Here is a 72,089-nt window from a genome sequence, read left to right on the forward strand (position 1 = left end):
GACCTCGCGCTAGACCGTTACCCGGCCACTCACGCGTGGATGGACTGTCACCCAGCCTCTTACACCTTCATATACCGTACCCCGGCCTGTCGCTTATGCCGACTCAATCATATGGACTTACTTCCCGAACATTGGGCAAGTAATCAAATTGTTGTCTCAAAACAGCAACCATGTTGCGAATATAAAATACACCACAGAGCCGGATCCCTCAGGTTTTGAGCGAGTATTTAAATCCCCTTGAAATGAGGATCTTTAATATAAAAATGAGTTTTGGGATCCGCTCTAACTTTTAAAAATCATTTTGAAGACTCGAAAACATTTTTTTAAGAATGTTTGGAGTAATGCCGATTTAATAAAATAAATCAGTCCCGATATATTAGAAAATATCTGAATATTATTATTTAAATAATATTCCCATAAAGAATAATCTTTATAAAAATAATTGAAGTAGAAGTTTTAAAACTCATACTTGAAATGGATATTAAATAACCCAAGATATACTTAAACGAAAGTATAATCTTTATTTGAATAATCGAAAATAAGTTTGATTATCGAAACATTATTCTTTAATAAAATAAAGAATACTATTTAATAAATGAGCGGAGTCATAAGTCCTCAAATGAATATTCAAAATAATATTCATTAAATAAAATAAAGCGAGTCATAAGTCCTCGAATGAATATTCAAATATTATTCATTAAATAAAATAAACTGAGTCATAAGTTCTCGAATGAATATTCAACTAATATTCATTAAATAAAATAAAGTTATTGAATAAACCTTATTCGATTAATAGTTTTGAAAACTATATCAATATATATATATATGTAAATATATATAATATACTCGGGAACATCGACTCCCGGTTTTAGAAAATGTTGACCTTGGGGTCCCATATACTAAGGGTATACGCAATTACTGCTTATCTCTAGCATAGGTATTATGCAACTGAATCAACAGATATATGTATCAAGATTACGAAACAAGCATGCATATATACCATATCACATGCTCCAATATATCGCAAGAATTTGCTAATTAACCATCATGCATCTATCACAAGATAATGCATATACATATGTATACATCACAACAACAGTATAACGGGTAGAAAACTTGCATGAGCGACTGGGGGTGATAAATGGCTTGGGACGAGTCTGGTAACCTATAAACAACATATAAGTTGGAATTAAACCAAAGTCGCTTATGAATCTATATTTTAACCAATTAGACTCTAACACTCGCTTTGCGCTCAACGATTCTCTTAAGTCGCTCGAGTACCCTCGGCTCCGCCATTTTTAATAAATTAATCATTAAGGGTTTTAAGGCGATTCTTTCGCGAGTGTCTTACCAACTGCCTAATACACTTTACATAAATGATTCATACTCCAATTAGTCATTTAAGGTCTTTAACCTATGTTTCAAAGTAAGGCAAGGGGTAATGGTTCGTTCGCGAACGCCGTTACTTAAAACGGTCGTTTCTCCTAAACCGTACATCGGATTCATACGAACCACATATCAAAACGAAGCTCGTAACATGAACTATCTAATCATGGCAATGGTCAAAACCTAACAGTAAGTTCTCGGTTCCTGATGTTAAGAACAAAACAGTCTCAAGTAAATTAGACATTACGACGGCTATGTTTACGCGATTACCAAAGTTTATACCACTCCAATCAATCCACAATTCAACCCACAATCAATATTACAACCAAAATCCCTCCAAACCTCACCACATCAGTCCATTACTTCATGTTTTATCCAACTTATTCAATCACAACAAAAGCTACTAACCATACTAAGGTTCATTAACTAATAACCAAGATTCAACCATCAAAATCTCTACAAACTCAACCAAACTTTAAACAAACAAGCATCATGCTTCTCATATACTATATCAATCATAACCATTCCTAATTACTCAAAACTAAAGCTAGGGTTTGGAGTTTATACCTTCTTGAAGCTTCTTAACACAACACAAGAGCTTTGAATGCCTAAAAGAACCTTGATCCTTGCTTGTATAACCTTAAACTTTCATAAAAATTCAAGAAAACTAAAGTTATTTTCTGAAAGTTAATATTCACCATCTTCTTCCTTGAATTATTGGAAGAGATTGTGAAGAAAATTGAAGTTTAGATTCATGGGATAGCTATATCTATGTATAAGGAACCTTGGATAATTACCTCATGATTTAACAATGCTTGGATCTTGGATTTTGATTTTTTTTCTCCTTGAAAATGAAGAAAAGCCGAGAGCTTCTTGTTGGATAATGAAGGTCAACTTTGTGTTTTGTGTTTTTGATTTGTTTTGCTTGGTTGACATCCTTTTGTTTGTTTAATTAACTTTTTATCATGGTAAAGAATGAATGGTTCACAATCAACCAACTAATCCCTCCTTTTTTGTCATGCTTAAGTCGTCCCCTTATGTCATCATCCCACACTTGTCCTCTTCTTGTTGGTGAGATGACATCACCCTCCACTAACTCTTTGATTAACTCCTAATCACTTGGCTAATGACCGCTGATCTGTTATACGGTTCGCTTAACTTTCGTTCTCGTTTATTGTTTGAGGGATCATACCCGGGATCTTATTACTTGGGTTCCCTTAACCTTTCTCAATACATTAAATTCCTTTTTATGATCCTCTCTTATAATACTTGAATTTAAATCCTTTTTATCCTGTTACCTTATACTCAATTCTTTCTGTATCTGGTGTATTTTCGCGAAAAATCAAAGTGTTTGAATTTGGATTCTGACGATCTTTACATACACTTATATATCATATAGAGTACTAATAAGATCTCAGAATTACAATAAAAGAACCCCTACATAGTGTGGCATGAAAAGTTTTTTTATTCCGCATAATCAGCAAAAACACTATTCATAAGGGTTACAAAAAGGTTCAAAATTTGGGGTTATTACACTGTCTATATAGTTAGCACATTTATGCAATCACCTCGACATCTTCATCTTGTTGCAGTGAAGCGTATCATTCGTTATTTAATTGGGTCACCTACACGTGGTCTATTTTTTCCAAAAAATTATGATCTTCAGTTGCAAGCATATAGTGATGCTGATTGGGCTGGATGTCCGGATACTAGAAGATCTACAACCGGATAGTGTACTTTCCTCAGAGATGCCTTGATCTCTTAGAAGTGTAAAAAGCAAGATCATGTCTCAAAATCTTCCATTGAGGCTGAATATAGAGCCATGTCTGTAACTTGTTCAGAAATTGTATGGTTACGTGGACTTCTTTCTAAGTTTGGAGCTTCTCAAATTAATCCTACTCCACTCCATGCTGATAATAAAAGTGCCATTCAGATCGCTTCCAACCCAGTATATCATGAACGAACGAAACACATCGAAGTTGATTGCCATTATATTAGAGATGCATTTACTCGTGGTGTTATTGAACTTCCTCATGTTGGTACTAATCCTCAAACAGCTGATGTATTCACAAAAGCTTTGACGCATCAATGACACAAGTTTCTTAGTGGAAAATTGATGTTGCTAGATTTACCAGCATGAATTTGAGGGAGGGTGTCAATATAATCATCATTCCTGTGAATTATAGGTGTTATTTACTAGGTGATTAGTATATATATAACTTTTGTTTATTAGTTGTAAATCTTTGACTTGTACCAGCTGTATTAGGCTTAATATAGGCTGATATTATGGGATATGATAGGCAGATTATAGGGGATGTTGTAGGCTGATTTCCAGGCAAATTTAGTGGGATTTGCCAGTACCTATAAATATAGGAGCTTGTTGTATAACATTTTCATTGAAAGAAATAAGTATTTTCACACATCTTTGTCAACCTCGTCTTATTTATGGGCCCACCATAGTACACATTTATATTGAAAATATTGATATTGTCCTTGATGGGCCCAAATAAATGGGACGAGTTCCCCACTGGATAATTGAAAAATGTGTACTATAATGGACTCATAAATAGGACGAGATCCCCACCTAGTAATTGACCGGATGCTAGGCTCAAATAAAGACGAAACATCTCGTGATCCACTATTCAAATCCGATTAAACGGGCAGGCTTTCGTGTGAGGAGGGATGTTAATGATATGAGGTATGATACTGGCAAGCGCAATTTTTTACACTTTAAGAGTTTTGATGACTTGGTTCCTTGACATATAGAACCATGAACAAGCTCGTTACAACAACTTTAAAAGAATGAAACCTAGGGAACTAAGTTAATGATTAACTAGAATAAAAGACTCATATTGCCTATTTTCATTCTGAACTGTATACTTGGACAGTTGTATTGTATCATTTTAAAACAGACTGAAGCTTTTTAAAACATTTTAGTTATGTGACAGTACCATGATTCTAATTATTAGTCCTATATTATATTGAATATGCATATGAAATTTCTTCTCAAGTTGTATTATTTTTGGTCACCGTTTGTTCAAATTGAATTTATTTACATCTCAACATGAAAGGAAACCAGCAAGTACTCTTCCTCATCTGTTAGGATTCGCTTTTTTTTTGAATGAAGTTGACCAAAAAAACTTAACAAGAAAAAGAAAACACATAAAAAGGAATATACCAGATGTAACCACCATGGTTGTTGTGGCGCAATAAAATATGAAGCTCAGCCAAACTTGGTGTTTTTTAAATTCTAACTTATGGGGTCTTTAAAGGAGGTTCTACTCCTTTTAACTTTAGTGTTATTGGTTATGAAATCGCAAAATCGCATTTAGGAATCCTCAGTAGTAAGTTCTACTTTTCGAGCTAATTTATGCATCCTTGTTTTCCCTCCCTTTTCCTGTTTTTGCATGCTTCTTTGTTCTAACAGCTACTGCTCTGGTTCTAGTTGCAGACTTGCAGTAATCTAGGGTTTTGTACTTGAGCATAAAAATGGAGTATAATGGTGGATATATAAATGGAAGATATGGAGCCTTTGCATTTGAGGTAACTGCAATTTTTCTTTATTCACATACTAAAGATCATGCGTTCTAAGTTTTGATATAAAATAGCTTACTTTTTACCAACTTCTTCCGGATCAATGCAATTTAACTCAAGGTCCTAGTCTTAAGCATTACTATCACAACATTATTTTAGGTATGCACATAATCAGTTTTGTTAATGTTCTTTAATCACTTGCTAGCACTTATGATTTCCCTTTGTTAACTTTTCAACACGCTTATATTTGCCATTTGATCTTAATGGAAATTTGAACTCCTCTATATCCTCATTCCCTGCTGTTGTTATCAAAGGACGGTGACTGAAAATTTACTACAGTTTGCAGAATGTTCTGATTTTCAAATTATTATCATAATTTTGAAATTCATTCTTTATATAACTACTTATATTTCCATCTTGTTGTTGGATGCAGGATCCACTATCGGAGGATGAGAACGAAGATATACATCACGCCCTTGAACATTCTATTCTTGAATCAAAAATAGCAGAAATGAATTTTGGGGGTGAGCAACTTAATTATGTCTTAAGCTAATTGTTAAGTGATAAGCTAACATGTCTTAGTATTTTGTTTCTAGTTGTATGTCAAATGTAACTTAGTACTAATTTTTTAAGTGTGTCCGAATTTGTCCTCTCTTCTGAATCATGAATGCTCTAGAATGTTACCTGCAATTGAGTCTGTCGATTGTAAATTACTAATTTTTAAACCTCTTTGCTAAATGAACAAAAGGATATCTTCCAATATTCTGCATTAATGCTTTGTCTAACTGTTATTTTTAATCTCTGTTTTTTTTTGCAGAATCTTATCATACAGAGGAAGATGAACACCATGCCTGGTCTATACAAAACAGTATAGAAGATTTTGCAGAGTCTTATCATACAGAGGAACATGAACACCATTCCAGATCTATACAAAGCAGTATAGAAGATTCAGATGAATCCATGAGGCGAAGGTGGTCCGAAACTTTCTTTCCGTATTTACATATTTGTCATATACTCTATAAATATTGACGAAAAATTGGTTACTCAAGTGCATCTCTTTCTAAAAATAGGTGACTGATAGAAATGTTTGAACAGCATATAAATTTTACTTGCAAATTGTTTCTTACCAGGAAATAATTTGCTATATGATGTGATATCACTGTAATATTCATCCAGCCTATTTCTGTAACACAATGCTCAAGAGAAATCGCCAATTAGAATTAATTGAGTAAACCTTCTTGCAGGGCATCTTCCACGTCAGAAAGGGATTTCGACGGTCAAATTGATCGAGTTTGTGATGTTTGCGATAAAGCAGTAGGTTTTCTATTTCTGATGATATTTTAAAATATCATTTTATAGTTTAGTGTATGATCCAATCAAAGAATGTTTTAAATTGACTATTAGATAGCTATAATGCAACTATGCAAAAGCTACATAATTGCTGATACAAAATTAGTTAGTTTCTGCTACTTACACATAATGATTTATCTACAGAAACCTTCTGCTCGGTTAAGGCTTACCTATTGGGGCCAGAAAGCCTGTAAAAAACATTTCTCAGATGGATCTACAATTTGCTGCAGCTGTTTAAGATTCAAGGTTTGTGGTAGAGATTCTCCGCTACATGATAAAAATACTAAAAATTGATAAAAAGTTTTAGATCACATCACATTTAACAAACTAGTGAAAGTAGTGTTTGCAAGTAGAAGGTTTAACAAACTTGGGGAACAGGAAGATGCCAGAATGATAGTTGTAACTGAAATATCAATCCTGCTTCTTTGCCATATTTTAGTTATTTCACGTTCTTTTTGCTAAAAAACATCCGATAATCAGAAAATTAAACTATACTTGATCTGTGCAGATAGGAGATATGGGATATATTAGCCTCAGCGATGGTCGAAAACTTTGTTCTGACTGTCATTGCACAGCAATAATGGACACCGAGGCATGCATTCCCCTTTTTCATGAAGTGTATAAATTTTTGGAAGGAATCGACATGAAGATCCTTGAGGACATTCCAATTTTCTTAGTTGATAAAAAGGAGTGTAAAAGAATTGGTGATCTACTTGGTGGAAAGGTGTGTGCATATTGTATCATGCACTATTTGACCTTAAAACAAGTGCATTGTTCTAATTTTTCTGCTTTTAGTTTGTGAAGTTGATTACTTAACCTCTACTGTGTTGACAGGCCCATCAGGGAAATCGGCCGTCGGGTTTGACCACATATACAGCAGGATTTGTTGTGCGGAGTGTAAGGATTTGATTGTCTCTCCGTTTCTTTTAATCTTCTTTTAAGGAATGCAAGACAAGTTTGGCAAAATAATAAATATTATGTGTTCGTCGTGTGCAATCATGCTTTTCATATCAGTTACAAGGTTAAATCGGAAAAAAATTCTTAATTCCAACTTGAAATTAGGTTGCTAGGTCATACCAGAGAGGGGAAAACATCTACGTAGAGGAAGAGGTGCACCAGATACAGCGAAACAAGGTGACATCCATGCTGATAGAGTATGGTTTCCCCAGGTATATACATCTCACTTGCCCGAATTCATTTCCCATTATCCCTTATGATGCCTTGAATCTTCCATATTCTACAAAAGACCTTCAAATGATGTTATACATTTGAAGCAGCCGGTTAAATCCGTTAGTATGAGCGCTTTTGAGATGTGCCCAAAACAAATTCGTTCAGGTTCAACTCAGAGCAGACAATATCTTACTATTATGAAGTTAGGACTTGTTTGCGGCCCTATAGTCTCAACAATACTTAAAAATGTTAAATCTATACTTGTACTTCTAGCCTCAACCTCACTGCTCTTGAAAACAGCAACAAAACTTAGCTAAAACTTTTACTAAAGTTTACTCAGTGTAATCTATGTACCGATTGCATCTCCAACAAACTCTCTATTCTAGCTCTTAACTCAAAATTTGAATAGGGAAATGAAAAATATTGCTCCAACATGCTCTTAGTGGCTCTTCAAATCATGAAAAGTCTCTTCTCCCTACTCAATTTTAAGAGTCAGTTTCACTGTTAAGTAATAGTATTTTTAAATAATATTTATGTGTTATTATATTATTTCGAGCGTAAATATAATATTTTATTCTTTGACAAAATATGTAAATATGAAAATGTAATATTTGTAACCTAATAGCATTAATAATAATAATAATAATAATAATAATAAGTTTTATGTTTTTTTAAAAAAATTATGGATCAAAAATACATTTGAACTGGTTTTTCTATTTTCAAATTCGTTAAGATATAAGGTCATTATCATATTATCTATATGTTCAAAATTACATTCGAAATAGATACTGAAACTTTTAGATTTTAAATATATTATACCACATTAAAAGTATCTGTAATTTATTGTTCAAAATTATTAAATTATTTCATATAGTATAACATGATTTTGACGAAAACATGTTCTTGATATGTGAATTACGATATCCTAAATCGTGATTAGATGAAGATGTATGACATGTGTTATTTTATATTTATTTCTTTTTTTAGCGTAGATTTGGCGTCATAGTTAAGTATGTCAACTATATAGTACTTCAATGTCTTACATTTTTATTGTTAATTTAAAATATTACAAGATTATTACTTTGATACAGTATGTTATAAAATTGAATCGTTATAAAATTTTAATTTTTTATCATTAGTTTTCTGAGCTTGATGATTAAGACTTTTAATGATTTTCATGTAATTGTTATAAACCAAATCTCAAATAAATGATTTTCTACAATTTCAAATAGCAAAAAGAGAGTAGATATGAGTTAGGCCCTATAAAGTTCATAAAAACGTGAAATATTTAGCTCAATTAGTTGTGTAGTTACTATTTTAGCTTTGAGCAAACTCACATTTTTAAATAATTTTTTATACTCGTATTTCTTAGGGGTGAGTAATGTAGCATATCATGTTCAATTGTTAAAGATCAAATCAGATATTCGATATTCTGAATTATGAAAAAACTATTCTTGTTCTAGTTCCTTTAATCATATATTAGTTTTAACCATATTATCTATATGTTCAAAATTACATTCGAAATAGATACCGAAACTTTTAGATTTTAAATATATTATACCACATTAAAAGTATCTGTAATTTATTGTTCAAAACTATTAAATTATTTCATATAGTATAACATGATTTTGACGAAAACATGTTCTTGATATGTGAATTACGATATCCTAAATCGTGATTAGATGAAGATGTATGACATGTGTTATTTTATATTTATTTCTTTTTTTAGCGTAGATTTGGCGTCATAGTTAAGTAATACATGTCAACTATATAGTACTTCAATGTCTTACATTTTTATTGTTAATTTAAAATATTAGAAGATTATTACTTTGATACAGTATGTTATAAAATTGACTCGTTATAAAAATTTAATTTTTTATCATTAGTTTTCTGAGCTTGATGATTAAGACTTTTAATGATTTTCATGTAATTGTTATAAACCAAATCTCAAATACAATTTCAAATAGCAAAAAGAGAGTAGATATGAGTTAGGCCATATAAAGTTCATAAAAATGTGAAATATTTAGCTCAATTAGTTGTGTAGTTACTATTTTAGCTTTGAGCAAACTCACATTTTTAAATAATTTTTTATACTCGTATTTCTTAGGGGTGAGTAATGTAGCATATCATGTTCAATTGTTAAAGATCAAATCAGATATTCGATATTCTGAATTATGAAAAAACTATTCTTGTTCTAGTTCCTTTAATCATATATTAGTTTTAACCATATTGCCTGAGATTATCCGGTTCAGAATTAATTCTTTATTTTTAGTTTAATTTGTAAATGATTAATCAATTTAATTGTAGTTTGATTCATTTTGTAATTGGTATGTTATATATTGATTGACGATATATTATAAATGATAGTTTTAAGACTTTAATATAAGTAACTTATTTCTTTATTTTATTTTATTTTAACCAAGTAAAATTTATAACTCAATTCTTTTAGTAGGTCTTGTAAACGCTTTTTATTATTATTTGATTGACTTTTTATTAAGAATATAGAATTCTCCTAAATTCACCTTTAAATCACAGGTTATAATATTTCAAATTCATATATCATCAATATTACATCATTTAGATATATTTTCTGACACCAAATTTGATGTCTTTGTCACTATTCTTATATCTATAATTTTTTTTAAAAGATTTAGTTACACGTCGAATTCTGAATTCATAAATTTAAAATAAAAAATAATCTAAATAAGAATATTCTTTCAGTTATCTTATTTAGTGTTCTCCAAAAAATTGTAATCTCTTTATAAATCACCTTTTATAATAAAAAAAATTAATATGATATAGTCCATGTTGAAAGTCCATCAATTTTTCTTTTCAAAGATGCTTACTGAAATTTTAATTTTTGTGCTTAATTAATTCGTCACATTCATGACTTAAAGTTTCTATAATATTGTATTGGTACTCGTTTAAACTATTAAGTTAGATTTGTATTCGTTCATTTTTATTCGAAATGAGTTATATCTGAATCATGGTTCTATCCCGATTATTCAGATCCTTTTTTCAATTTAAAATTCATTTACGTGAATTATTAATTTATAGGTAGTAATCTACATTTAAACAATATATGAGACTTACCTGAAATAATAACTTGATCTCGAATAAATAAGATATTAAAGAGAATATAGATACAACAGTTTTAATGTATGTGGTTAATGTTTTTTATTGACAAAGTGAATGCTTGTGTAGCTCAAATGGTTTCTGTGGTGTTTTTAATTCTTGTGAATGACAATATTTTTTATATATGAGGAGCTAGGTTCGGAGTTAGGGGTTATTATGTAGATAAAGTTGGGCTATTATACAGATAAAGGATTATAATATATATTAATAATTATACGCTATTTTTCTCTCCACTTCCTTTACATGCCCACTCAGAGCGCCAGGTGGATCAATTTCACTGCCAACACACCCAATTACGGCCCTGTTAACGTGTCTAACGTTAATATTGACTGATTTTTAAATTTGTAATCAGTAATCTACTTGAGTCATTTGGCCGCAATGAGTCATCTAATTGATATTTAACCCAAAAATGAAAATATGAGTCAATATAAAGAATATTGTTGGAAACACATACTAAATCACTAAGAGCCAATTGTTTATATTATTTATAAAGAGTGAAGAATCTGTTGGAGATGCTCTAACAGCACGTCTTATTTACTACTATGCCATCATCCACGTTGACACTTGACAGGTTAGCAATGGGTGCAACCTTGGCCCATGAAATGATGCACGCGTGGATGCGCATTCAAGGTAATTTTCCTTTTTTGGGCCTCTCAAATCAATGAACTGATCATTTTTGCTAATTCTAATGTACATTTTGTACCTGACTGAGTAGGATACAGTAGAGGAATTCCACTAGAAGTGAAGGAAGGTATATGTGAAGTGATGGCACACAGATGGTTAGATTGGTATACATTTGTAGGAGAAGATTTCTTACACACTTCACCAGAACAAGTTCAGTTTCTGAGGAACTTGAAAGAGGTCCTGAAAAATGACATAGAAAAACGTTGTTCCAAAGACGTTTATGGGCATGGTTTTAGAGAGGCTAAATGGGCTATTGAGAGATATGGTTTAAAGAGTACAATGTCTTATGTGGCTCGAACTGGAAAATTTCCAGAATAGCTATCTTTAAAATTACTCGGAACCTTCAAAATACTACCAAAAACGAGATTTGTTACTAGCAAAGAAGTTTGTAATGGGTTTGCTGAATTTTTCAGAAAAGTTTGAAATTGTTGTTTGCCACGAGCTTTTGGTAAAATTAAAATGTGATTATATATATGATCTTCAACCATCTGCAACATAAATATCGTCTATTGTATGTCAATCATTACTAGTCAGTAATCTCATTACTAGTCAGTAATCATGTTATGCTCATATTATTTATGAGTCCACTCGTCACTAGTATGAATAATTATCTAATACATACGTTTATTCTTATCATCTACCTAATAAATAAGAATTATATTCGATTATTAAAAAAATCAAGAAACACGTGGATACATAATTCACATAACACGTAAACACATAAGGCACGAAACTTAGTTCGTCAAACGATGTGGCTCGATGTGTTTGCAACTGAAATGGGGTTAAAATATAATTTTTCAAAAATTATATAACTCAAATGTGTTTGTAAAATAACCGTCCTTCCGTTACAAAATAACTTGGGTTCTAAAGTATTTTTATTGAAAACTTAATAATTTCTGAGTCTAAACACGTTCGTTTCACTTAAAACGGTGAACAGTCTAATTGTTATTAATTCGATTAATAAATCATTTTTTTAATTTAATAATCAATTAATCAAAATAATTAACTAATTAATATTTTTATCAAATAATAATTTAACCTAAAATATATACTTTATCATAAGAATTGTTTTTCTTTCTCTTTTTTTCTTTAGTAAATAACGGCTTTATAAAACGGATTTTTCACTGGAGTGACTGCTCCTCAAAATCAATTTAAACACTACCATTCAAGTATACTATAATGAAGTAAGTAAATTTTAAAACACAAAATAATCTATATTTGCATATATAAATTCATCGGAACAAAAAATCCGGTCACCAAAGCCCAAAAATCCGACCAACATCGACTCTTTCAACGACTTGTAAAAATTTTGTAATCAATATATATATACACTAACATGTTATAATATAATGAAGTACAAAATCAGAATCTCAAAATTTTTAACCCAATATAGCGTCTGGTCACCCCAAGAGGTTTCGTGATATCCGAAAAATATTTCCAGAAAAAAATTGAAATTAATACACATAGAACACACGTGTTGAATCGCCTTTTAGATTACTCTGCATCATCCAATTCACTTTCTGTAACCCGAAAATAAATTAAAACGGAAGATCTGTCTAGAAATTTATCTTCTCGAAAGTTTACACTATATATGTCTATGTGTAGATATCAAAGAGCTGATCATTTATATATGGTGATATCGAAAATTGGATAAACAATTTGTAAGATATGAATTTTTGAAATTTTTTAATATATTAAAATGAGAGGCAGAAGGTGGAGAGAATACGTAGAGAGAAACAAGAGATTGAGTTGGGAGGGGTTATCCGTGGCCAGGGAAATAATTGGGAGCATTGGGTAGACTAGAATATATATAAAAAAAATAACCAAAACTCACCCCATAAAATCATGTCATCTCAAATTTCGTTTAGTTATCCCAAAATAATTATTAATGGGGAATAACTTTAAAAATATTATTTTCGAATAAATATAAAAATTATACCGAAATTTCGCAAAAATTATGACTTTTTCAAAAATGTTAAAAACATAAAATATTTTAAAGACACTTGATTTTATAAAAATCAAAATACCATACTTTTGTGGGCTTTAACGTCCCGGTATTTCCCCGGTCCGATTATTTTTCTGAAAACAAAACTAATAATACATCTCGAAAACAAATATAATAAACTAACTCTATATCCCGTGCAATGCACGGGCATGTTTTATAGTGAGTGAATTGATGTTATTTTGATTGTAATTATCGACGATATATTCATGTTGTTTCAGGATGAATCGATTAACTAAATATCTCTCTTTATGAAATTGAGATCGATGTCTTACTTAACGTATTTTTTCTCAAAATAAATTGAATATGCGAAAAAGAAATCGAAATATACGATCAAAATATAATACAAATGAAAGCACACATATCTCATGAAAATAATTACAACTCATAAGAATGAAATATTGCGGAGTTAATTAAAGAGTTATTATAGTTGTTTACATGATACAATTAGTGATACAAAATATAATGAATATGAGGTAATTTTACTTTACATATTAGAAAATGTAATTATTAGATATGAAAGACGACACATTAAATATAATATTGTACAATTGACAATATAAATACATTTTTCAATATACATCATTTTTTATGATAAATATATTAATAGATAGGTCAGTAATCAATGGTAATGAAAATTGAAAAATGGACTAAATTGGTTGAACTACTGATTTACGGTTTATCAAAAATTGAGAATTTAACGAAATGCTAAATCGAAATAATATCGAACATATTTTTATATTCTTTTTAAAATTTATAAGTAAAATAATTATATTTGAGATGTGTAAAATTGCATTTGTACATCCATACTAAGTTATAACTTTATTTTGTGTGCATTATTTATTAAAATAATAAGAGTCTTAATCATCTTTACGCATCTCTCTTATTCTTCCCTTATCTTTTCAGTTTTTATTCGGCAGCCGTCTGATTTCTTCATTTAAAATCGTCATTCTTCACCAACTCGATGCTGAGTATATTTCTTCTTCCTTTTCTTCTCTTCATAGCCTCAAATCGTGTGTTTGATTCGTCAAATTTTGACCGGAAAATTGCCGATTTTGATCAAAAATGACAAAAATGTTGTATGCTCCGATTTTGCTCAATAGATTGTTTGGTTGTCTTGTAGCAATTTATCGGCGAAATTTTTTATTTCCATACCACTGCAGTAATCTTATAACTCTTTTACTTATACCTCTGAAAAAATTTTAAATTGGTTAATGTAAGAAAAATGATTCACCTTACTATTGTAAAATATTAATGTAACTGTAATGAACTTGATATTTTAATATTTTCTTATATATATATTCAAAATCTTCGAACCAGTCTTAGTTTATATTCGATTTGGTCATATAATAAGAATTTCAGTTTTATTATAAACCCCCTCATAACCCACTCTTTTATTCATATACAAAGAGAATATCTATTATATTTCTTGAATTTAATACCTAATACACTAACATTGTCATTTTCAGATTAGTTAACATATTAAATTTATTTGCTGAAAATAAATTTATTTTATATAAAGTCTTCAAAAAAAGAATTTAATATATATACAGGCAAATATTATTAAATTTTAGATATCTAATTATAGGTTGTTAATATCCAATGATAAATGGTAACATATATAAAATTATTAATATTAATGAGTTAGGTGTAATTAATATATGTTATTAAATATGACAATTATTTATATTTATTAATAAGGAGTAGTAATGACTTAAGTGTAATTAATACATGGTATTAAATTTGACAATTATTCGTATTTATTATTGAGGGGTAAATTAGTAATTTGGAATAAATTGTCTCACACAACCCTCTATTTGCTCTATTATATATATAATAGATGACAACTCACGCAAAACGATGTCAAACACGCCACACGTAATACGGACCATCAAAGACAATCCACGTAGGTTATAATTTCATATAATAACGAAGTACAAAATCAGAATCTCGAAATTTTTAACCCAATATAGCGTCTGGTCACCCCAAGAGGTTTCGTGATATCCGAAAAATATTTTCAGAAAAAATGAGATTAATACACATAGAACACACGTGTTGAATCGCCTTTTAGATTACTCTGCATCATCCAACTCCCTTTCTATAGCCCGAAAATAAATTAAAACGGAAGATTTGTCTAGGAATTTTTCTTCTCGAAAGCTTACATTATATATGTTTATGCGTAGATATCAAAGAACTGATAATTTATATATGGTGATATCGAAAATAGGATAAATAATTTGTAGAATATAATTTTTTAAAATTTTTCAATGATTTGGAAGGTGGAAAGAATACGCAGGCAGAGAGAAACAAGAGATTGAGTTGGAAGGGGTTACGTGTGGCAGGGGGTTGGGTAGATTAGGATATGTATAAAGAAAATTAAAAAAAATTATCCCATAAAATAAAATCATGTGATCTCAAATTTCGTTTAGTTACCCGAAAATAATTATTAGCGTGGAATAATTTCAAAAATATTTGTTCGAATAAATATAAAAATTATACCAAAATTCCACAAAATTTATAATTTTTTCAAAAATGTAAGAACATAAAATATTTTAAAGACCCTTGATTTTATAAAAATCAAAATATGATTTTTTTTGTTGGTTTTAACGTCCCGATATGTCCCGGTCCGATTATTTTTCTTAAAATGACACATTTCCTAAATTAATAATACATCTCGAAAATAAATATAATAAACGATAACTCACGCAAAACGAGGCCAAACATGCCACACGTAATGCGGACCATCAAAGACAATCCATGTCGGGTATAATTTCATATAATTACGTTTTAACGCTACTAAAATATCTAAAAAAAATATTCTAACCTTCGCGGGACCACATATAACATAGCACGTAATATTTATGATCAAAAACATCTTAAACTGAGATAAACACATAATTTTTGATTTAATATATTATATAATAGTCGTAAAATTTCTTGATCTTACAATATATACATGTTCGATCTTGCTCAACAGAAGAGTTGAAAAAGAGAGCTCAAACCACAAAATCTCAAATTAGGGTTCGAGAGCTTCAATTAGTTATTACTAATTGGAGTTAAATTAGTGTTTCAGGCTGAATTAGATCTCCAATTAAGCTACCATTCTTACTTGATTTTATTTTTTGTATGTGTATATGTATGTTTATGTTTAGAATTGTTAATTTTGTATGTGTATGTAAGCGCATTTGGTATCTCGCTCTCTCTATTTCGACATCTCAATCTACCTCTCTCTATGTATATCTCTCTCTTTCGCCGCCTCTCTTTCTGTCTCTCTCTCTGATTTGTCTCTCTCTATCTCTTTCTCTCTAAATTTCACTCACTCACACAATCTCTCTCTCTCTCTCTAAATCTCACTTATTTTAATTGTCATCTTTTTGAAATTTGATTAGTCTTTAGTTGCTTAATAGTCGTAACTTTGAAATTTAATTAGTCTTTACTTGATTAATAGTCGTTATTTTGAAATTTAATTAGTCTTTACCTACCTAATAGTTGTCATTCTGAATTTGTAATTACAATTGTTTATCATCTTTATATTTGTGATTTATAGTGGTCGCTTTAAAAATAGAAAGTATCGTAAGAATATTTTTGTGATTAGTCTTATTAAGCTATTTATAGTATCGTTATGTTGTAGCAAGGTTATGTCGGTGTAGTAGTAGTCGTAAGAATTCATCTGTTATTAGTTCTTTGTAGTTGTTAATAGTCGTCGCTTTGATAAGTATCGTTTGTTGTAGCATGGTTGTGTGTGTGTATTTTTTTTAAGTTGTTAACACTTTTTTATAGTTATGGACGACGAGGATAACATGCAGAAAGAACTTTCAAAATTTAGCGACAAATATATGAGTGTTAGTGGCCTCACCTGTCAGTAGTCAGTACGTCAGTATACATGTCACTCCACGTGTCAGTCCTGTAATGTGGACCCTCTTTTTTTTTTTGCAAAAGTGCAATTATTTGGCAACATAATTTTTGGTGTTGCTCTCAATTAGGAAATGTTGTCTTTGAATCCTAAGACAACATTGAAAATACTAACATCAGAAAAGTGTTGTAGTTGAAAATTTACAATCTGCTACAACATATTTTTGGGTTTTGTGCAAATTATTTGAAATGTTGTAGAAAGTCATTATTGGATTGGATTGGATTTAAATATCTTTTATTATATGTTATTCTTTGACTAAATTTATGCATGATTTATATTTAGTTGTTATATAAATGGAATTTATTTACATGTCATTTATTATGTTATTATTTGGCTAAATTTAGGTATAACTTATGTTTTTTTTTAAATACCCATTTTTTTGACAAATATGGCTTATAACCTTACAAATTAGTATTTGTTCTCATAAATCTGGGGGTAAGCGAGAATCGAACCCAGTACCTGGAACGATAGATGATAAACTCTTAACCACTTGAATTATCCAACCATGCTCAACTTATGTTTAGTTATTCTACAATTGGAATGCCAACTATTATGAGCTATCGTTTACATGATTTATGTTTGTTTAGTTGAATGTAATTGATTCTGAAAATTGAATAAATATTTTTTTATTTGAAATTTTGTATATGTTAATTGTATATTAGTGATATATATATATATATATGTGTGTGTGGGGGGGGTGTTTTAAAGAAAGGTTATTAATGTTTCAGTTACTAATTGAAATAAGTGCACTTTTAATATGCTTACATATTCTCTTCCAATAAATGTGATTAAATTCCTTAATTTACTCTTTTAATATATGTGCTTTAATATTTTATATCTAGGTATCTTAGTAATGTTTAGTTAATATTTCTTTTCTTAACACTATATGATTCCTTATTGATTTTGTTCATGATGGTGGTGCTTTTAGGAGATTCGTACTATACATGGATTCTTCTACTTTTGATGGTCGTTTGAAGTATTTCAAATTTGGTATACCAAAATATTATACGTCGTATACCAAATATTTATAAATATTTACATGGTACTTATATTTGTATATATTCCTAATTAACTATTTTATTAGTGAGGTTCTAATCCTTTGGTTAGATTTTATATTTTAACATTTTGTCAGAATTTTTTTTATGTGTTGCCTTGAGATATTTTCTTCTCTATTTTATAAATTTATTTTAAATCAATGCCTAACTAATTTTATTATTGATTTTGCAGGATTTTTATTTCATTCTTCTTTTCAGATCGATGAATGCTTATTATCTAAATTTTCGAGACATTTTACATGATTTTGGGTCAGATAATAAATTTTCTCAAATAAAACAATCCCCTTTGTGGCGGACATGTATTTTGATATAATTTATCCACGTAAAAGTGTTTATTTACAAAAAAGTATGACATCGGAAGAGGCGATGAACGTGTTCGAAAATTAATGTAAAATAACGCAATCCAAAATAAGTAATAAATAGACAATAGGTTGAGATAATTAGGATATTATGTATAGCAATTTTTTTACATTTTTTTGAAATTTTTAATATCGAATCCGAGTTGGACCGAGTTTGATCCAAGTTATGCCGAATTTGATCCGAGTTAAGTTCAAAATCGGGTAATTACCCGAGATTACCCGAGTAATAAAAAACTAATTCGTTGATGAGTCTGAGTCCGAGTACTCGCCCGAGTTATTGGCTGAATCGGCCGATTTTTAGAATACTGCTTATACATAATAGATCATGACGATGATATTTCGTTTTGAGAAATATAGCTTTCAACTTAAATGCCTAACTGTTAAAATGATTATTTTCAAGAATTCAATAAAATAAGTGTATTGGCCTTCTATGACACAATTTTATTATATAACGTTTCAAACATCACATATTGAAAATATGACCCTTTTCAACACACTAAAACGTAATTTAAAGGGGTATTTTTAAGAAACGCAAGGTCGTTGTAGTATTTCTTCTTTCAATAAATTTTTTATTCTAAAAATAGACTAGAAACACATGTTTGATTAGCATTTACACAAAGTCTATATTCGTAGTATACAAGAAATGTGTACTGAACAGACGTATTTATACAACGTAAATTTAAATTGAGTTTATTAATAACCACACAAACAATTTATGTATATAATATATGGGCTCATTCACGTGATATTGTCTCTGATCCCTTACACTCATAACATCTTTCTATTAATTAATTAACTATTATTATAATATTTAAAAGTTCATGAGTGCATCCCAACCGGTTAATATCACTGTATTTTTGTCTAAAACTAAAAAACCAACACGCTCTATGGTTTTAGACTGCCATGAGAATTATTTTGACTTTTTACATTTATTTAATGTTATTATTTGAAAATATTTCTCATAAAATAACTGATATTGAGAAAATTTATATCAAGTACAAATTGAAATTTTTTTAGGCTTAATTGTTACAGGTTCTCAAAATAGTCACATAATCACATTGTGAAATTTCGTAAGATATGCTAACAAATGCGCATACAACGTATAAAATTATGACAAACATTTAAATTTGCAATTTTTACCATTACTTGACAAGCCAGTTTATAATCTATACTATTATATTAAAGACGAAATAATGAAAGTTTAGTTGGTAGTCGGTATGGTACCTTATGTATTTACTTAATTACCCTTACTCAATTTTATTTAAATTAATTTTTTTAATATTTTATATGAGAACTCTCTTTTCCTTCTCCCATTAGAACCCTTTGTAATTGTAACCATCACATATACAATACCCATGATCTACGTCATTCGTATCGATCCAAACCAGGCACAGCTGTCACCAATATTATTGCAAGCTTCGTCAAATCAAAACAAACCCTCCCCTTTAGAGAAAATCAGACTTTTTCAGATGTGGATTTTTTTTGTGGGCATGGCATGAGACATGAGTTTAATATATAATAAAATAGCAATTAGTTAAAACAACCGTGTATCGCACGTGTTTTAGGCTAATATATATATATATATATATATATATATATATATATATATATATATATATATAGAGAGAGAGAGAGAGAGAGAGAGTCTTAATCAAATACAAACTAAATTAAAATACAAACTACAAACTGCACCACATCCAATTTAAATATACCCTCTCACACACAACTCCACCTAATTCCCACCATTTTAATTGAATTTTCCCATATATTGGTGAACTCTTTTTGAAATCTAACTTCACTATATTTTTCTACGTCCTTCAACAATCAATGTGAATACCATATTTGATATATTTCGGCGATAAATCAGTATTTATGCCTACGAGAATCATTAAAATCTACTGGTTCCTAGAATATACCGATTCCAGCTTAGTGATTCGGGTAAGTTTAAATACTGATTTTTCGTCAAAATATAGCAAATATGCTATGCAAATTGATTAATGGAGATGGAGAAAAAATACTGTAAAGTTATTTTTTTAAAAAAGTTAACCGACTCACGGGAAAAGTCAAATTAGAAATGAAGGGAAAAATATATACATTAATACATAGTGCGCATGGAGGAGAGAGAAGGAGATTAAACATGTGTCTGTTATTGGTTTGTAGTTTGTATTTTAATTTGGTTTGTATTGGAGTAAGACTCTATATATATAGGCAAATGATCAAATAGAAACCACTAAAATAGAAACTTAAATGGAAACCAAGAGAAACAACCGTTATATGACATCACCCACCCCCTAGATCGCATAACCTATTCGGGGCCTACTTCTGGACCCCCGAAATCCACCCCGGGCCCGCTGGGCCTCACCAAGGCTTGAATCATAATCCCAGATAGGCCCCAGACATGCAAAATAAACCCCAATGGGCCCTAGTAGGCCCCACCCCGACCCCGACCTAACCCTGCCAAGGCCCACCCTCGGGCTCCACTACCATTCCTATCATCCTAAAAGTTAAGTTTCGATTAGTTTTTAATTTTAATGGTTTCTATTAGAGTAGCCCATATATATATATATATATAGTTAGGTTCTAAAGAGTCCACTATTTCATTGGAGTCCTTGGAGTCTGTTATAGGGAGAATTTCGTATAACGGTGTTTTGGAGGTTAATGGTCGGAATAAAGATCAAGGGTGATTTTTGAGGGCGGAGGAAGGTTGTTTATGGTGGTGGTTGAGCTTGTATGTTGACTCCTCAAGAAAGAATAGGGTTTTCGTTATTCTTTACCAAGTGTCGACTCATGTCTCATACAAGTGCTTACGTACCCCATTTATAGGGAACAAGTCACATAGGCTAGGGTTAGGATTCCTCGACCTGTGCAGCTCAAGCCCATGATAAATTCAGGTCTTCAGCCAATTAGTCACGTAAATCTCGACCGGCTCCACACGCTTCCTACAATCTCGCGGCATCTCCGCATTTCTTCCCGTGGTTGCAGGAATACCCCGTGTCGGCCCCAAAATCTACGAGCAACTCAGTCATCTATGAGTCACTTTCCATATTACACACGAAGTCCTTTAATGCGGGTCGGCCTGGTTGCCTCGGTCTGCACCACCTTTTTCTCTAAATCAATAAATAAGATATTTCCTTTAATTCCATAAGATGTGGGCTCATGGGCCCAACTCGCATATGGGCACCTGAGCCCAGCTCGCATGTCACAAGCCCAGCCCACATGTGAGAGCTCAGCTCACATGTAGGAGCCCCGCTCACACGTCACGAGCCCAGCTCGCATGTGTGAGCCCAACTCACATGTATGAGCTCAGCTCGCATGTGAGAGCCCAACTCGCACGTCGCGAGCCCAGCTCGCATGTGTGAGCCCAGCTCACATGTGAGAGCCCAGCTTATATACCAACTCATGAGCCCCACTCTCATATGAGAGCTCAGCTCGCATGTGCGGGCCCAACTCAGATGAATCCATAATTCTAGCTAGCATGTGTGAGCCCGGCTCTTCAATGCACCCAAAAGGACCTGTTTAGGGTCCATGACCGAAAGCGGACACAACAGAGTTCATATATGTTCTATAAGTAAAATATTGCTTAAATTACTGCAAAATACATTATTTTTCGAATGATATTCCACAAACATCACTATTTTATTAAAAATCTTACAGCTTGTGTATATTTTACAATCAGGACATTGCAAAATATATTATTTTACAAAACATGCTTAGTTTGGTGACGATAAATTTTCATGTTGCAGAACATACATATTGTACTTGTAAATAAATGATATTTGTATGATTTTATTGAATTAATGATATTTGTGAAATATGTTTTGTAAGATAATATATTTTAGAAGATATTTTATTTGCAGAAGATAGTTGGACAGCAGGTACTCACTATAGAATTTTCCTCCATAGAATTTTAAGTACATAGACTACTAAATCGCTTTGCAAGTTGAACAACAAAATTCATATGAAAATAGCTGGGAAAACTTGACCGGCTTCTTTGCCGTATATTAGTTATTCCATATTTTTTTGCGGAAAAGGATTAGTACATGTTTCGAGATTAAACTTTACTTGGAAACACAAAAACGAGCTATATTAACCTCAGCGATGGTCGAAAACTCTGTTCTGAGTGTCACTGCACATCAATAATTTCTTATGAATCTGGCGGAAAGGTGAGTACATATTGTTTTATGTTTGATCAGCAGGATTTTCTTGTAACAGGAGCAACCTTGGCTCATGAGATGATGCATGGGTGGATGCGTATTTAAGGCAATTTTCTTGTATCTGTTAAGTATGTTGTTAATACGTTCAGTACTAATAAACTTGAATGCAAAGCAGTAAATAAATTTTCAAGTACAAATGTTGTTAAACTCTCTTATTGATGTTCTGAAAAGATTACAACGACTAATATATAGAAAATGCCACCTAAAATGGATACTAGAAAACAGGAAATCACCAACCATTACTCTCCTACATGCCCTCAAATATGTCCTATAATTTCTCACCAGATCCTACACAATCTCTTGATTTATTGACTCAATCAAATGCGGTCTTTACTACTTAGACAATGCAGACAATGAAATAAGACCCAAACGAAAATAAAAGCGCAATTAAATTCAAGATTAAAAGCCCAACAAACTCCCGCTTAATCTTGAATTTTAGTCTGCAACCAACTTAACTCCCAGCAGCTTCCTCATTGACTCAAACTTCTGTGTTGCCAGAGCTTTAGTCATTATATCTGCACGCTGTTGATCACTTGAAACATGATGAACAACAATTTCTCCACGCTCGATGCATTCACGGATGAAATGGTACCTTATGTCTATGTGTTTACTGTGACCATGAAAAACCGGGTTCTTTGCAAGATCAATAGCAGACCTGTTGTCTATGTATAACACGACTGGACCAACGAAATCCTCAGTAATTTGACTCAGAACATTCTTCAGCCAAATACTTTGACAAGCTATTGCAGTTGTGGCCATGAATTCTGCTTCACACGAAGACAACGCCACACACATCTGCTTTTGTGACACCCATGTAATGAGACTCTCATTGAAATAAAAAACCATTCCACCTGTGCTCTTTCTGTCTCCCAAATCACCAGTGAGATCACTATCCGAGAAACCCACCAAAATGTTGTTTCCACTCTTTTTTGTGTACACCAGACCATACCCAATCGTTCCCTTTATATAACGGCATATCCTCTTAACTGCATTCATGTGTACAACTGTGGGATTTTCCATAAAATGACTGACGATGCCCACCGAATAAGCAATATCTAGTCTCGTATGTACCAGGTATCGTAGGCCTCCCAAGACTTTTGTACTGAGTTACATCAACCTTTTTGCCTCCATCTTTTGTAAGCTGTTCTTTTGGATCCATTAGGTATTTTGTGGGATTGCATTCCGCCAAGCCTGCCCTTTCAAAAAGTTTCTTAGCATACCCGGACTGTTTTAACTCGATATAACCGTCTTCTTGTTCAACCTCTATGCCCAAATAATAGGTCAGCCTTCCTAGATCACTCATATCAAAGAAGCCATTCATTTTTTTCTTGAATTCCTCGATGTTGGCTGTGTTTGTACCAGTGACTAAAAGAGCGTCCACATAGACACTAATAATCAGCACATCATCCCCATTTCGCTTGGTATATACAGCGTGCTCGTATGGGCAACGCTTGAAACCAAGGCTCTCCAAGCATGTGTTAAGTTTAGCATACCAAGCTCGTGGGGCTTGTCGCAAGCCGTAAAGAGCCTTTTGAAGCTTATAGACCATTTGTTCCTTCCCTTCCTTCACATATCCATCAGGTTGCGCCACATAGACATCTTCAATTATTTCTCAATTTAAAAAGGCTGTTTTTACATCCAAATGATGTATTTGCCATCCATTTTTGGCAGCCAAAGCCAACAGCAAACGAACGGTTTCAAGTCTTGTCACCGGTGCAAAAATCTCGTCATAATCCACTCCATACTCTTGTGCATAACCCTTTGCCACTAATCGTGCTTTGTACTTCACAATATTCCCATTTGCATCTCTCTTGAGCTTGTAAATCCATTTTAAACCAATCACCTTTTGTCCCTCTGGCAAATCAGTCAACTTCCAAGTATCATTATCTTCAATCGAATTTATCTCCTTTTGCATAGCTTCTCTCCACTCGCGTTCTTTGACAGCCTGCTGGAAATTTTTTGGTTCGATCATGCCAACAAACATCAATTCTTCTTCTGCTTGTATTTCTTCAGTTTCGTTATACACTTCTTGCAAGGACTCGAAGCGTTTTGGTTGCACACTGTCATCGTACATATCTGATGTCACTCCAATCCTCGGTGTTGAGCGACTTGGCGTATTTTCTGGTGATATTTCGCGATCTCCCCCTGTATCCTCAACTCGAGATATCTCTGCAACAAACTAATCATCTTGGTCTTGTTCATACCCACCTACAATAGAAAATGCAGGCTGCTCAGCTCCATCAATTTCACTCAGCTGTTCCCATGGCCAATTCTTGTTTTCCTCGAACACAACGTCCCTACTAACATACAACCATTTGCTTATTGGATCATACAACATGTAGGCCTTAGTTCCAGGCTCTTTCCCAAGTTTCACCACTTGAACACTTCTATCATCGAGTTTTTTAACATGAACACTCGGAATCTTCATATGTGATGGACAACCAAAAACACAAGTATGACTGATGTCCGGCTTCACCCCCGTCCATGCTTCGTAAGGTGTCTTTGTCGACAACGCCCTTGTAGGAAGTCTATTTAGTACATACACCGTGTGATGAACAGCTTCTCCCCTCAAATTTTGAGGCAACTTCATCTCTTTAAGATAACTACGAGCCATCTCCATTATTGTACGATTCCTACGCTCCACAACGCCGTTTTGCTATGGCGTGTAGGGTGCAGTGAATTGACGATCAATTCTGTTGTCTTCATAGTAACTCATGAATTCCTTTGATGTGAATTCACCCCCTCAATCAGTTCTAAATGCCTCGATCTTTCTTTCTCCCTTTTCAACTTGAGCACGAAATTTTTTGAATACTGCAAAAGCCTCATCCTTGGACTTCAACATATACGCCCACATAGCCTTGCTAAAATCATCCACCAATAAGAAAAAATATTTATTTCCACCTGTTGTAACTGGCTCGATCGGACCACACAAATCTCCGTGGACTAGTTGTAGAACTCGACTGGCACTGAAAGTTGATTTTTGAGGGAAAGGTTTTCGGGCAAATTTCGACACCAAGCACCCTGAGCACACCCCCTTACTCTGTTCAACATTTGGAAAACCTCATATCATTGTATGCTTACACATGAGATTTAGAGATTTGAAATTAATGTGTTTGAGGCGAGTGTGCCAAAGACGCGATAATTCCTCAGATTTTGACAACATACAAATAGGCTTAGAGGTTTCAATAATTAATTTATACAGTCTGTTTTGAGATCTTTTTACCTTCATCAGTAGGCTGCCTTGACTCTCATACACCCACAAGAAATTTCCGTTTAGCACAACTTTGTTGCCTTCCTCCGATAATTGACCAAGACTAATGATATTGCTCCGCAACGTGGGAATATAATAGACCTCCTTCAATGTACGCTCCTCGCCATTTTTGTAATTAAAGACAATATTACCTTTTCCTTCAATTTTTACAGTCGACCCATCACCAAATCTCACTTGTCCGGCTATTCCCTCATTTAGCTCTGCAAATTTTGATTTTTCACCCGTCATGTGGTTACTCGCCCCGTTGTCAAGGTACCACATGTTCGACTCCACGTGTTTACTATTCACATCAGTCACCAAGGCTGGAACTACTCCCTTTTCATTTAGTAAAATCATGTCACTTTCTTTGTCACACTTTGCAAGCAACAGAGCAGACTCATCATCTTCCATTTGCGCCATGTGTGTTTCAGGTTTTGTCTCCTTATTTCGTTTTGGCCTTCTGTAATCTGCAGCAAAATGACCAAAGATGCCACAATTAAAACATCTCATCTTGCTTTTGTCTCTGTTTCCACGTGGTCTGTTTGAGCGCTTCAACCATTCCTCCCGGGTAAGCAGTAATTTTCCCTCATTGTTCTCCCTTTTTTTCCATTCCTCCTCGGTCATGAGTAATTGATTTCTAGTCGGTTCTTCCTAACCTTTCAATCTTTCTCCATGGGCCTTTAGTGACCCAACAGCTTCCTCGATTGACATGGTGTCAATACCTCCAAATTGTTCCATCATAGACACTATCTGCAAGAATTTTGAAGGTACGGCACGCAAAAGTTTTTTCACCACGTAAGATTCTGTCACTTCTTCACCCAGGGCACGAATATTTGTCACAAGTCCTCCAAGTCTCATGCTGAAATCATCAACACTCCCGGTGTCCTTCATTACCAATGATTCAAACTCAGTTTTTAGAGTTTGAACCTTCGCAGCCTTCACCCTATCTGCGCCCTGACACAAAATTTTCAGGCCATCCCAGGCGTCCTTCGCCTTCTTTTTGTCTGCTAAGGAGAGTAGCATCTCTTCAGATATCGCCTGGTATATCATTGTCAGAGCAATTTTGTCCGTCCGGTCCTCGACAACTGCCTTAGCGTCACTCAATTCCACTGCTTCCCAAACTCCATGTGCTTCCATGATGACCTTCATCTTCATGGCCCAAACAGTGTAGTTTGTTTTGGTAAGCATTGGATAACTCAGACCCATCGAACCTCCCTTGCTCTTCCCTACATCCATTGTAGCCTTTTTCGACATGTACTTGAAATCTCACCACAACCTAGAAACTCTGATACCAAGTGTTGTTAATACGTTCAGTACTAATAAACTTGAATGCAAAGCAGTAAATAAATTTTCAAGTACAAATGCTGCTAAACTCTCTTATTGATGTTCTGAAAAGATTACAACGACTAATATAGAGAAAATGCCACCTAAAATGGATACTAGAAAACAGGAAATCACCAACCATTACTCTCCTACATGCCCTAAAATATGTCCTATAATTTCTCACCAGATCCTACACAATCTCTTGATTTATTGACTCAATCAAATACGGTCTTTACTACTTAGACAATGCAGACAATGAAACAAGACCCAAACGAAAATAAAAGCCCAACTAAATTCAAGATTAAAAGCCCAACAAAGTAAAACCCTTAAGGTGGTAGAGGAAGACTCGAACATGATCTTATACTCTTTTACACCCCTCAATCGTACAATATTTTTCGCTACGATTAACAACGACAAATGCAACTAATTCCAATATCAATATCAACAAACAATATTTAAATTAAATAAATGGGGTGAGAGGATTCGAACCCGAGTCCCTCCCTAAACCGAGTTCTGATGTCATGTTAAGTAACATGGTCACACTAAAACCTTAAGGGGTAGAGGAAGACCGAACATGATCTTATACGTATCTTGGCCTCTTAAGTTCATTAACTATTCGTGTCTTGTTCACTGATACCGATGTATATCTAATGCCTGATTTGAACAGGATATGACGGACTTGAAATAGAAGTAGAGGAAGGTACTTGTGAAGTAATGGCATACAAATGGTTAGATTGGTATGCACTTGTTGGAGATGATTTCTTACATGCTACGCCAGAACAAGCTCAGTTCCTCAGAAAGTTGGAAGAGGTTCTGCAAAATTACATGGAAAGAAAAGAGTGCAAGATTTATGGTTAAAATGCATATGCTGAAATCTTGTATGTAAGATTCAAAGATTTCAACAATATTCATTTTATATTAGATTAAAATGCCCAAAATATGTTCTTAGATAAATGCCAATTCAAATGTCGCAGTTTCCAAGGATCCAAACATTGTTGAACTGCTATAAGCAAATTTTGCAAAGGGTTGTTACATTTTTTGTCGCTCGCGGATCGAGTTACTATAATACAGCCATGAACAAGCTCGTTACAACAACTTTAAAAGAATGAAACCTAGGGAACTAAGTTAATGATTAACTAGAATAAAAGACTGATATTGCCTATTTTCATTCTGAACTGTATACTTGGACAGTTGTATTGTATCATTTTAAACTGACCGGAGCTTTTTAAAATATCATAGTTATTTGACAATACCATAATTCTAATTATTGGTCTTATATTATATTGGATATGCATATGCATATGAAAGGAAACCAGCAAGTACTCTTCCCCTTCTGTCAGGATTCTCTTTTTTTGAATGAAGTTGACAAGAAAAAGAAAACACATAAAAGGAATATACCATATGTAACCACCATGGTTGTTATGGCACAATAAACTATGAAGCTCAGCCAAACTTGGTGTTTTTTAAATTCTAACTTATGGGGTCTTTAAAGGTGGTTCTACTCCTTTTAACTTTAGTGTTGTTGGCTATGAAATCGCAAAATTGCATTTAGGAATCCTCAGTAGTAAGTTCTACTTTTGGAGCTAATTATGCATCCTTGTTTTCCCTCCCTTTTCCTGTTTTAGTCACAGACTTGCAGTAATCTAGGGTTTTGTACTTGAGCATAAAAATGGAGTATAATGGTGGATATATAAATGGAAGATATGGAGCCTTTGCATTTGAGGTAACTGCAATTTTTCTTTATTCACATACTAAAGATCATGCCTTCTAAGTTTTCTTCCAGCTCAATGCAATTTAACTCAAGGTCCTAGTCTTAAGAAATCGCACAGGAGACAGGAGCAGATGATATTTCCTGGATTGTGCTCATTTACTCTATTAGTAAAATAAGTTTTGCAATTTCACTAAATGAAACTTAAGCATTACTATCACAACATTATTTTAGGTATGCACATAATCAGTTTTGTTAATTTCCTTTAATCACTTGCTAGCACTTATGATTTCCCTTTGTTAACTTTTCAACACGCTTATATTTGCCATTTGATCTTAATGGAAATTTGAACTCCTCTATATCCTCATTCCCCGCTGTTATCAAAGGACGGTGACTGAAAATTTACTACAGTTTGCAGAATGTTCTGATTTTCAAATTATTATCATAATTTTGAAATTCATTCTTTATATAACTACTTATATTTCCATCTTGTTGTTGGATGCAGGATCCACTATCGGAGGATGAGAACGAAGATATACATCACGCCCTTGAACATTCTATTCTTGAATCAAAAATAGCAGAAATGAATTTTGGGGGTGAGCAACTTAATTATGTCTTAAGCTAATTGTTAAGTGATAAGCTAACATGTCTTAATATTTTGTTTGTAGTTGTATGTCAAATGTAACTTAGTACTAATTTTTTAAGTGTGTCCGAATTTGTCCTCTCTTCTGAATCATGAATGCTCTAGAATGTTACCTGCAATTGATTCTGTCGATTGCAAATTACTAAATTTTAAAACCTCTTTGCTAAATGAACAAAAGAATATCTTCCAATATTCTACACTAATGCTTTGTCTAACTGTTATTTTTTATCTCCGTTTTCTCATTTTGCAGAGTCTTATCATACAGAGGAAGATGAACACCATACCGGGTCTATACAAAGCAGTATAGAAGATTTTGAAGAGTCTTATCAGACAGAGGAAGATGAACACCATACCGGCTCTATACAAAGCAGTATAGAAGATTTTGCAGAGTCTTATCAGACAGACGAAGATGAACGCCATACCGGATCTATACAAAGCAGTATAGAAGATTCAGATGAATCCATGAGGCAAAGGTGGTACAAAACTTTCTTTCCGTAATTACTTTTTTGGTCATGGACTCTTTAAATATTGACGAAAAATTGGTTACTCAAGTGCATCTCTTTCTAAAAATAGGTGACTGTTAGACATGTTTGCACATAATATAAATTTTACTTGCAAATTATTTCTTACCAGGAAAGCAAGCATGACTCCAAAAAAGAAATGGTGGAGAAAACTATTTAGCAGCCTAAACATCTTCGAGAAGTCTAAACAATATGATGCGATAACACTGTAATATTCATCCAGCCTATTTCTTTAACACAATGTTCAAGAGAAATCGCCAATTAGAATTAATTGAGTAAACCTTCTTGCAGGGCGTCTTCCACGTCAGAAAGGGATTCCAACTTTGAAACTGATCAAGTTTGTGATGTTTGCGATAAAGCAGTAGGTTTTCTATTTCTGATGATATTTATTATATCATTTTATATTTTAGTGTATGATGCAATCAAAGAATGTTTTAAAATTGACTATCAGGTAGCTATAATGCAATTATGCAAAAGCTACAAAATTGCTGATATTCTGGTACAAATTCTAATTTAGTTTCTGCTACTTACTCATAATGATTCATCTACAGATACTTTCTGATCAGTTAACGCGTACCTATTGGGGCCAGAAAGTCTGTCACAAACATTTATCGGATGGATCTACGATGTGCTGCAGCTGTTCAAGATTCAAGGTTTGTGGTAGAGATTCACCACTGCACGAGAAAAATACTTAAAAATTGACTAGTTGAGATGTATTAGTAACAAGTTCTAGATATTGCATATAAATATACAGAAGCTGTAGTTGGGTAAAGTCTCCTCCCTCTATACTAGTGAAGGTAGTGTTTGCAAGTAAAAGATTTAACAGACTTGGGGAACATCTCAGATTAATGGAATATTTTGTAGGTAGGACAAAAAGATGCCAGAATGGTAGCTGTAACTGAAATATCAATTTTGCTTCTTTGCCATATTTTAGTTATTTCACGCTCTTTTTGCTAAAAAATCATCCAATAACTAGAAATTAAACTATACTGGATCTATGCAGATTGGAAATATGCGATATATTCGCCTTAGCGATGGTCGAAGACTTTGTTCTGACTGTCATTGCACAGCAATAATGGACACCGAGGCAAGCATTCCCCTTATTCATGAAGTATTCAGATTTTTGAAAGGGATAAACATGAAGATCCTTGAGGATTTTTCAATTTTCTTAGTTGATAAAAAGGAGTATAAAAGAATTGATTCTGAACTTGGCGGAAAGGTGTGTACATATTGTATCATGCATATTTGGCCTTAAAACAAGTGCATTGTTCTAATTCTCATGCTTTTAGTTTGTAATGTTGAGTAGTTAACCCCTACTATGTTGACAGAACAATCCGGGATACCGGCCATCTGGTATGACCACATATACAGCAGGATTTGTTGTGCGGAGTGTAAGGATTTGATTGTCTCTCCTTTTCTTTCAATCTTCTTATAAGGAATGCAAGATATGTTCGACAAAATATTGTATATGTTTGTTGTGTGCAATCATGCTTTTCATATCAATTACAAGGTTAAATCCGAAAATACTAGTACTCGGACAAAATTTCTTACTTCCAACTTGAATTCAGGTAGCTAGATCATACCAGAGAGGGGATAAAATCTATGTAAAGGAAGAGGTGCACAAAATACAGCGTAAAAACAAGGTGACATCCATGCTGATAGTGTATGGTTTTCCCAGGTATAAAATCTTACTTATCCGAATTCATTTCCCATTTCTTCCCTGATCATGCCTAGAAATCTTCCATATATTCTCAAAATGACCTTCAAATGATGTTACATATCTGAATTCAACTATCCAAACTAGGCCTTAAAACTGCCTGAACAGATCAAGTTTGTCAACCTATAGCAATTTCCATCTATTCCACTTACTATTGTACTTATATCTCTCCATTAAATCATCGAAGAGATTATCAAAATATTTGTGAAGTCTCTGTTGGGTGGTGTCAACTTGATAATATTCCCTTGTATATGAAGCAACCAGTTAAATTCATTAGTACGAGGCGTTTTGGGATGTGCCCAAAATAATATTTGCAAATTCAGCCCAGACCGGACAATATCATACTATTGTAGAGTTATGACTTGCATGCATCACAGTTAGACCTGGCCATCTGTGCGGTCCGTGCGTCCCGGGCCGGGCCGCACACGGGTTGGACACTCGAAATGGTAACACTGAACCGGCCTGTTAATTAACGAACCGGGCTCGGGCCGGGCTCGAATCGAGGAAACCGAAGTCGTAACCGCACAAGAAAATAACCGCGTACGAGTTGTGCGGGCTCGTGCGGTTAACCCGCGGGCCGAGTTGTGCGGGCCTCCTCATTTTCCACCTCTCTCCCCGCCGTCTTCTTCCTTCCGGTGCTTCGCCGTGGTTCCGGCCGGCCCTTCATTTCCCGGGCGGTGGTCGAATCGAAGCTGAGAAGAAGAAGAGAGTAAATGGGAAGGAAATGAAGGTGAATGCGAAGGAGAGATGGTCGAGAGATAGAGAGAGTTATTTGAGTGACGATGATGATGCTCTTCCTCTTCCTATGACGTATATAATTCGTGGAGTTTATAATTTTAGGGAAAATTAGTAATGACACAGAAAATACTTACCGCCTTCTGCTGAGTAGTGCGGGTTGGTGCCGGGCCGGGCTCGGTCCCGGTTTTCCAGTATTATATTCGTAACCGGCTCGACTAATTTGACGAATTGTGCGGGTTTGAACCGGCCCGATTCGGGCCGAATAATTACGGGTTTCCATACGAACCGGTCCCGAATGTGCGGTTCAAACCCGCACATTTGGCCAGCTCTAATCACAGTAGTCTTAACCATGCATAAGTAATGTCAAATCTAAATTTGTACTTTTAGCCTCAACCTCACTGCTTCGAAAAATAGCAACAAAACTAGCTAAAACTTTAACTAAAGTTTACTCATTATCGTCTATGTACTAACAACACAGCCTTAATTACTACTATTCCGTCATCCACATTGACACCTGACAGGTTAGCAATGGGTGCAACCTTGGCCCATGAAATGATGCACGCGTGGATGCGCATTCAAGGTAATTTTCCTTTTTTGGGCCTCTCAAATCAATGAACTGATCATTTTTGCTAATTCTAATGTACATTTTGTACCTGACTGAGTAGGATACAGTAGAGGAATTCCACTAGAAGTGGAGGAAGGTATATGTGAAGTAATGGCACACAGGTGGTTAGATTGGTATACATTTGTAGGAGAAGATTTCTTACACACTTCACCAGAACAAGTTCAGTTTCTGAGGAACTTGAAAGAGGTTCTGAAAAATAACATAGAAAAACGTTGTTCCAAAGACGTTTATGGACATGGTTTTAGAGAGGCTAAATGGGCTATTGAGAGATATGGTTTGAAGCTTACAATGTCCCATGTGGCTCGAACCGGAAAATTTCCACAATAACTCTTTTTAAAGTTTGTAATGTGGTTGCTGAATTTTTCGGACAAGTTTGAATTGTTTTGTGCCATGAGATTCTCGTAAAATTAAAATATACGTCCCTCTCATTTGTTTACACTTTCTAAGATGTCCCTCTTAATTGTTTACATTTCAATAATTTCAAAAATAGTGAAATTTTTATAAAATCTCACTACTTTACTCACTTTTTTAACTTTGTCAGTGATGGATCTAGGGGTCCCTCCCCCCTAAGATTCAGAATATAATCCTAGTAGTGTTAGTATTTAACATGTTGTCTTGTTAGTTCAGCTGGTTTTGCGTTGTTCCTTCCTTTCTCAACTCCAACTTAAATAAACGGTACTTCTTTTGCTTGATTTTTGATGCAGTTTTTTTTCATTTTTCTTTTCTTTTTAATGTCTTAATTAAAAGATGTATATATTTTTAAATTTCAAAAAGATGTATATATTTTTAACTATTACTCAGTGAATTTGATTGTTTAAAACACAGAAATATGTGTTAAATTCAACTCGTTTTGCTATTTTTTAACGAATCTTACTCTCAAAATTATATTATTCATTTTTCAAAAATTATGGTATAAAATCGGCCCCCTAAAATTCTTGTGTGTCCGCCACTGGCGGAGGGAGTATATTTTATGCAACTATCTTAGTTATAGACTTTTTCCTTTAACACAGACATGAACTTTGAACAATTACTTTCTTTCTTGCTTATTAAACTTTTAGTGGTGAAGCTATTAAGAATTATTTTTGTGTATTACGTTTCGGTAGTTTAAGTATAGGTTCACAAGTTCATGGTTTGGTGTGAAGTTACGGTCGGATTGTGTTTATGTTTAAATGCGCTTTTGGTTTGTGTTTATGTTTAAATGTGTTGAGTTTGTACAACAAAGTGCTCTCAGATTACTGTTTTGTCTTCTGTGGTTGAGTTCATGTTTGAGAGAAGTCATTTGAATCGTTTCGTTGTATGTTGCAAAATGATAGCTTTAGAGTTAACCACTTTCCTGGTTCGACCCTTTTTGGTTGCTTACAAGAGTTAATCGGAGTGGCGGATCCAGTATTTAAAATATGGAAGGATACAATACAATCATATTTTGTGAATATACTTCTATTTTTTAAAATTTTTGAGACAATTTCATATGTTTTCAAAGAAAAAATAAAAAAAAAAATTATTTAGGGGATTCTCTTACAGATTCATGCTTATGTACTAAAATAAGGTCTGTTGACGAACAGAGTATGTAAGGTTAAATTTGGAAGTCTAAACTTTTAATACATTAGCACCAGTGGTCTAGTGGTAGAATAGTACCCTGCCACGGTACAGACCCGGGTTCGATTCCCGGCTGGTGCAAAGCTATGACGAATTTAAGCATATGTTGCAGTTGGATGGGTCCGCTGCTATTTCTGATTAAATGTGGAAATAATGGTGATGAACAAAAAGCCTGGGCCCGGAAATCTAGTCCGGCCCGGGACTTTGACCTCGACAGGCTTTATAATTTTAGGCAAAACCCGACCCGACCCGGTTAAAAACCCCGGTTTCGGCCCAGCCCGATTAAAAACCCGAAAAAACCCGGTTAAAATCTGATTATTATAATATATTTTCTTATATATTTATGAATTCATATTTATTATAAACATAAATAATATTTCAAACACATATATGTTTACATATTTGTAATTAATAAAATTATTTATATACTTCATTGCATAAATAATGAAAGAAGATATAGTAAATACACTATATATATTTGGATAACAATGATAAAACATATTATTCTATAAAAATGTTTATTTTTTGTCGAACTTAAATATTTTCAACTAAGTGATATTTTCATAAAATAATCCATGTAAACTAATGCATTTTTACGATGATCTAGTTATTAACATATGTAGTCTTCAGAAACTCTAATAAAACTTGATCCGATTTAAATAAGAAAAAAACTCGCCTGATCTGATCAGGCCCGAAAAAAGCCTGATTAGGCCCGCCTTGAGGACCCAAACGGGCTTTTACATTTTCGAAAAGCCAGGCCCAGCCCGGTCAAAGTCAAAATCCGGGTTTTTTAAGGTCCGGTGGAACTTTTGTGCATCTCTATTTTTACTCCACCAAAAGAACCATTTTTAGCACCGAAACGGCTGGCATAAAGCACGATGAGGCCACACTGTCACTACCAGAATAGTGCAAGTTTATCGTAGATGGCACAAGCCACAAGCCATCTCAGAGTGACGCAAAAATCACTTTCATAAATTACCACCCTCTACCTTACAATAACAAGTATTAACCCCTTCATCAATATATTTTGTTGAGGGGGTATTGGTGTTTTGTAATATTTAAATTTCATAATTTTATGATTTTGCCATCTGGCACAATGGGGTAATGACAAATTATTTTTTCTGCTTTAATGATAATTTAGTAGTCCAATGCATTGTCGACGCTGTACTTTTTGTTGGTTTGGTCTTAGATAAATTTATCAGTTAAGACGAGAAGGCCAGAAACAACAGTAAACTCTAGAAAGAAAATTATTGCGGACCTGAGGGGTTTGAGTTTGCGAAAATATATTAGAAAGTGCAAAATATAAGCATTAGCACCAGTGGTCTAGTGGTAGAATAGTACCCTGCCACGGTACAGACCCGGGTTCGATTCCCGGCTGGTGCAAAGCTATGAAGAATTTAAGCATCTGTTGCAGTTGGATGGGTCCGCTGCTATTTCTGATTAAATGTGGAAATAATGGTGCTTCCTGAGCTTTACTTCTCTTTTGCTCCAGACCTGCATATCTTTATCCTGATTCTGCTCATTTTACTCATACTAGTATGTAAGTTTTGCAGTTTACCGAATGAAACTCAAGCATTGGATAACAACGTATAAAAAACATTAGAACCTAAATAAATCTAACATGCATGCTTAGATTATTACAATGTATAAGAGCAAAGCTTTACAAATCACAATAGCTTGGTTTATATTAACAGTGTAAATTTTTAAAAGCAGTGTCGCACAAAGACCAATCATAGCATAAGTGAACTAGAGGAATTATAATATTTAACCTCCATAAAAGTTAAAAAAAATCACTTGATTCACTATTCCAACCTTCTGCACTTGATCAAAAGAAAAGAGTACTGACGCTATTCATTCTGTAAATTTGACCCTTTAATGCATTAAGACATCTAAATACAATTTCTACTATAAAGAATAAGGGTAATTACAATACTCATCCTGTAAATTTACTGAGCCTATAGGAACATACAAAAGAACCTACAAAAACCTTTTAATCAGCAAGTTTCCAAAATTAGCACAAAGTACAAGGGCAGTACAATGAAATTGTCGACGGTTCACTGCATTAACTCAATTGATTGTTTTCAGTATCATCTATTGCACTATCAGAGCCACTCTTTGATATGCACTGAAAGTTGATTGATTCGCCTTATGATGCAATACTATTCAAACCATGTAAGTCATGCCAACTTGAATCAGCTGCTGATGAGGCACGCTCAAGTTGGCAATTCCCCTTCTGCAATTCTTTCTTAAAAAAGCATAAAAGTAATTGATGATTAGCTTTTTGATGAACCAGGAATCCTTTCTCGCTCTGATATCCCCGTGACCGAGAAGATAAACCACCCCAGATTCTTTGGCTTTGCGTATAAATGATAGCTCCTTTTCTAAACTCTGTTCTGGATCGGACATACTTGGGTCTTCCCTGTTAACCTCATCTGAAGTGCTTGCTTCTGTATGTGACTGCATGGCATCGTAGTCAGCCAAGAGAGGGATTCCAAGAGAATAGACACTGCCGTTGGGAGCAACAAGAACTCGTGAAGAGGCCTCATCTTCAGAATCTGAATCATCCTCACCATCACTCTCCAACGACCGTTCCTGGGCTTCTCTACGGATAAACTTCTCAAGGCTCTCAATCAACAACTGTTCAAAAGTTTGATGGTTCTCTTTGCGAACATCCTTGTAGCCGTATCTGTTAAAGATGTTACCGATTTAGATCAATTAAGTCCCAATAAGCTCTAACATGATACATGATAGATGCACATAAGAAAGTGTTTTTATACATCATATAACTCCCAAAACAATTTGTTTAGGTCAGGTGAGAACTGAATAATTGAAAAGGCATCTACACAACAGCGTAGGCAGACAACTGAGAAGAACATTCTCTTCCTACTTATAAGTTTTGCTTCCTCTTCCTCCTACCCAATGTTGAATATTAATCTCTATACTAGTTACTCTACTGCCCACTAATATTGACTCCGTACAAATCGGTTAAAACAAAGTGCTCAAGTTTAAGTAATTCTATATGCAACTTGTAATTATGACATCTAGTGCTGCATTCCCTGCATCACAACTTGGGTAATGTTAGTGACTGCAAAAGATGAAGACGCCCATGGTAGCTAGAAAAAAAGGATGAAAACTGGAAAACTCATGGTAGCTACAAAAAATAAAAATATGTCATAAGTCATAACATCAAGCAAGTTGAGAGCAGATACAGGCTTCATATCATAGACCCAGCACAACCAGTTAAACTAAAAGATCAGATTTGGTTTCTTGCAAGTGATTTGTATCATAGTGGCGAGAGCATATACTGCCCATGTGATAGTCGCCAAAGATATAAAGCCCGATATTATCCCAAATATTAAACCATTATTAATTTTATTCAAATCAAACATTATAAGTTTGTTATATGCAAATGGAAAATCGATCCAAAGCATGCTTAGCAAACTAGGTTTTGGCGATACAAAAGGCACGGATGTATTACACATTGCAAAACGTCTAGAATGGATGAAGGGCTGTTAGGAGGCAAAAGTTATACACTTACCTGGCTATGCAACGAAATATGTGATAGCTTTTGGAGCAAACACGGCGGAACAGGAACCTTTCACCCTGTGGCACCACAGGAACAGGAACATACTTGACGCAGACAAAAATAATCATAGAATGAACAGCGGGAAGACTCGTCAAGAAATGTCCAAATATTGCTGGCACGCCCTTTACCAACTCATTGTATAGCAAACCAATGCCAGGAGCTCTAACTGTTCCAAGATTGCAGCCAAGCTGCCGCATTAATTCCATGGACATCTTTTTCCTGACTTCAGTTTCATACTTGAGCTTACTTCCATAGTTCCAGATATACATTATCAAGAACATAACAATAGCGAACACCAAAATAATCCAACTTCCGTCACCAATACTAGATAAAACTGCTGAGAAGAATGCTAGTTCCATCCCCAGGAAAATGATAACAAAAATCAGCACAACAACAATGTTAATCTGCCATATAAGGAGCATTACGAGTGTAACTAAAATCGTGGTCATCATCATCACTCCGAGCTCAGCAATGACTGTAAAAAGATTACATAAAACAAATTAAAAGACCTATATGAGAGATGCGGCAGTATGTGTAATTATAAACTGAAAAATTGCAAAATAAAACTGATGTCAATTGCAACAATCAGTTCAACAGACTCTTACCGTATGCATTTCCAATCTCATATATGTTTGAGATAGAGCACACCAAAACTATGGTAGATGCAAGTAGAAACCAGTTGAGGACAGGGATATAAATTTGACCCATAAACTTCCGAGAAGTATGAATGATTTTAAGCCGAGGAAAACAACCGAGTGCTGTGGACTGTCTAATACAAGAGAAAGTTGCAGTGGTCATTGCCCGACTGGCAATTAATGCGGCAACATTAGCAATGACAAAGACCAGCCAGAAAGCACCACCTACAAACAAACCAATACCCACCAAAACATAAATTACATGCAAACCTAACACCTGCTAATACAAAATCCAAGATATTAATATGTATAATCAATAATGTTCCGCACAAGCTTCATATATGCAACTGAGTAGTGGACAAAGACACAACCACAGGAAAACATTCTCCCCAGCAAAGGCTAATAATGATAGCTAATTAATTTTCGGGTAAAAAAATTGATAAAGAAATGCTTAAGTAGCAATTAGTATATAGCAAGTCCTCAAATTTATATTCACAAACACATAAAAAATTCGCTTTATCCATATAATTTTTTATTTGTGTAATTAGGACCTATCTTTCACTAGTTTTATTTCGGAAATTCTATCTTAAATGTCTAATATCATAAAAAAAATCCCACTAAAATTAGGCCACATTTTTCATTGGATAAACATTGAAATTAGGTGGCAAAGAATCCTTAACCAGAGGTTAACATTAAAAAAGATAGATTAGTGTGAGTAAGGAAAAGCTAACATCTTTAACCATACAAGATTACAACCTTACTTGCTTATGAGCTAAGACGGAAACAAACAACATTCAACAAGAAGTGTACTGAGAAGTACTTAAATCAAGAAACTGGGTATATATTTATAGAACTCCTCAAGGCATATATCACTTCATAATTTCTAATTTCTTGGTAATACTCAAACCTTCCTCGGAAATAGAAAGCACATCTAAGACTCTGAATTCATTCTAATTATACAAAATTAACTAAATAAAAGGGTTTAAAAAATTCAGAAATTGGTATGCATAAATCGAGCTTTTTTTAAGTTTGTCCTCTTGTCATTTTAGTTTTAAAACATATAAACGAAGAAATCAATTTCTCACAAGGTGACGCATCATTATTTATTAAAAGAATGACACAATTCAATTCTATTTACATCTTATACATATCTAGTTTCATTCAAGTCTATGTAAGTTTGTATGAGCCAGTGACAACATGAACCTTACTTGGGGTAGAAGCGAAAAAAGCTTGGGTTGTATCAGCATGGTTATTCATGAGGTATGCAGCTTGGCCCAGGTACCCCAACACAAGGCAAGGCAGGACGAGCAACACAAAAGTAAGCTGCATATATAGCAGCTATTTTATAATATGTAACAGAGCAACAATAGATATAAAGAAAGACAAGCACGGCAATATATATAATTACTAGTAATTAAGATTAAAAGAGTAACGAAACAGATCTATCAACTGCCTATTATACCTGCACAGATCTAACGGAAAAATAGCAAAGATCGGCAAACATAGCCTCGGAACCTGAACACATGACCATTATGTAGAAAAACAGATCAAGCAAAGATATAAATATACATATTAGTAATACAGGTATTGCATTGAGTTATAAACAAAAGAAAAAAAGTACAAACAAACTAATAGTAACATAACAAATGAATAAGTGATTCCTAACAAATTTGTCTGCACGTGACGAATCTATAATCACAGTAAAAAAAAGATCTTAAGATAACTATCAGTAATACTTGAAAACCTTTATTCACTGCATCAAACTAGGTCCAATACGAAACGAAGAAATGGAATCTCGTACAGCTGGGGGTAGAATTATCAAGGAATGGAACATACATTTAGGAGCTTATCAAGGAATGGAACATACATTTAGGAGCAAATGAATTATGTTAGGACAGTGCACTGTGAAACCATTATCGATATTCTTCTTACATCCTTAAAAATCCTTAAAACACTGACGTCTGTAAGGGTATTACAGAAAAGCACAACGCCATCTAATTCTATGAAGATTAGAATATCTTTCCTTGTTAATTTATGCATTCATTTTATCACGTCCTGTACATCAGGAGCAAGCACTGATTTTTGCATGCTTTATACTGGAACAATCCAAGGTTAAAAGGCTTGTTTATTAGATAAACGGGAAAAATGTGATAGTACATTTATATTAACTTATCAAAAGAAAGCTTTGAAAATGAGATGAAAAGTATTCTTATTGACCTAAAACTGTAGGATTAAGTGGCTACCCGTTGCACAAAGAAGACAGCCTCCAAGGGAATACCAAGCCTTAGTTGAATTCCTCTTGAAATAATAATAGATGTGTACAGGGTTAAATGCCTTCAGAACACTGGTGTCATATATTACAAGGTTGTAGATGCCAATGCCCCCGAGTAAGCAAAACCATATGAATAAAGCAGGACCAATTACTAACCCCACTTTACTTGTCCCATACCGCTGTAAACTGAACAAAACTACAAGAAAAGCCACTGATATCATCACTACATGATCTGCATCAAAGCCAGGAACAGAAAAATATTAATAAGGATAAAATTCAAATTGTATGAGCATAAACATCTACACATAATGATGATAAAAAGGAGAGTAAGACTCAAATGCTTATTTTGTGATCTCCGCTATTAGAAACCTCACTTCTGGATGGTACATACGTAATTATATAAGAACTTTCTATATGCGTTATGTTAGTTTTAGGTATAAATGAGTTTTTTCGATATTACTTTATTTCAAGCATACAATTTACATATTTATGTAGCAGTAACTTAAAATATCTGCTAAAAATTCACCTGATCATACCATAACAATAAAAAGGACTACAAAATCCAACATACTATATCCTCATAATCCATGATAATTAATTTTTTTCTCTTTACCTTCTCTATCAATTTGCAGTGAGGACTTTTGTATTGCATAAAAAACAGTCAACTCAAACCTGTCTGTATTTACTTAACTAAAATATTACCTTAAGAAACTCAGTGCATTTCATGCAATACTATATGAATAGACAACAGAGAATAATGCAGGTTGGTTGCAATTGTAATAAGTAGATCATGTCACCTTGTTTGATCCCAGGAACTCCAATCCTCAATCCGCCAACAGCAGACATCACTGCAATTACGAGCATTGAAATAAGTTGACTTCCAGATAAAAGTTAGTCAATCAGTCTGAGCAATACTGCTAATTGAATTTTAGATACTAAATATCTACAATCACTGCAATCTATGCTATGGTAGTTCATCAAAAAATACACTACATAGAACAAAAGAGAACATTATATAATTAACCTGACAAAAGAAAAGTGTACTTAAAAAATAACCTGACATTGTTGGCGTAACAACGCCATCAGCAATCACCATGGAAGTTCCAGCAAGAACTAACATCAAAAGAAGTTTTTTCAGTGTCAATGAAGATTCCAGTCGTTCCTTGATCTTCAATGACCTCTCAAGCTCCGGAGATGGCACCTTCAGTCTGAAGCTTGAAATACGAGCATCAGATGGTAGTTGATTTGGTAGAAGACTAGCATTCGCATGTCTGCAGATCAACGAGTATAGAGCAAATGTACCACCTATAGCAAAAACACAAAGAGAGGAATAGCACTCATTCAATTGCACCACATGACAAGCTGAAAAATATAATGTAATCTAAGAGCATCAAAAAATTTAAAATGAAGGCCTGGTAGCAAATACTTCATACCTTCACCATCATCGTTAGCCAGTAGAACAATCAAGACATATTTGACTAGTGGAACCAAAAACAATGTATACAAAACTAGTGAAAGCGCCCCAAGAACATCCTCATTTCCGTTTACTGGAGCCTTGCTGAACATCACACTAAATGTATACAATGGGCTCGTTCCAACATCACCAAAGACAACCCCGAGCGTCTGGAAGGCCAAAAGAATGCTCCTTCCCAAAGTGACATCCTACATAGTATATTACTATATTAATATCGAGCATCCACAGTTAATCCTCCCTATTTGAAAATTCCAAATAATTTAATTCTCATTATCTTCCCGCCATAATTTATCAGTTTCTTCTCCCCCACTTCTCAAAAAAAAAGGGAGATGCTAGACAGTTTTATATAAAACCACATGTTGTACAATGAGAACTACGAACTACCTACCAAAAAACAACTAATAAACATCAAGAAAAGACGTAGACAGAATATAGATATGCAGCTAGAGGTTTAATGTGAGTATAGCAGAAGGTCAGCCTTACTAGGACAAGATTTTTTAAAACTACGCAATCTCATTTTCTACTATGAAGGTAATAAGCAGGTGAGAAAACAAGATGTATTCCTGCTCCAAAAGAGCAAGTAAACATTAATCATGACCTCATCTTAAGGATATCTACAAATAACTGTTCCAATATACACTCAATTAAAGTACTCCGTAATCTGACAAAAGTTTGTGTTGAAGTTCCTGGCAGATATTGAAAAACAGTGTCCTTCAGCGAAAGCCTACATTAAGTCATGGTTCAGCATATCATTTCATCATAAAATTTGGCTTCTTTAAAGACAATCCAAGTCTTTCAACTTTTTTCTACTTCTCATTTCATATGTTCTTGTTTTCTGCTTTTCTTCTCACAAATAAATTCTTCCCCGATAACAAGCAATAAAACTCGACCAAGCTTATATTTCAAATCTGAATAATGACTCTTCTCCCTTGGAGGTGTGTGTGTCGGCGGGGAGGTTTCCCTGTTTAACATCTAGAATATCGGGCATTCTGTTTGAAAATGTCAACATACTATTGCCCACAGATGCAAGGTTTATTGTTTGATTTGTTTCAGACTAAATCATCATTTCTAAGGTTCAGCATATACCTTCCTCAAATTTAAACATTGTCTGCAGCCTTTTAGCTTTTCTACACATGCTACAAATGTTCAAAATATGTCTGATGCCTTTCTTATTAGTGATTGTTAAAGAGTATAAGATCCTGTCGGACCTTCATCTACCACCTTAAGGTTTTAGATGAGTTGGCTACTTAACATGATATCAGAGCTTGGTTAACGGAGGGACTCGGGTAGGGATGGCAAAATAATCCGATCTGACGGATACCCGATCCGAAACCCAAAATTTTGGATTTACCGAAACCGGTTTTTTGGATATGGATTTAATTTTTAAACCCGAAAATTTTTGGATTTGGATTTGGATATTAGGTATACCGATCCGAAACCCGATCTGAAATCCGAAACTCTATCCGAACCCGATCCGAACCCGAAATCCGAAAAAAACCCGAATTATTATATATATATATATATTAATTATATATATAATATTAAATTTTTATATATTACACATTATAATATTATAATATATATATATATTAATAATATACATTATACATATTATTATATAATTTTTAGAACATATATTTTTATATTTATGTTAAAAAATAACTAATTATAAAGTTTAATTAAATATAATTATTAAATCATTTAGACGGGTGATAAGGTTTATAAGATTAACAAAACATCTTTTAGTAATAAATCAAAAAAACTTGGTATCAATTGAGTTGATTTTTTAAATATTAGCTATACATATAAATAATAACACAATTAATGATGTGGTGTAGTGGTTGAAGATGACACGTTAAAACTCTTTCTCTACAAGTCGCGTGTTCGATCCCCAGCACTTGCAATATCAATAATTATACAAATTTTCATATTTCAGATTCGGGTTTCGGGTTCGGGTATGAATATCCAATTCAAAAAATTTCGGGTTTCGGGTATACCCGAATCCGATCCAAAATTCGATGGATCGGGTTCGGGTATTCATTTTCGGGTATTTTTCGGGTTCTGATCGAGTTCGGGTATAGATAAAATTTTCGGGTTTGGATATGGATTCTGCAATACCCGATCCGATCCGACCCGATTGCCATCCCTAGACTCGGGTTCGAGTCCTCCCACCCCATTTATTTAATTTAATTATTTTTTATTAGTATGTGTATTGAAATTGGTTGTATTTGTCGCTGTCAATCGTAACGAAACGTATCGTACAATTGAGGGGGAGTCCCTTAAGGTTTTAGATGAGCTGGTTACCTAACACTGATAAACTTCCTTAAAAGTACGTAACATGCTATATCGTATAACCTTATGTGGATGAAGTTCTGTCTCAAGAAACAGATCAGACACCAATAAATGATGGTGTATAACAGACATTGGTTCTTACAAATTTCTATCTCCCATTCTACAGTTTGTGAATAGTGCATTAATGTCTACTGTCTAAAATTAGAGAAAACCATCTTGTACAGCAAATTGACTATATAAGGGCATCTACTTCAGGGAAAAACATTCTTTAAATTTAGAAAAAAGATGCAGAATCTATAACCCATATGTTATAGGCTCCTGCTTTCAAGACTGTTTTTTTACCTTCTATTGTTGGAAATTTATAAAACCTCTTTGAATTTATATTCTCTCGTACATCACTCTATCATACATTGCTAAGTAAATAATCATTACCTATTTTTATACGATATATATATATATATTACGCTGCAAGAAAAAAAAAAAAAAAAAGAGAAACATACGTTGAGCAGGTAGAGCCAAGCCAAAAACTGTCAATTCAACTCGTTTAAAACCTTGAAGCCAAAGAATCCTAAATTTTAAATGTGAACACAAACTCCACTAAAACTCAAATACACTCAATTTCGCTCGAATCAACTATAATACTCATAGCTCCAACTCCAGTCCGATAGACTCGCCTCAAGTTCAAATCACATTAAACATATATACAAACTAGTGAATTCACAATTCAATAAACAATAACAAACATCAGCTAGTTTACGAAAACCTCAACTCGTTTACACTCGAAACCTCTAACAAGTGATCCGTAAACACAAATTCACTTTCCAAAGCTCAACTTATTAAGCTGCTAATCACTACACACCTTCTCATTCATCAAAAAAATTATGGAATTGCATAAAACAAACATAATCACATTAAACATATCTACAAACTAGTAAATTCATAATTTAATAAATAAAAATATCAAACATCAGCTAGTTTACGAAACCTCAACTCATTTAACAACTATTCCGTAACCTCAAATTCACTTTCCAAACCTCTTTTCAAGCTGGCTGCTAATCACTACACACCTTCTCATTCATCATTAACATTCAAATAAGTGCGAAAATCACGCATTCACTTTCCGAAACTCAGTTTAAGCTGATAATAACTCCAAACCTTCTAATCCATCAATAAACATTACGTAAACACACAAAACAAATGAAAAAAATCAACAACCTCATAATACTCGTTCCGATAAGCGCCAGGAACATCCAGAGCTTCGACATCGAAGGAATCGACACGAGGACCAGTACGAATCAATCTCATCTCGCCATTATCTTCTTCATCGGAATCAATTACATCCTGTGGATGCAAATCTTCGTAATCGTCGTCGTTATCGTTGTCGGAATCGTCGTCGTCGTCTTGATAGACCCAGCGTGAATCGATTGAATCCATTGAAGAGCCTCTCTCGCGGTCGGATCCTGTTAGTTCAGCCATTTTTAGTGGTTTCTCTCTCTAGATTACACTATCACTCCATCTCTCTCTCCCTCTCTCTCTCCGTATATAGATGTAAGATTATACAGTTTCTATACTGATATACGCGTATAGCAAGTTTTACACCTTTCTTGCTACTTTAAAGAACTGATATTTTTTTCGAAAAATAGTGTGTTCTTGTTTGTGTAGATGATCAGAATATATTCATTTTATTTTTAAGTTGCATATATTTAATTTAATTTAATTGAAAAGATTAATATATTCACCTTTTTAAAAAATAATATAACTTATTTCCTAATCTTTTCCTTTTTCTCTGAAAATATTGTTGAAAAAAAAGGTATACGAGACACGTTCATGATTACAGATTTCGGAAAACAAAACTAATAGATAGAGAGGTGATTTATCGATAATTTTCAAAAACCGAATAATTTTATTGATGATTTGTTCAATTGATCAAATTTTGTGACCGGTTTTTTACTATTTTAAAAAATTGATCAATTTTTATAACCATATTAGATGAAATATTTGTTTTTCTATCGTAGAGAACCTGCAACCGATACCCTTCGCGTGCGCACCGGGTAAACCCCGTGGGTTCACGCAATAGACTGCAAACCACGTAACCAAGGTAAACCGCATCTAAGCGACAGTCGAACCAATGGATATCCGATTTGTACCTATAAGATCGGGTTTTACCGAACCCGAATATTTCGGATTTGGATTCGGATTCGGGTTTGATTTTTAAACCCAAACCATATTCGGGTCGGGTTTGGGTTTAAGATATACTGTTTCGACCCCGACCCGAAAACCCGAAACTCATTTTGTTCCGACCCGGACCCGAACCCGAACCCGATCCGAAACCCGTGTTAATATATAAATAATATTTTACATTTTAAAAGTAGTAATATAATATATAATATAATATATTACTAATATTAGTACTAAAAATTATACTTTTTACAAACTATTGCATTAAAGTCGTTTAAACATATTTTATGCATGTCCAATACAAGTATACTAAATGTCAAGATTGTTGCATTATTTCACAAACAATTTTATTCATAGAGGTGTGATCACTTGTCTTCTCTGAACCCTCTTATTCAACCCCAAAAATATCAATATCGTCATATTTATGAGAATTTTGCTCAAATCAGATCCTAGTAATCCTTCACTAGAGTTTGTGCAAATTAAGGTGCAATTTGGTAGAGATCTACAAACCCGAACCGAAACCGAACAAAACTCGATGGGTTTGGGTTCGGATTTAGTGGTTCGGATTTTTCCGGGTTCGAGTTTGGAAAAAAAAATCGGGTTCAGGTTTGATTTTTTTTATCGTAGGTAACCCAGAGTCGCTACCCTTCGGGTGCGCACTGGGTAAACCCTACGGGCTCACGCAATAGCCTGCAAAACACGTGAACCAAGGTAAATGTTGAGTGCCATTTTTGACACTTTATAACGCTCCGTAAAACTTTGAATTGGTGTATTTGTACTCGAGTTGTTGGTGTTTTTACGTGTTTTTGTAGTGTTTTTTCCAGGTAATCAGGTAAATTAGCATGGTTGTAGTGCTAATTTGGTGTTTGGATGGTGTTGGAATAAAGGCTCGTGAAAAGACCGGCTCAAATCAGCAAGGAGAAAAAAAGAAATCAGAATTTTATTCAGGAGGATGGCGCGCCCGCGCTGAGTAGCGCGCGCCCAATGAGCAGAAACTCAGCGCGCCCGCGCTGGTCTAGCGCGCGGTCGCGCCAGGTCGGGGTAGCAGAATCCTGTTTCTATTGGGATTTTGAGAGTTTGAAGCCCTGGTCAATTCTACAGCATATATATATATATAAAGACGTTTTTCATAGAGAGAGAGGGACGTAACGAAGCTTAAGGAGAAGACGACAAGAAGACCTATAGCACAATTCAATGAAAGAGAAAAAGATCTAGTTTGTTAGGTCACACACACTGTAGAAGGGGGTTGAATACAGTGTATACTACAACCAAATCGAATTAAGAACACATGTATGAAACACATAATAATCTTATTAATAAAACATTATTGCAATGAAACCGTTCTCTCTCAATGATGAACAAATATCACGAGAGCTGCTAGGGTTACAATGAATAATATTCTCGATTAAGATAACACTTATAGTGTAAACCCTATGCTGTGTTTATATACTACACAGTTACAAGATAATCTTCTAATTGATATCGAATATAAGTCTGCATCCTAAAATTTATCAATTAGTTATTTTTTCCTCCAAGTATTCTATTCTTCATAGAATTCTTCTCCATGCATATCTCTTCTTGTTTTAGTCTTGATCTTCTTTCCTTTCAATCAGCCGCCTTCCTTATCTGAATGTCTTCTTAAGTCCTGATATTATCTCCTGATAAATATCTTCTGATATCTTAAGTTCTGACTTCAGTATAAGTACTAATTTCCAGTTAAGTCCTGATTTGTCCTGTTAGTCAAGATCTAAAAACTAAACACAAATCACTATTAGACATAACATCACAAATATATCTAACAATCTCTTCCAACTTGTAAATTAGCATAATATACAAGTTCAATAGATATTTGATGATGTCAAAAATATTAAGTATAAATACATATGAGAATTTGATTAAATAACTACAACTCACAGTCCTTGTAGCTTTTACCATCCTTAAAGTCTAATATCAGATTTAAACTGTATATCCTTCAAAATTTATCAGCTGTAGTTCTTGACTTGGCTTCAGTGTGTGATCTCTCTAATGCCAGGAGTTGTTCCGAGATAGTTCTTCAACAGACTCCTCTCAGCATATTCAAGTTCATTTTGCATCCTCCTTTTTGCATCTTTAAGTTCAACTGTATCTTCACATGTCTGAAAGATAGCAGCTCTGAGATCATTTATTTTTGCTTTCCTTATTTCCTGATCCAGTCTGATCTGATAAGCTTTGTCAGACTCCAGATTAAATTCCAGTCCCTTAATACCCAAAAATGTAGTGATCTTGGCGGTATTAGGCTTCATTTCAACTATATCACCATTGTGAGCTCTGTACTTATGATAGTATGGTCTGTCAGACTTTACAGAGTAAAGTTTCTTCTGTCTTTGAATATTAGATTTTAAGCAACTGGCAGCACCATTTGTTGATCTGTTCTTCACTTGAAGTAAAAATAGCACATGTTGCAATTCTTCAAAGTACTTCAAACGAATAGCATCCTTTCTTATTTGGAATACCCTCCCATCTGTCATAAAATATAACATGATATCTTCTTTCAATACAGAGTGGTAGACCATTTGTACAGACTCCAATTGATTTAGTCTTTATGGAGTTGTCCCTACTCCTGGTTCACTCAAAGAAGTTGGATCAGAGGTAGTATTATTTACTCTCTTTTCTTTAGAACTACCCAATCCTAATTTGTCTCTAGCTTCCTTTCCCCGAATAACTCTTGCTTCAAAACCACTTGATATAGTCTTCAAAGGTTGAGTAGATTGTTGAGCTTTAGTAAACCCAGGTAGTAGAATTTTTGAAGGTTTAACATGAGCAATGTCAGAGGTTTCCTTTCCTTTATCTTCTGATATCAAGACAACTTGAGCTCTGTTAGAGGTTGCTTGCTTCATTGTAATATCAGAATTTACAAAGTCTTGATCTTGAACAACATGAGCTCTGTCAGAGGTTGTTTGAATATTCTTCTTCTTCTTCAAAATCAGACTAGTATCTTCATCAGAATTTACTTGTTCATCCATGGTTGGCAAATAGATTTTTACAGAACCATCAACTTTAGCTTTGCCCTTGAACCTTGGATCTACCTCTACTTGTGATTTGGCTTTGGATTCAGATTTGGTTGCCTCAGAGTTTGTCTTCTCTTTAATCACAATGCCCTTAGGCTTTGGAGGTTGCTTTGCAGTAATAGAAGCTTTAGACTTGGATTTGTCATTTTCTGCTTTAAGTCTGGCTTTTTCTTCCTTCGGACTTTCAAAGTCCATTCCTGGATTATCTTTGAGAAATAGTCTTTTTGAAATTTCTTCATCCAGCTTCTGTAACTTGGGGTCTTGATAGTAGACTGTTGTTTCCTTCCCCATAAGCTTCAGTGTCTGCATAACTTCTGTGATTCTTGACTCTCACCCTGTATCAGAACATCAGGCTTAGTCAGAACTTGCTTATCAAAACTTTTTCTTCTATCAGCATCAGAACTTGATCTCTGTGTAGAAGTTCCTGCTTTCCTAGATAAAGAGCATTTGCCTTGACCATGACCTCTACCCTTTTCAGAATTTCCCTGGTCATCATTTCCATCATCCTTTTTCTTCAGTGCTAAATTAGTAGAGCATTTGGACTTAATCACTTTCTCCCCCTTTTTGACATTATCAGGTAATAGGAGAGTGAGAAGTAATTCCACTGAAGATTGAATTTCATTTAGTTGAACTTGTTGAGAAGCTTGATTCTTTAGTACTTCAGCAATCTGAGCTTCTTGTTTCTCATGAGCTTTCTCAATAGCCTCAACTCTGTTAAAGGTAGGCTTGAAAAACCTGTTCTAATCCAGTTTAACATTCATGTCTTGCTGAATTAGTGTTTCTTGAATTTTGTTCACCTTGGCTTGAGTTATTGAGTGTTGACCTTAAAGGTGCCTGGTACTCAATGCGGTAACTCTGAGCTGTGCTTTGAAGTCATCATTCACCAGCATCTCATCAGCTTTAGCCAGGTGCTCAGCAAGAATATTTGCAGTAGGAACAAAATCAACTTTGTTCCACTCCTTGATCCATTCCCTTCCTCTATTAGTTTCACTCCAAGGTACTGGTGCATCCTCTCTCACAAACTTTTTAATCAAATCATCTTTATTACCTGTTTGTAGAGGTGCATGTCCTGAAGGACCAGTTGCATCAGCATTTGCATTAGTAGAAGCTTCACCAGTATTTTCAGCATTTGCAGCATCAGAACTTACAGAGCCTGTGGAATCAGCTTCCTCTGATAAAATGATAGTGTGTGAGGCTATAGAGATTTCAAAATCATCCTCTAAGTTCTGATCAACATCCAAATTCTGATGCTTACCTAATATCTGATCTTCATCATCTAGATTCAGAAGAGGTGTTGTTGGAATATCTGCATTGAAATCAGCATCTAAAATTGGTGTTGTTGGTGGAGTATGTTGAAGAATGGTTGGAGCTTCTAAGTAGAGAACCTCAGGTACAACCAAGTTGTGAATATCTATTTCAGCACTTGTACCTGGGTCTTCAGCATGTACTTGTTCAATGATAGGAGACACATGAGATGTAGGCATTGGTGATGTAGCAGTCTCTGGCTCTTGAATTGGAGATTGTGGAGGTGTAGATTCAGTGGCTTCAACAAATTCTGGTTGTGGAGATGGAAGGGATTCAATCACAATTGGCTCATTTGGGATCAGAGATTCCTGATCCCCTTCCTTAGCTGCTGCTTCCAATCTAGCAACTGGTGCAAATGTTTGATCATAATCAATTCCCTTCTGTTGAGAATATCCTTTTCCAACCAATCTTGCTTTATTCTTTGTAATTATGCCATCACTGCCAGTTTTGTTTCTGAACACCCATTTTGTACCAACAACAGATCTGTTATTTGGTCTTGGCACTAGGGTCCAGACTTTTATTTCTTTCAAATTCATTTAACACTTCCCGCATTGCTTGCACCCAATCAGCATCTTGAAGAGCTTCTTCCACTTTCTTTGGTTCAGCCTGAGAAAGAAAAGAATGATAGAGACATTCATTTGATGTTGTTGTTCTAGTTCTAACACCTGCTTCAGGATTTCCAATAATCAAGTCAGGTGTATGTGCTTTAGTCCACTTCCTTGCAGATGGAAGGTTATCTCTAGAACTGGATGATCCCCCATGATCCATGTTATCTCCATCAACATTTTCTGATGCTCCCCCTGAAATTATGCTCTCTGAGTTGGATCCTTCAGAATTTAAATTTCCAGAAATATCAGAACTTGGCCCATCAGAACTTGATGAATCAGAATTTGAGTTCCCAAAATTATCAGAACTTGGCCCATCAGAACTTGATGAATCAGAACTTGAAGAGCCTGTTCTAGGTTCTGATGCTTCTTAAGATGTGGTTGGATCTTCAATATGCTCCCCCTGCACAGGTGATTTTCCTTTGGCATAGTCACCACAGTTTCAATAACATCAGAGTTTGCAGTATCAGGATTTAGACTATCAGAATTTACAGAATCAAAATTTAAAACTTCATTCTCAAATCTCAACTGATCATGATCATTGAAATCTTCAAGTCTATTAATCTTCGTATCATCAAAAAAGACGTTGATAGATTCCATGACTACCCTTGTTCTTAAATTGTAGACTCTGAAGGCTTTTGTGGAAAGTGGATATCCAACAAAAATTCCTTCATCAGCTTTTAGATCAAATTTGGATAGCTATTCAGGATGAGTCTTAAGAACAAAACACTTGCATCTAAATACATGAAAGTACTTCAGATTTGGCTTCTTTTTCTTCACCGTCTCATATGGTGTCTTTCCATGCTTGTTGATAAGTGTTGCATTCTGAGTAAAACAAGCAGTCTGCACAGCTTCAGCCCAAAAGTAGGTTAGTAACTTTGCTTCATCAAGCATAGTTCGTACAGATTCAATAAGAGTTATATTCTTTCTTTCAACAACTCCATTTTGCTGTGGAGTTCCAGGAGCAGAGAATTCCTGCTTTATTCCATGGTCTTTGCAGAACTCTTCCATAATCATATTCTTGAACTCAGTGCCATTATCACTTCTTAAAATTTTCACAGAGTCTTTGACCAATTTATCCAGTTGTTTGACATGATCAATCAAGATAGATGCAGATTCACTTTTTATGTGCAAGAAATACACCCATGTGTATCTGGTAAACTCATCTACTATGACCATAGCATATTTCTTCTTTGCAATAGACATGACATTCACTGGACCAAATAGATCAACATGTAGTAGGTGATAAGGCTCAAGAATAGAAGATTCAGTCTTGCTCTTGAATGAAGATTTTCTTTGTTTTGCCTTTTGACATGAATCACAAAGGCCATCAGGAGCAAATACTGATTTTGGCAGTCCTCTCACAAGATATTTCTTGACTAGTTCATTTATATTGTTGAAATTTAAATGAGAGAGTTTCTTGTGCCAATCCCAGCTTTCTTCAATTGATGCTCTGCTTAACAGACAGATTGCAGAACCATCAGAACTTGTTGAAAGCTTGGCTTCATAAATGTTACCATGCCTGTATCCTTTCAGAACAACTTTGCCTGTAGATTTGCTTACAACTTCACAGTGTTCTTCAAAGAAATCCACATGATAACCTCTGTCACAGATTTGACTAACACTCAGCAGATTGTGTTTGAGTCCTGAGACTAGAGCTACTTTTTCAATGATGACATTCCCAAGATTGATATTGTCATATCCCAGAGTTTTTCCCATGTTGTCATCTCCATAAGAAACTCCTGGGCCAGCTTTCTCCACAAAGTCTGATAGCAGGGCTTTATTTCCAGTCATATGTCCTGAACATCCACTGTCCAGAACTAGGATGTTTTTCCTGTTGCCCTGCAATCACAAAGACCACTAATGATTAGTTTTAAGGACCCAGACTTGCTTGGATCCTTTGGCCTTATTAAGTTTGTTAACATTTGCAGCGAATTTAACATCAGAGTTTATGTTAACATTTTTCTTATCAGAATTTACAGTATCAGACTTTGCATCAGAACTTACACTAGAAGGAATAATTCTAACTTTCTTTAAAGAAGGTTTTATTTGATAATAATCATAGTACAAACTATGATATTCCTTACAAGTATAAATGGAATGTCGTACACTACCACAATGAAAACAAGGATTTTGTGGCTTAAACCTAACAGACTGACTCTTAACTCCTGACTTAGAAGGTAAGGAGTTTACATTCTTATTCTTCCTGCAAAAAGAAGCCAGATGGTTAGAATTTCCACAGTTATAGCATTTCTTTCTAGGAGCATTAGGAACAGACATATAATTATTGTTTTTATTCACACCTTCCTTTCCATTCTTATTTTTCCTAGGTGGCTTTACCGTGTTTATATTCTTAATCTCTTTTAGCTTATATTTAAGCTGCTTCTTTATCATTAAGCCTATGTTAACTTCAGCTGGTTTATCCTGTTTTAATTTGTCGGGAGGTGACTCTGCCTTAACTTCTGTCTCAATATCTTCCATCTTTTCAGAATCAAACTTTACAGTTTTTGCTACAAACTTAACAAGATTTACCTTTGGCTTATTAGTCTGTTTAACAATAATTGGCTTAATTTTTTCAGTTCCTGTTTCACTTTTATCATCTCCATAACCTAAGCCCTCTTTCCAGTTTCCACTACTTAGTAAATTATGAGTTGTTCTGCTAGAGTTAGTCCAAGTCCTGATAATCGCTCTTTTCTTTTCTAACTCAGTTTTTAGAGATTGATTCAATTTTAACACTTCATCTCTAACATAAAAAGCATCATCTCTTTCTTTCTGAGTTTGATGGAACATAACTAACTCCTTTTCTAAATAGTCATTCCTTTTCTTAAAAGCCAGATTTTCAGAAGTTAACCTATCACATGTTAAAGTCTGATCTCTATAGTTAATGAATATGGTTTTAAGATAAGATCTCAACTCAGTAATATCATCAGTATGAAAAGCATAAGTTGTTTGAGGTACCTTTAACTCAGCAGCTTCAGAACTGCTATCAGCATTTGCCATCAAGGCATAGTTCACCTTATTTTCAGAATCTGAAGTGTCTGTCCAGCTTTTCTTCTTTGTGATAAGTGCCTTGCCTTTGTCACTTTTTCCTTTCTTGCAATCAGGAGATATGTGGCCTTTCTCACCACAATTGTAGCATTTAACATTTGAGTAATCTCCTATGTCAGACTTTCCTACTTTGCCTTCAGATTTTCTGAATCCCTTCTTATCAGAACTTCCACTTTTCCTGAAAAACTTCCTTCCCTTTCTGAATTTCCTGTAGGCTATCTTTGTCATGCCCTTCACCATAAGAGCACACAATCTCATCATCTCTTCATCAGCATCCATCCCAGATAGACTTTCAGTTTCTGAATCCTCATCATTATCAGAACTTGATGACTCGGTATCAGACTTTGTGATGAGAGCCTTTCCTTTTCTTTTCTTTGAGACAACCACTTTGGGGGATTCCTCCCCAGCCTTAAGAGCAACAGTTCTTGACTTTCTCCCATGCCTCTTGCTTCTTTGATCTATCTCAAGTTCATGAGTTTTGAGCATACCATAAATTTCATCAAGAGTAGTTTCATCGAGAGCATAGTTATCTCTTATAGTAGTTGCCTTCAAATCCCAACTTTCAGGAAGAGCTAGAAGGAATTTAAGATTAGTATCTTCAAGATCATATTCCTTATCCACCAATGACAGATCATTCAAGAGTTTGATAAATCTGTCATATAAACCAGTTAATGACTCATCAGGTTTTGAGTAAAAGTGCTCATACTCTTAAGTGAGTATAGTCCTCCTGTTCTTCTTAATTACATCAGTTCCCTGGCATCTTATTTCCAAGGTATCCCATATCTCCTTTGCAGTCTTGCAGTTAATTACCCTGTTTGACATGACATTATCAATGGCACTATGCAGCAAATGCCTTACCTTTGCATCATTGGCAATGGATGAGATATCTTCAGCTGTATACTCACTTTTCTCCTTTGGTACAGTCTTTGCTGGTTGATCTGCAACTACACCAGAGATCTTGGTTGGCTTATGAGGTCCTTCTTTAATTCTGTCAAGGTATTCTAGATTTGTAGCTTCCAGAAACATAGTCATCCTCACTTTCCATATGGGATACTCAGAAGGTTTCAGTATGGGAACCATAATAGTCTCATATCGATTATGGATTTGAGTCTTTGGAGTTTCTTCAGTTTTGGTGGGCTTGGTTGAAGTTTGTTCTTCTTCAGACATGATTGTTTTGGATCTTTACTGTATATGTGTTAATAGATTAGCTCTGATACCACTTGTTAGGTCATACACACTGTAAAGGGGGTTGAATACAGTGTATACTATAATCAAATTGAATTAAGAACACAAGTATGAAATACAGAATAATCTTATTAATAAAATAATATTGCAATGAAACCGTTCTATCTCAATGATGAACAAATATCACGAGAGCTGCTAGGGTTACAATGAATAATATTCTCGATTAAGATAACACTTATAGTGTAAACCCTATGATGTGTTTATATACTACACAGTTACAAGATAATCTTCTAATTGATATCGAATATAAGTCTGCATCCTAAAATATATCAATTAGTTATATTTTCCTCCAAGTATTCTATTCTTCATAGAATTCTTCTCCATGCATATCTCTTCTTATTTTAGTCTTGATCTTCTTTCCTTTCAATCAACCGCCTTCCTTATCTGAATGTCTTCTTAAGTCCTGATATTATCTCCTGATAAATATCTTCTGATATCTTAAGTTCTGATAACTTAAGTTCTGATATCTTAAGTTCTGACTTCAGTATAGGTACTGATTTCCAGTTAAATCCTGATTTGTCCTGTTAGTCAAGATCTGAAAACTAAACAAAAATCACTATTAGACATGACATCACAAATATATCTAACATAGTTTATTCTTGTGAATCTTTATTCTAAGTTGTAACCTTGCTTATTTGACCATGCAATGAGTGAGGTTCACAAAAGACTTATATAATAGTACCCATGTAGCGAGTGTTAGGTTAGCGGATCCCAGACTATAAAAGCCTTAGGTCACTAGGCACAAAGTCCCCTAAGAACTTAATAACTCGAGTACTAAAGAGCCCACTCGTGATAAATTATACATAACACTTATTTTTTTTCTTTTTTTCTTTCTTTTTTTCATAAATTTCTGAACGGGTGTGTTTCGCTCCATCTCGCTCAACCCTAGACTACTCATATAAATATGAGCCGGCTACTAGCCATTTGATACCTAGCCACAACAACTAGCAATGATATCCAATTTTCTCCAATTTTTAAAAATCCGTGTTATTCTATCATTAAGAGAATATCCTAAATTCTAAATATAAACAAGCGATTAAATCTCAACAAACAACAAACCATGATCATGATCTAGCACTCAAGCAACCTATAAGACTTAGTGAAATACAATTGTCTCTAGCATGCAAATCAATTCGACAAGACTTAACATCACTAAATATGACATCACTACACTAGCATCAATATCACAAATCAATCAGAAAAATCATCTAAGGGATCATGTTATAATGCAAATGCATGAAACTATATGAACAAACTATCATAAAATTACCAAAATAAAAAAAAACTATCATGGCAAAAATATGCAACTATATGCACTAAACTATCATGAATATGCAACTAAATGCGACTCACACAAAATATATTCCTTAAACTACTACCCCCAAACTTAAAATTTTCACTGTCATCAGTAAAGGTAATAGTAAGGAATCAGGCATACCTACTCGGAATCAGGATCATCACCCTCAACGGGTGGAGTGTCAGGCGTGTCTAGAGGTGGGTACACGGAGTCCTCACCAAATACTGGCCACTGGATGTCAACTGTAATATCTCATATTTTTGAATACTATTATTATTATTATTTGGAAATTGTTTATGTGATTTTATGTGAATTTTACGGAATTATCTAGTAATTGGAGTTGATGCTTTGGATGTTTATATATGATATTCTTTGAATATTATAATTTTTCTATGTTCATATTAAAATATAGATAATTTTGATATTTTTCTGGTAATTTTTGGACTGTTATATGATTTTACAATGATTTATGGATTTATAAATTATTTTCTGAGTAATTATAAAACTACTTTATAAAGCCGAGAATCATCCAACTTCAACTATTTTTACATTTTTACAACCCGAAACTCTTCGAAAAACTCCTTCCTAACCTAATCTGGATATTCTGAACATTTTCCGTATTTTAACTTTTTCGATCCGGATTACGGTTTGACCCGTACGCGTCCCGGCGCAAAATTTTCGATACGATAAATATTTTAATAGATCAACAAAACTGTATTATTGAAAGACGGGATATTATTATATTATTTTCGTATAAAGTGTTTTATAAGAAGCCCAGTTTTGATAATTATCCAAATCTGATACCAAATTGTATCGTTTTATAGTTACTTAGCGGCTAAGTAATCTATTTTCAGATCCAATATGATCCAATGGGATACTGGTTATGTGTTTTAAATGAATCTATCCGTAATTTGGATGTGTGTTTACTTATGTTACTCGTTTTATTTCGTTTTATATGTGTTTGAATGCATTTTATGTGTTTTCGGGGTTTTCTATTAATTTAAATATCGTTTCAAAAATAAATGGACCAGGACCCCACCGGGATGTCAAAACCCACAAAATTCATGTTTTTATTTTTATAAAATCAATCGTATTTCAAATACCCAGGATTTTTGCATTTCCGAATTATTCGCAATTTTTGGGGAATTTCGATACAAATTTTGTATTTCATCGTTTTTAAAATTATTTCCTTAATTATTTCCCTTAATTTATTTTAGAGTATTATTTTTTGTATAAGTATAAATACCATCAGATTAATTATTTTATTTATTTTTAGGAAATTCAAGAACAAATATTGGGGGTGAAAATTTTTCTTAAACCTTTGATCAATGATTTTGGGCTTACCAGGAAACCAAATCAGGTGTTCTAGTAATCAAAATGATCCTCTCGACGAGAGCTTTCGATTGATACCAAAATCAAGATCTGAGAGTAAGTTTTGTGAAAAATCGATTTTAGTATTCTTGGCTTGAAATCGTTTTTGGATTTCTGATGATTGTTGATTGTTTTTGAGGTTGTAGATAGCTTTATAATGATCATTATTGTTATTCCTAGTGAACTAACAATGAGATTTACAGAAGGGGGGGTTGAATGTAAATCTCAAAACTTTTTCAAGTTTTGAGCAGTTTCAAAGGCTGTGTGTTTAAGATAAACAAGTGTGTGAATTGCTTTAAGCTAATACAGACAGATATATATATTCAAACACAAAAGTACAGAACACAACAGACCTTAAAAACTTTTCTGGTGGATTTGTTGTTCCACCAGAGATGGTATTTCAGAAAATCTGTGATTCAAGAAGTTGATCATAGCTGCATCCTAGTACAAACTAGATAATTTTTCTCTCAAGATTTTTCTAAACAGCTCTGGAAAAACTCTCTTCTAATTACTAGCTGCTACTTGGTTTATATAACACCAAGTTTACAAGTGAAGACAAAGATAAAAAGTACAATAATAAAATAAGTTCTCCACTTGTTTCTTCTCCATTTTACTCCAGTGCATTGTTGACTATTGCCTCTTTATACTAGAGTAGAACGGCTGCTTTTTCTGATGTTCCTGAAATAGGCTACCACATCTCAGTTGTCTCTGTCAACCCATGTGCCTCTGTTTGTAGGTACAACTACCACTTGTCAACTGCTATTTAACAGAACATCCGTTGAAGCCTTCATCCGTTGATGGCTTTATCCGTTGATGTGTTAGCAGTTGAAGCTCTATCCGTTGATGCACTCATCCGTTGAAGGATGTTATCCGTTGAAGCTTTAGAGACATCCGTTGAAGCTTTGTTTCTCATCCGTTGAAGGTCTTTAAGTTATCCGTTGACACCATTTCATTTATACAAAATTACAAGGCATGAGATATTTACAATTGGCCTTCCTATCTGCATATCCTTTAGTAGTCAACATGACTTATAATTTCCCTCAACATTTAAGAATTATATCTCAAATTCAGAGACTGAAATATGCTACAACACTAGACTTATTTCTAAGTAAAGCTACACCATCAACGGATAGCCAAAGTGGTCTTATCCGTTGAGGCTACAAACACTAGATTTCTACTTAAGTGTTTTGTTAAACATATCATCAAACTAATGCACATATATTCCTAACAATCTCCCCCTATTTATGTCTATAAGAATTGTAGACATAAATTCAAGGTTAACTTGATGATAACAAAACACTTAACAAATATATGAACTGAAACTAAGTAGAAATTTAAAAGTGCTGCAAAAGTGTATGTACTAGAAGGTAATTGAAGATTTACAGTGTTTCCAAGGGTGCTCCTCTAGCCTGAGCAAATCATCTTTTTCTTCTTTGATCCCTGGTTTTCTTTCCTAGCCCTTTGTCATTTTCCTCAATTTGGAGTTGGAGTTGTCTGAAGAATTCAGCTTCATCTTCATCACTGATATCCAACTTAGATTGCATTTCTTTGAGAGTTTCATTGCTGGCAATCTTGAGTTGGTCTTCAAGTCTGAAAAATCTTCTGACTCCTTTATCATCTCTGAATTCCATCAACCAATGAGGTGATTTGTGAATTGTAGTTCCCCTTTCTTGAATGAGTAAGGTTCTGGGCAAAGCATTGGGCTCCCTCCAAGTTTTCCTTATGTTGGCAATCTTGTTGAGAATTTCAGTCTTGGCAGTCCTGGTAAAGCCAGAATCCTTTTGTATGGCTGAAAAGACTCTGATCAAGGTAGAGTAGCCTTCATTCAGAATCCTGTAGAGAGGCCATGTTCTTTCCCCAGCTCCTTTGTATCTGAACACCAATCTCTCTGGTAGCTGTCTGTAAGCAGCAATTCCCCTTACATCCTCCAGCTCATCCAGATAGAGTTCAATGTCTGAAATTTCTTTTATGTCACAGATGTGAACATAATCATCTTTAGAAATGGGTGGCTTAGGGTTAGGTTTATATTTTTGAGTGAATTTCTTAGAGTTTAGGGGAGGTGTAGATTTGGATTTTCTTTTCTGTTTCTTTGGTAGTGGAAGAGTGGTTAAAAAGGTAGGCAAATTGATGGTGTCCCAATCAATAGGTTCCTCTTTTGGGATGATTGGTTCACCATGGATGTTTATAGTGGGATCAGCAACAAAGGGTTCAGGTATGGAAGGTAGAGATTTAGTTTCTTCAGTGTTGCCTTCACTCCTTCTATGTGCCTTGGCCTTTCTTCTGTTTCCCTTCTGCCATTCCTCTTTTTCCTCCATGCTTTCACCAAATATACTCCCAAAAACCTCATCTAAGTTTCCAATCTTGTCTTCACCCCTGACTTCAATTCCTTTCTCATTTTCAACTAGACTTGACTTTAGCTTTTGTTCAAGCTTTGCTTGTGCTCTTTTGTCAGCCTTGAGTTTTTCAGCTTCTTTCTTTAACCTTTTGGTTTCTTCCCTCTTGGCTATTGAGAATTTGGGATGTCCTTGCATCACACATATGCTCTTTCCCTCTCTAAAGATAATAGCCATGTTTCTCCTTACTGCCTCATCCATGGTCTTCTTGTGTTTTATGATGCTTGTACCCAAAACTTTGTCTTCATCAGGCTTTGGAAGAGGAAAGTCCACTTCTTTCATCTGAGCAAAGTCTAGAGGGTTCTTTGTGGAGTCCTTGCTGGATCTGGTGTTGGGCTTGAGAACCATAGGTTTTAGATTCTTGAAAGAAGTCTCTCCAACCTTATTTCTCCTTTCTGGCTTGTGCTCCATATTGATTGGTTCAACCTTTGTGCTATGTTTCACAGATATTGATTTATCTTGTGTTGAGCCAAACAGCTGTTGCATCCTTTCATCAATTCTCCTCCTTTGCTCTTTCACTTGAATTTCAGCTGCTGCTAGCTGGATTAAATCAATTCCATCAGGCTTTCCTTTGATTTGAATGATTGGAGAAGTAGTGATGGCAGGAACTAGCACTTTAGATATTTGGATTTTTGTAGATGGCTCTCCTTCCCCTTCCCTTTTACTCTCCCCCTTTTTGTTATCATCAAGGAGAGGGGTCAAGCCCTGTGCTTTTGCCAGCTGCATAAGTAGATTTGTTTGAGATTGTTGGTTGTGAAGAATGGTGGCCACAGAATCTTCAATAACTTGAACTCTATCTTCCAATTTGGCCAGCCTCTTTTCAGTATGTGATTCCTTTTTCAATCTCAACAAAATGTCCTGCATTGTACCAAAGGGCATGACTGAATCCAATTTTTCAGAATTGTAGGATTTCAAGTCAGCAATATCCTTTCTGAGTTCATCCACACTCAGATTCTGTCTTACTTGCTGCAACTTCATGAGATGCAGTGAGTCCAAGTGAGCTGTAAGGATAGCCTTTGTACCAGCATGAGAAGTTTTCTGAATGGCCTGTTTGATAGTAATGATTTGTTTGACTAAGGAGACATTGAATTGCCCTGTTGTAGACTTCTTTGTGAAGGCCCATTCAGGTAGATTTGGAATAGAACTAGGGCCTTCATCTCCCCCTAAGTTCATGCTTCCATCAGAAGAAACAAAGTCATCATCATCAGAATTTACTCCAAATTCTTCAAATGACTCACCAGCTGTTGAAGGCATCTTGTTAATAGCAGTTTTGTCCCTTTGAAGAGATGCTGTTGTATGTACTAGATGTAGTGTCTTTTCTGCCTCCACATTGCCCTGTGCAGCCAATACTTGATAGGCTGAAACAGGATGAGTAAAAGTGTCAGCATCCAAGGAAATGTTATCAATTACAGCTTTGTAATGTTGCTGAAATTGTCTTTCCTTTTCAGCATCATTCACAATCATTGACTCACTAGCAATGGCTGGATCCATCCTTATATCTGTTGTACCTGTCTTTCTCTCATTTTCTCTATGTTCTTGCATCAGGGGCTCCCCCTGGCTCACACAACTCACTCCCTCACCTTCACCTACTAAGGTGGTACTCCTCTCACTTACTTTTGCCATGCTGGAAGAAATAGCATGCATATTTGAGCTCTCAATCTCTCCTTTTGCCTGGGAGCAACCCAGCCTCTCACTCAAATTGTCACTCCCTTCCCTCAGTCCTAGAAGTGATTGTACAGTAATCAAGTCTTCTACACTTGGAATTGTTTTAGTTGTGTGTGTAGAGACTATCAACGGATGAGGAATAGCCGTTGAAGGTGAAACTGATGGTATCAACGGATAACTGCTGTTAAGCTTATCCGTTGAAGAACAACCACTTGTCAACGGATGAGTGATATCCGTTGAAGAAGGAAAAGAAGTAGAAATTGAAAGTGATATAACTGTTGAATCTGTGTAGATTGATATGAGTTTTGGTGACACAGATCCTTCAATTACATCTGAAAGAATTTGCGGGTGATCCAACAAATCATCTAAAAGATGATGATCACCTGTATTTGAGTGGGGCTCCTCCCTGAGTTATAAAGAGGGAGAATCAGGAATTGATGGGAATAACATATCCACATCTAGAGATGGTGAAGAAGTGTGCGGTGATTGATGTGTGTTAATTGTGAGAGAATGGGGCTGTGACTCCACATTTGTTGGAGCCACATCAAACTGAGTTTGAGAAGGCATAGATACAGATGGATGTATCTGTGCAGTGTGTGCATCCTGTGTAGAAGATTGGGTTCTACCTCTCTTTCTTCTAATAAAGGCTTTTGTTGGTGAGTGTTTGGCTTTAGTGTCCCTCCCTCATTTGTGTGTTCCTGGTTGGGAACTATTTTCAATAGTTACATCCTTTTGGGAGGATGCAGCTAGGGATATGCTAGTAACCTTTTCAACCACCACAGCTTTTTGAGAAACTGTGGCTTGGCTAGCTTGGGAAGCACTTTTCTCTCCTTCCTTATCCTGGGGGTTTCTTTGATGTTCACCCCTCCCCTTACCACTCACACCCTGTTCACTCCCCTCAGGGTTAATGGTAGGTGTTACAACTGTTGTCTTTTGAGAAACAACAGAGGTGGTTTTCTTTGTCTTTGATTTTGAAAGTTTAGTTTTGGTGACCTTGGTAGGAATCTGTTGGGGCATTGTCACAGATTCCATGGCCACACTAGAAGATAAAGAAATAGAGGGGTTGGAAGAAGTAGGAGTTGTAGAAGCAATTACCTCACCTACCTGAGGTGCATTCATGATTGGTAAATATACCAATGGCACACTGCTGTTGAGATCCATTCTCAATAAATCTGCAAGAACTCTTTTCTCTTGTGTCCAGCACTTGAGTTTATTATTCTCATTCGTAATGACCAAACCTTCAGCAACATGGTTAGCCAATAACATAAAGAATCTAGCATAATAGATGTTATTAGGTCTATTAGCTTTGTTACCTAATCTAGTACCCAATTCTAGCATAACATAGTTGCTAAAATTAAAATACCTATCAGAAACAAGCATATAGAGCATATTAACAAGAGATGAAGTTATGGCATCAAAATTGCTAATTTTCCCAGAGAAAACCTTGATAAAGGCATCCCCAAGAAAACTCCATTCTTTCCTAAGGCCTTTTCTTTTAATACTCCCTAAACTAGCAGAGTTAAGAGAATAACCTATGGAATCTAACATGCTGGATACATCATTATCAGTGTGTGGTGTCATGGCATTGTTCTCAGGTAATTTAAAACATGCTAGTAAGTCATCACAGTTAACACAGTGATTTTTACCTTTGAGAGTGAAGGAGATAGTCATATCTATGGAGTTGAACTCAGCAGTTGTCCAAATCTCCTCAACTACTTCACAGTAAATCGTTGGGGCTTCCAGCATTGCATAGCTAAGTTTACAGTTTTTGATGAAGTCCATCATTTTGTGATAATCTGAGTGGGCTTCATTCTTTTCTACCAAAGCTATGAAATTGTTCTTCTCATAGATGAACCCAGATTGAGACATAATCTTTACTACTGGTGCCATTTTTGTGAGTAGAAATTGCAGAGAATAACTTGAAGGTTTTGCAGAGAGAAAATGGTAAAAGCTTTGAAATTTCAAGAAAGCGTAAAGTAAAAATGAAAAATCAGAAGGGCTTATATACTTTCTCAAATAAAAAAAACATAAATAAGAGATTAAACAATAAATATGTGTAAGTGAATTTCAGCCGTTTAAGAATAAACTGTAAGTATTCTAAAAACTACCTTTAAAATAAATACATACAGCTGTATGTATGAGTATCAACGGTTAAGACAATAGAATCAACGGCTGTGAAACACTTGAATCGACTGATGTGATATTTCAACGGATAAGGTAAACTGTCATCCGTTGAAGAGCACTTCAGTTTTATCCGTTGACGGATAAAAAATTCCAGAAATGTATATGACTTTCAACGGATAATGAACATCCGTTGACAGAACAATTTTGACTTTCAACGGATAGGGAATATCCGTTGATGGAATAAACTGTGTTAAAAATTAAATTTGTTCTTGCAGCTGATACATTTCAGGCTTCAATTCAAATTGCAATAAGGACATGAATTTTAATAGTAATTAAGCATACCTAGCTCACTTACCAATCTTGTGAATGTTGATTCATCAAGTGGCTTGGTAAATATGTCTGCAATTTGTTGTTCACTTGGAACAAAATGAAGTTCCACTGTACCTTTCATCACATGTTCCCTAATGAGGTGGTACTTGATATCAATGTGCTTGGTCCTTGAGTGCTGCACAGGATTCTCTGTTATGGCTATGGCACTTGTGTTGTCACAAAAAATAGGAATTCTATCAACATGTAGTCCATAATCAAGGAGTTGATTCCTCATCCATAACACTTGAGAGCAGCAACTTCCAGCAGCAATGTATTCAGCCTCAGCTGTAGAAGTAGAGACTGAATTTTGCTTTTTGCTAAACCACGATACAAGCTTGTTTCCCAGGAATTGGCAGGAGCCTGTTGTACTTTTTCTGTCTATTTTGCAACCTGCATAGTCTGCATCTGAGTAGCCAATTAGATCAAAACCAGACTCTCTAGGGTACCAAATTCCTAGATTTGGAGTCCCCTTGAGATATCTGAAAATTCTTTTAATAGCTACTAAGTGAGATTCTTTAGGGTCAGCTTGAAATCTAGCACATAGACATGTAGAAAACATTATATCTGGTCTACTGGCAGTTAAATATAAAAGTGAACCAACCATGCCTCTATAACTTGTAATGTCCACAGACCTTTCAGTCTTATTTAATTCAAGTTTGGTGGCAGTGGCCATGGGAGTTTTTGCAGATGAACATTCTATTAAGTCAAACTTCTTTAAAAGATCATAAATATATTTAGTTTGACTAATGAAAATTCTATCACTAACTTGTTTAACTTGTAAACCAAGAAAATAGGTTAGTTCTCCCATCAGGCTCATTTCATAATTACTTTGCATTAGCTTAGCAAACTTTTTACAAAGCTTATCATCTGTAGATCCAAATATTATGTCATCTACATAAATTTGAACAAGTATACTAGAGCCATTAACATTCCTAAAGAAGAGAGTTTTATCAACAGTACCTCTAGTGAAGTGATTCTCCAAAAGGAATTTTGATAAGGTTTCATACCAGGCTCTAGGTGTTTGCTTCAGTCCATAGAGTGCTTTCAACAGATAATACACATAGTCTGGAAAATTTGGATCTTCAAACCCTGGAGGTTGACTTACATAAACTTCTTCCTCCAATTTCCCATTTAGAAATGCACTCTTGACATCCATTTGATAGACTTTGAAATTGGCATGGGCTGCATAGGCTAGAAAAATTCTGATGGCTTCAAGTCTTGCAACAGGAGCATATGTCTCATCAAAATCTATTCCCTCTTGTTGAGAATAGCCTTTAGCAACCAATCTGGCTTTATTCCTTATGACAATGCCATTTTCATCCATCTTGTTTCTGAATACCCATTTTGTGTCAATAGGACTCTTGTTCTTTGGTTTGGGTACCAGCTTCCAAACTTTGTTTCTCTCAAATTGGTTCAGCTCTTCCTGCATAGCTAATATCCAATCTGGATCCAATAAAGCTTCTTCCACTTTCTTAGGTTCCTCCTGAGATAGAAAACTACTATACAGACATTCATCTTGAGTAGCTTTTCTTGTTTGCACTTTAGATGATGCATCACCAATGATCAGTTCAAAGGGATGATTCTTGGTCCATTTCCTTTGAGGTGGAAGATATACTCTAGATGAGGTGGCCTCAGTATTGTCATGATGTGAGACAGAGTGTTGATTAGTTGAAACTCCCCCTGAGTTGTTGGTCCTTTGCAGGGAACTTGGAGTTCTATCAACTGATGATGTAAATCGATTATCCGTTGATGAACTATGATCAACGGATGCTTCATTTTGTACTTCAACAGATGATGCACTATGTCTTTCAACGGATACTGCATTGCCTCTATCAACTGATGCAGAATTTTGTGCGTTATCCAAGGGCATGTTTTGAATCCCTTTTGAAGTGTCATCTCCATCAGCCTCCTCTTCACTATCATCACAATATATCTCAATGTTGTCAAATTTGAGTCTCTCATTGTGTCCCTCATCTGTTAGTCCATCAATCTTTTTATCATCAAACACAACATGCACAGATTCCATAACAATGTTGGTTCTTAGATTATAGACCCTATAAGATTTTCCAGCTGAGTAACCAACAAATATCCCTTCATCAGCCTTTGCATCAAACTTCCCTTTATGGTCAGATTGATTTCTCAGTATAAAGCATTTACATCCAAAGACATGAAGAAAGTTTAGAGTTGGTTTTCTTCTCTTGAACAACTGATAAGGAGTCATGCCTTTAGCTTGATTGATCAAAGAAATATTCTGAGTGTAGCAGGCACAATTAACAGCTTCAGCCCAGAAATATGTTGGTAACTTTGATTCTTCAAGCATTGTTCTAGCAGCCTCAATTAAAGATCTGTTCTTTCTTTCAACTACCCCATTTTGCTGAGGTGTTCTTGGAGCTGAGAACTCATGCATGATTCCATTTTCTTCACAGAACAACCTCATTGTCAAATTCTTGAACTCAGTTCCATTGTCACTCCTGATATTCCTAACCTTCAAGTCAGGATGATTATTGACTTGCCTGATGTGATTGATAATGATTTCACTGGCTTCATCCTTTGATCCAAGAAAATAGACCCATGAAAACTTTGAGAAATCATCTACAATCACTAAGCAATATCTTTTTCTTGCAATTGACAATACATTGACTGGTCCAAACAAATCCATATGTAGCAGCTGTAATGGTTCATCAATTGTTGTTTCAAGCTTCTTTTTGAATGATGTTTTCCTTTGTTTGCCTTTCTGACAAGCATCACACAAACCATCCCTTGAGAATTCAACAAGAGGAATTCCTCTAACTAAGTCCTTTTTGACTAGATCATTCATTGTCTTGAAATTCAAATGGGATAGCTTCTTGTGCCATAGCCAACTTTCAACTGGACTTGCTTTGCTGAAGAGACAAGTAATAGATTCTGCATCAGTAGAGTTGAAGTCAGCTATGTACACATTTCCTTTTCTAACTCCAGTTAGAACCACTTTGTTGTCTTTCTTACTGGTGACAACACAGGCTTCAGAATTGAAGGAAATTGTATTCCCTCTATCACATAGTTGACTGATGCTCAGCAAGTTGTGCTTGAGACCATCAACTAATGCAACTTCATCAATGATGACATTCCTTGTTGAAATCAAGCCATATCCTATAGTAAACCCTTTGCTGTCATCTCCAAAGGTTATGCTAGGGCCAGCTCTCTCCTTAAACTCTGTGAGCAGGGAGAAATCTCCTGTCATGTGTCTTGAACAGCCACTGTCCAAGTACCATAGATTTCTTCTGTTTCCCTGCACACCATAAAATCAATCAAGTTGATTTTGGTACCCAAGTTTCCTTGGGTCCATTCATGTTAGCCTTTCTCCTAGACTTCATTCCTCCTGCATCTTTAGACTTAGGTAACTTTGAGTCAACCTTGATCTTAGATGTAGTTGGTTGAGGTGTAGGGTTAGTCACAGAATCATTTAGCACATTTGGAATTTGATAAGGCATGGATTGTGCAAACATGTTATTCCACATAGGCATATTGTATGGCATTTGAGGCATACTAAATGCAGCAAGATAAGGATTGTTAAAATATGGCATGTTTGCAAAATGTGCATAAGGATTCTATTGAGATATAACAGGCATAGCATGCAGAGGTGATGCAGACATATTAGGCATGGAGGAGGGTACAGGTATGGGAGTTTTCTTAATAGATTTGCAATTAGCAGATAGATGATTAACACTACTACAATGCACACAGCTTTTTCTAGGAGCATACTTATCAGGTGTGTAATTATTATATTTGTTAACCCCTACCTTCCCATTTCTATTAGATTTCCTTTTAGTTTCCTTTTTATCCTCAACCACTTTGAGCCTATTCTTTAACTGTTCTAAGGTCATGTGTCCTATATTCACCTTACTGAAATCTTTGGATGTGCTTGCTTCTTCTTTGACAAAGTTCTTGGAAGTTGAACCAAACTTTTTGTTGAGTTTCTTTAGATTTTCACTGTTAGAAACATCTGCCTGTTTTAATTGAGGAACCTTCAACGGATGCTCCTTTTCTTCCTTCAACGGATAATTTTTATCATCCGTTGATTCCACATCCGTTGACAGCCCATCAATTAATTCCATTTTCTTTTTGTTTTTATCCCAGGCAGTCTCACAAAATGATTCAATTCCTTGGACCTTGACAATTTGAGCACTAACATCCCTAGATGTCTTCCAGGCTTTAATCACCTCTTGCTCTCTCTCTAATTGATTAGAAAGTATTTCTACTTTCTTAACAGATTCAGCTAGTTCATTTTCAACAGATATACAATGTAGCTTAGTTTTCTCTAGGTCAATCAACTTATCTTCTAACACAGCATTTCTATTACTTAAAAACAGATTGTTCTCTTTAATCCTACTATTTTCTTTAGCAAGAGATTTAAGAGACGCACGCAAGTGATACAATTCAGTAGACATGTCATTAAAAGCATCATTGCACTCTTCTTTAGTTAACTGTGTTAAATCAGTAGTGATTACCTGGTTGCTTGATGAACTAACTTCATTTTCCTCAGAATCAGCCATGAGAGCCAAGTTGACATATTCCACATCTTCATCCTCTTCTTCTCCATCAGCTGCCCAGTCTTTTTCTTGAGTAATGAAAGCCCTCTCCTTTTGCTTGAGCAGATCAAAATATTTCTTTTTGTAATCTACTTGGTCAAATTTCTTCTTTTCAGAAGTTGGCTTTCTGCACTCACTTGCAAAGTGTCCACTTATACCACAATTGAAACACTTGAACTTGGATTTGTCCACCATGTTCTTATGAGGTTTAGTGGCTCTAGTGTTTTTCTTAAATTTCATCTTTGCAAATCTTCTGGACAGAAATGCAAGATGCTCATCAATACCATCAGAGTCATCTTGGCTGGAGTTGTCTTTATTCTCAGCAACTTGCTCCTTACCCTTGCTTGATTCTGATTTGCTTGTGCCATCTTTGGAGTTTAATGTTGATCTCACAGTTTCTTGTCTGCATTCTTTCTCATTTTCAGCTACCAAGGCAACTGAACCTCCTTTCTTTCTTCCCTTCTCCAATACCTCATCCTGTTCCAGCTCTAGTTCATAAGTCTTCAAGATTCCATATAATCTTTCAAGAGTGAAGTCCTTATAATCTTGAGAGTTTCTCAAGGAGACAGTCATGGGTTTCCATTGCTTTGGCAAGGATCTTAAAAATTTCAGATTTGAATCCTTTACCTGGTACACTCTACCATACAGCTTCAGTCCATTCAACAGCTTTTGGAATCTATTGAATGTGTCATTTAAAGATTCATTTTCTTCAAAATGAAAATACTCATACTGTTGAATGAGAAGCTGCATTTTGTTTTCTTTTACTTGTTCTGTACCTTCACACAGTAGCTGAACTGTGTCCCAAACCTCTTTGGCAGTTGTGCAATTTATCACATTATCAAACATATCCTTGTCAAGACCATTAAACAAAATGTTCATAGCCTTCTTATCCTTGTGGACTTCTTCTGTGTCTTCCATTGTCCATTCTGCTCTAGGTTTTGGAATGGATTGACCAACAACAATTGTGGCTGTAGAAACTGTGGCTACTTTGTGGGGAATGTGAGGACCATTCTCAATGCAGTTTACATAACCTTCATCTTGGGAGAGTAGATGAAGGTGCATTTTCACCTTCCAATGGTGATAACTGTCTTTGTCAAGAACTGGGATTTTTACTCCAATATCCTTCTTACTCATCTTTGTTAGTTTCCAAGAACTTTAAACTCTTTGTGTGTTAAGAGCCTGCTCTGATACCAATTGTTATTCCTAGTGAACTAACAATGAGATTTACATAAGGGGGGGTTGAATGTAAATCTCAAAACTTTTTCAAGTTTTGAGCAGTTTCAAAGGCTGTGTGTTTAAGATAAACAAGTGTGTGAATTGCTTTAAGCTAATACAGACAGATATATATTCAAACACAAAAGTACAGAACACAACAGACCTTAAAAACTTTTCTGGTGGATTTGTTGTTCCACCAGAGATGGTATTTCAGAAAATCTGTGATTCAAGAAGTTGATCACAGCTGCATCCTAGTACAAACTAGATAATTTTTCTCTCAAGATTTTTCTAAACAGCTCTGGAAAAACTCTCTTCTAATTACTAGCTGCTACTTGGTTTATATAACACCAAGTTTACAAGTGAAGACAAAGATAAAAAGTACAATAATAAAATAAGTTCTCCACTTGTTTCTTCTCCATTTTACTCCAGTGCATTGTTGACTATTGCCTCTTTATACTAGAGTAGAACGGCTGCTTT

The 72,089-nt window shown here is 34.7% G+C and overlaps 2 protein-coding genes, 1 long non-coding RNA gene and 2 other non-coding genes across 7 annotated transcripts; 3 read left to right on the top strand and 2 right to left on the bottom strand.

Moving 5' to 3' along the window:
* The first annotated feature begins 4,632 nt into the window (after positions 1–4,632).
* LOC141683222 (protein DA1-related 1-like) lies at positions 4,633–33,709 on the top strand. 3 transcript variants are annotated; one of them, XM_074487929.1, is made up of 11 exons: positions 4,633–4,730; positions 4,832–4,929; positions 5,354–5,444; positions 5,738–5,891; positions 6,165–6,234; positions 6,415–6,516; positions 6,779–6,994; positions 7,105–7,167; positions 7,333–7,439; positions 11,147–11,205; positions 11,291–11,692. In XM_074487929.1, the coding sequence occupies exons 2-11, from the start codon at positions 4,876–4,878 to the stop codon at positions 11,575–11,577; spliced, it is 1,203 nt and encodes a 400-aa protein (XP_074344030.1). In that variant the 5' UTR covers positions 4,633–4,730; positions 4,832–4,875; the 3' UTR covers positions 11,578–11,692. The 3 variants fall into 3 exon arrangements, with proteins under 3 accessions (XP_074344030.1, XP_074344031.1, XP_074344029.1); XM_074487928.1 differs by lacking the exons at positions 4,633–4,730; positions 4,832–4,929; positions 5,354–5,444; ... (6 more) ...; positions 11,147–11,205; positions 11,291–11,692 and adding exons at positions 28,971–29,098; positions 29,589–29,679; positions 29,977–30,199; ... (6 more) ...; positions 33,224–33,282; positions 33,368–33,709; XM_074487930.1 differs by lacking the exons at positions 11,147–11,205; positions 11,291–11,692 and adding an exon at positions 33,429–33,705.
* On the bottom strand, positions 6,482–7,876 carry LOC141683224 (uncharacterized). Its single transcript, XR_012560167.1, has 2 exons — positions 7,348–7,876; positions 6,482–6,537 (listed from the first exon to the last, which is right to left on the bottom strand). It is a non-coding gene; the product is annotated as an uncharacterized LOC141683224 (long non-coding RNA).
* Positions 33,710–34,933: 1,224 nt separating the features above from the next.
* On the top strand, positions 34,934–35,004 carry TRNAG-GCC (transfer RNA glycine (anticodon GCC)). Its single transcript has one exon. It is a non-coding gene; the product is annotated as a tRNA-Gly (tRNA).
* A 1,231-nt stretch (positions 35,005–36,235) lies between these two features.
* TRNAG-GCC (transfer RNA glycine (anticodon GCC)) lies at positions 36,236–36,306 on the top strand. Its single transcript has one exon. It is a non-coding gene; the product is annotated as a tRNA-Gly (tRNA).
* A 497-nt stretch (positions 36,307–36,803) lies between these two features.
* LOC141683461 (potassium transporter 7) lies at positions 36,804–46,807 on the bottom strand. Its single transcript, XM_074488195.1, has 10 exons — positions 46,398–46,807; positions 42,850–43,078; positions 42,473–42,721; positions 42,214–42,264; positions 41,388–41,648; positions 40,607–40,659; positions 40,353–40,467; positions 39,115–39,369; positions 38,462–38,984; positions 36,804–37,609 (listed from the first exon to the last, which is right to left on the bottom strand). The coding sequence occupies exons 1-10, from the start codon at positions 46,656–46,658 to the stop codon at positions 37,087–37,089; spliced, it is 2,520 nt and encodes an 839-aa protein (XP_074344296.1). The 5' UTR covers positions 46,659–46,807; the 3' UTR covers positions 36,804–37,086.
* Positions 46,808–72,089: the final 25,282 nt, after the last annotated feature.

Source organism: Apium graveolens, chromosome 9 (assembly GCF_009905375.1).
Source record: "Apium graveolens cultivar Ventura chromosome 9, ASM990537v1, whole genome shotgun sequence".
Lineage (NCBI taxonomy): Eukaryota > Viridiplantae > Streptophyta > Magnoliopsida > Apiales > Apiaceae > Apium > Apium graveolens.

Coding starts and splice junctions, on each gene's coding strand:
- LOC141683222 (XM_074487928.1), top strand. CDS start 29,045: ATGGAGTATAATGGTGGATATATAAATGGAAGATATGGAGCCTTTGCA. Junction 29,680..29,976: donor AGCAGAAATGAATTTTGGGG/GTGAGCAACTTA, acceptor CTCATTTTGCAG/AGTCTTATCATACAGAGGAA. Junction 30,901..31,250: donor GCAGCTGTTCAAGATTCAAG/GTTTGTGGTAGA, acceptor GGATCTATGCAG/ATTGGAAATATGCGATATAT.
- LOC141683461 (XM_074488195.1), bottom strand. CDS start 46,658: ATGGCTGAACTAACAGGATCCGACCGCGAGAGAGGCTCTTCAATGGAT. Junction 42,265..42,472: donor TGTTACGCCAACAATGTCAG/GTTATTTTTTAA, acceptor TCGTAATTGCAG/TGATGTCTGCTGTTGGCGGA. Junction 38,985..39,114: donor TGAGATTGGAAATGCATACG/GTAAGAGTCTGT, acceptor ATCTTTTTACAG/TCATTGCTGAGCTCGGAGTG.